The 72,089-nt window shown below is 39.0% G+C and overlaps 4 protein-coding genes across 6 annotated transcripts; all 4 read right to left on the reverse strand.

Annotated features, from left to right (window-relative positions):
• Positions 1–6,008: 6,008 nt before the first annotated feature.
• On the reverse strand, positions 6,009–8,884 carry LOC138893779 (uncharacterized). The gene is made up of 3 exons (XM_070178441.1): positions 8,554–8,884; positions 7,993–8,115; positions 6,009–6,397 (listed from the first exon to the last, which is right to left on the reverse strand). The coding sequence occupies exons 1-3, from the start codon at positions 8,882–8,884 to the stop codon at positions 6,009–6,011; spliced, it is 843 nt and encodes a 280-aa protein (XP_070034542.1).
• Positions 8,885–18,934: 10,050 nt separating this feature from the next.
• Positions 18,935–32,543, reverse strand: LOC104085846 (glycerophosphodiester phosphodiesterase GDPDL3-like). The gene is made up of 9 exons (XM_070177270.1): positions 32,256–32,543; positions 26,159–26,452; positions 24,990–25,105; positions 24,282–24,783; positions 23,525–23,563; positions 22,653–22,937; positions 21,367–21,509; positions 19,847–20,324; positions 18,935–19,455 (listed from the first exon to the last, which is right to left on the reverse strand). Exons 1-9 carry the CDS (start codon positions 32,401–32,403, stop codon positions 19,160–19,162), a joined length of 2,301 nt encoding a protein of 766 aa, XP_070033371.1. The 5' UTR covers positions 32,404–32,543; the 3' UTR covers positions 18,935–19,159.
• An 18,153-nt stretch (positions 32,544–50,696) lies between these two features.
• LOC104113506 (pirin-like protein At1g50590) lies at positions 50,697–53,404 on the reverse strand. Of its 3 annotated transcripts, XM_009623686.4 has the most exons (6): positions 53,253–53,404; positions 53,013–53,062; positions 52,906–52,944; positions 52,759–52,787; positions 51,806–51,972; positions 50,697–51,435 (listed from the first exon to the last, which is right to left on the reverse strand). In XM_009623686.4, the coding sequence occupies exons 1-6, from the start codon at positions 53,336–53,338 to the stop codon at positions 50,931–50,933; spliced, it is 876 nt and encodes a 291-aa protein (XP_009621981.1). In that variant the 5' UTR covers positions 53,339–53,404; the 3' UTR covers positions 50,697–50,930. The 3 variants fall into 3 exon arrangements, with proteins under 3 accessions (XP_009621981.1, XP_070033372.1, XP_009621982.1); XM_070177271.1 differs by lacking the exon at positions 53,013–53,062; XM_009623687.4 differs by lacking the exon at positions 52,906–52,944.
• A 6,196-nt stretch (positions 53,405–59,600) lies between these two features.
• LOC138893780 (uncharacterized) lies at positions 59,601–60,236 on the reverse strand. Its single transcript, XM_070178442.1, has one exon. It carries the CDS (start codon positions 60,234–60,236, stop codon positions 59,601–59,603), a length of 636 nt encoding a protein of 211 aa, XP_070034543.1.
• Between the last annotated feature and the right edge of the window lie 11,853 nt (positions 60,237–72,089).

A 72,089-nucleotide genomic window follows, 5' to 3' on the forward strand; every position in this document is an offset into this window, starting at 1 on the left:
TGATAAGTGTTGTGAACATATGCAAGAATATGTTGAATGAATGATCCTACGAAGAATGTCTCTCGACTACTCCTCTAAATTGGGTCAATTGATAACTCTACAAGCTCTTTCGATTATCTATGAATCATGAAATTAACCCAAACAAGATAACACAATGATAATTGCAGCAACACTTCTCTTCCGATTAAAGTAAAACCATAAAAAACTTTGCAACTCAATTAGAAACTCGTTCAACAAATTCAAGCAACTAATAGAAATCAAACCCTCAAATAATAATCAAGTCACAACATCTATCAATTACCCTAAGAAAGACTACTCCATAGTGGAGAAAATTTTCATCACAAGAGTATTAAGAGGACAAGAAAACACTACAATCCACAAAATCAAACAAACTTTCGTATTAAATGATTCAGATGATGTATTCAAAGTATTAATTGATTCCTTGCCTTCTTCTCTCCAAAAGTTGCTCCAAAATCCAAGATACCTCCTTTAGGATGACCTTAGGTTTCATATAGGTCAAAGGGAATTTCCCAAGAAATTACAAAAATAGGCTTGACTAAAGTTTCTTGGAGGCGGACGTGCGCTGCCGCGCACCTGGGTACATGGGCGTGCATCTTGTCCAGACCGCCTGTGATCTGTGCACACTCAGGTGTGCGTTTGGGGTTTCAGTTCCACGTCTGCGCATCTCTTTTCTTCCTTACTCAACTCATTTTTTCCCACTACATGAATTGTCTGTCCATTGATCATCTCCACAACACCTGCGCTGAAAAGCAACATATTAAACCATAATTTAGGCAAAGTCCCTATCAAATCAACCCAATCAAGGACACAAAGAAGGTCTAAATGTCGAGTAACTTTAAGCTCATAAAACACTCCCACACTTAGCTTTTGCTCGTCCCGAGCAAATCTAAAAATAAATATCTCCTAACACACTTAGACAAGTGGCCAGCAACAATCAACTAGACACCATCCTATGGTCACATTCAACGTTAACCTTGTTATGACATCATACTAGTGTTGTGGTCAAATCGGCTCATACACCTCACAAGAAAGGAGCATGACCATTCACACACTAATTATGAGAAAATCATAGGGATATAAAGCAACAATCGCTCACCCTCAAGAAATAAGTGAATCATGTCCTTAAGAGTACCATAAGATTGGCCATCGTAAGACTCTTCACTAATATAGGAATAGTTTCGTCTAGATCATGTGGGTATTTGCATTTGGTTGTAACATAGGCTATGAGATGGATTGGATATAATCTGGATAAGAGTATCTACACTTACTTAAGCACTTTAATACCTACGACTTCAGACGTGACCTACACCTTTTACAGTGACAATTGCCCCCAAATCTCCAATTCAAAATAGCACCTGGTTCCCATTTCTTTAAGCACAACATAACAGGGATTTATTGTCAGTAGAGGAATGTTCACTTATGTTCACTCTGCACAACATGAGAGTATTACCTCTCTTTATTTTCGTCTTTTTTATCACAATCCCCTGCACATGTACCTCACATACATTCAAGATGGTGCACATTTTTTCACTTCTCTTTGGTTCCACTCAAAACCAAGCCCCACCCCCACACTTAGTTCTCTTCATCTCTTAGAATCACGCATGAGGCATTCAAGTGTTTAGTGTAGGTTAAGGGTCTAGGTTGTAATGTGGTTGCCAAGGAAAGATAGATTTAGGCTCAACTGAGCTAACTAGGGATAACTTTTCAATTCTTTGGAGGGGTCAAAATAGAAAAGAAGGACTAACAAAGAGAGCCAACGATCATCTCCAAACTAAACTATTAACTTTGATTTCACCTTGAGTCACAACCAAGCCAAGTTCTACACCTTTTCGGGCATGACTACCGAGCAAGCATTCATCTCACCACACACAATATTTTAGATAGACAATCAATTCCAACCGCAGTCACCAATGGTCTTTCTGACTCACAAGTATAGGATCATGCATCCCATAAGTCAGGCACAGTCAATTTTGCCAACCACAAAAAACTTTTCAAAAACTTTTCTAAAAAAGACAAAAATCTACTCTAGAAAGTGTTTGGTTAAAAATATTACGATAATGGTAAAGAACCCAACAAGAAACCCATGAAAGTACAAGTGATGAAGTTATCCTAGAAAGATAAGAAAACTATTTTTGGGGTTTTGTTGTTGTTTTTTTGTCAAAGTAGAAAGAAATTATACAGTAATTATTTACACTATTTACAATCTCCACCCCCATAATTAACTAGTGGCATGTCCCCAGCCACAAAATTAAAATGTAAAGATGAAGAAAACTGCCTTGGCTGGGTCAATATGTGTCAGAGATGGTGTTGGGGTCCATGTGACAAGCCTGATTGAGTGCACGCAACCATGCCATGATCTTTCGCTCTAACCTTGCATTTTGCCCAGCAAGAGACTCCACTCGAGTGCCCAAATCGTCAACAGAAGTGCTCATCCCAACCGTCTCCTATTCCAAAGCAACCATCCTTGTCTCCTACAAACTTCTCGAAGGTTCTCCGACAACTTGCTCACGCGGAGCACTAGCACCATCATCTTACTCGTGCACCTCCCTTTCCTCCACAGTTGCATCTGACTCCTCACTCTTACCTTCAACAGCAACAACAGGTTCCTTCCCACTGATAACCTTATCGACCCGAAATTTTATCTCTCTTTACCTTTTCATTTGTAGCCTTGTTTTCTAGTATCCTTGCCTCACGACACAATCAGATGACTAACAATGGGGAAAAAACCCCATACCTATGCACCGGACAGCGAATTGCCATCTCATCATTAATGACCTTAGGAACATCAAAAATGTGTTCATTGACCAAGCACCATATCAGATCTGCCCAGGGACCATTTACCTCAGTCTTGTTGCGGGATGGCATTAATCGATTATTAATGATATGTAACCAACACTTTCCCTCGGTGGTTAGTGGAGCAGAGTGAAATTTGTGGTCCTTGATTAACCACACCACCTCCTTCCCGGGCACACAAATAGTCTGAAAGAACATAGCCCATGGGTATGGTTCTTTGTGGTGCATCACAAAGTAATTGTGTTCAAAAATTTGTTCCACATACTCTGGTAAGTTGTAGGCTCTTTGGATAGCTTCCTTGGAGCAATAGACCTTTTTCTTTCTGACTGTACACACGTAATCCTCATATTTTGGGTAATTCGCATAGAACTTCCTAACAACAGCCAAATTGGCTACATCAGGTTCTTCGAAGAACACTCCTAATCCCCGCCTGACTAATTCATCATGAACCTTGGGACAATCATTGAGGAGAGCTCTGATGTCTATTTCCTTTTCAAGCACAGACTTTTTGTCCACCTTGTTATGAAACCGCTCTTGAGCATCTCAGGAGACAAACTTATTTTAATCATATTGGCGAGAGGATGCAGAAGCATGCGACCTAGAAGTGCCCACATCTTTAGATTTGGACGTGCCCCTTTGCCTACCAGTGGACGTGCTCGGGGTTTTTCTTTTCTTCGAAGTGTCCATTTGCACCTACAACAACCCAAACAAATATCATCTAATTTACAAACACTTCTTACTAATGGGTTACTCGCACTTCACCCATATAGTGTCAACAAATCCACACTACACCTTGCCATGTTAAGTATCCATCCCATTAACATTAGAATTCTCTCCTATTACCCATTCACCCAAGTAAATTGAAGTGGAATGTCATCGGGTGACCAACAATTTCTAAAACACACTTCAAGACCCTCCCAATCCCTATTGTGGCATTTAATCAAACACTTCACATGCATAGCTTCTCTTATTCCTCAAAAGCATAAATTTAGCCATAGGTTGAATACACAAAGAACAAATTCACATACATAGTAGCCTAATATTTCATCATCTTTAGTGATAACCATTCCTTAAACCCAAAAAATAAAAGATAATAATGAAAAAGAGAGAATAATGAACATACCTGAAAATTCAAGTGAGGAAAATATACCAGGTGGGCTAAGGTAGAGGAAAAGGGAGAGAGAGAGTGAATGAGGGGGATGGGGAGTGGGGTTTAGGTGAGGGAGAGAGAGGGGGGAAACAGGTTAGGGTTGTGTGTGGTAAGAGGAGAGAAAATGGGTAAAAAAAGAGAAAGGAATTAGAGGGTGGGTCCAAAATTCGTGTCAAACGAAAAAGAGTTAGAAAACTTACCTGGGTGCATGGTCGGGTGTGCGTCCGAGTCGAAGCATGGGTTGTCGTGCACATTTTCCAGTTATATGTGTGTGCCCATATGCGCGCTCCGGACTCCTCGTGTACGGTTGTGCATGTCCAGACACGTCGACGCCGATTTGTGCGTGTTCAAATGCATGGTGAACCCCTCTGGGTGCGCTGCAGCACACTTTTATGTGCACAAAGTGCCCGTTGAAAACCTAAACTCTACCATTCCACAACCTATATATCTCAGCAACCACCAAAATCATATTATACACTAAATTTACCTAGCCTAAACTAAAGAAAAAAAATCAAACTAGTAGAAAGGTTAGAGGTAGTTATGAGTTATAGTCATCAGCTTGACTCAGCCGTGCATAATCAACTGATTATGATGCTCGAGGATTGCTTAGAAAATCCTCCAACAAGATACGATTTTAACTTGTGCCCATTCACCTTGAAACTCCCAGTTCCTTCCATGCTTTGGATCTCAATTTTCCCATATGGTAATACATGTTTCACCATATACGGTCTCGTCCATCTTGACTTGAATTTTTCGGGGAACAATCTGAGTCTACTATTGTTTAACAAGACTTTTTCCCCTTTATCAAATTCTTTTGGTTTATTCAGATGGTCATGCTATTTCTTCGTCTTTTCCTTAAAAATTTGCACATTCTCATACGCGTCCAATATGAATTCCTCCAACTCATTCAACTATAACATTATGTGTTCATCTACAAGACTAAGATCAAGTTTAAAAACTTTAATTGCCCAATAAGCCTTATACTCTATGTCCAGAGGTAAGTGACATGACTTTCCATACACCAACTTGAAAGGTGAAGTCCTTGTGATTGTTTTGAATGCTATTCTATATGCCCATAGAGCTTCATCTAACTTTACTGACCAATCTTTTCTGAAAGCACTAACTATTTTTCTAGAATTCGTTTGAGTTCACGGTTAGTTACTTCCACTTGCCCACTAGTTTGAGCATGGTATGGAGTTCTTATTTTATGAGTCACCCCATATTTAGACAGTAGTGTTGCAAACTATTTATTGATAAAATGTGACCCATTGTCACTGATGATGACTCGGGGGTAACAAAACGGGTGAAGATGTTTTACCGCAGGAATTTTATATGTGGAGACGTAACCAACGCCCACTAGTATATACTCATAGGAAGGGGACGATGGGAAAGGACCCATAAAATTGATGCCCAAACATCAAAGACTTCACATACTAGAATGGAATTTAGGGGCATCTCGTCCCTCTTACTAATGTTACCTGTCCGTTGGCACTTGTCACATGTTGCGACGTAAGCTCTTGCGTCCTTGTACAAGGATGGTCGGTAGAACCCGGATTCCAAGACTTTTGTTGTTGTGCTATTTCCTCCGTAATGTCCTCCAACTACTTTGTCATGACAATGGGATAGTATGATTTCCATTTCCCATTTCGGTACGCATCTTCGAATTATGTTATTTGCACACAATTTAAACAAAAAGGGGTTATTCCAAAAGTAGATTTTTACCTTAGTTTGCAACTTCCTTTTCTGGTCAGAGGACAAGTAATGTGACAGCTACCCACTAGCCAAGAAGTTGGCTATATCAGCATACCATGGAAATTTTTCGGAGATTGCTGCGATGGAAAATATTTTCTTATCAGGGAACTCTTCCCTTATCTCTACAAATTCTACATGTGGTTTCTTTAATCGTGACAGGTGGTCAGCCTCTTGGTTTTCTATGCCCTTCATGTCCTTGATCTCAAGATCGAACTCTTGCAGCAATAATACCCACCACATCAAATGCGGTTTTGACTCTTTCTTGCTCAGTTGATACTTCAATGCTGAGTGGTTAATATGCACTATCACTTTTCTCCCCCACTAGGTAAGATCTGAGCTTGTCAAAAGCTAAGACCACTACAAAGAACTCCTTCTCTGTGGTAGCAAAGTTTACCTGGGCATCATTCAAAGTATGACTTGCATAGTAGATGGGTCTAAATATTTTATCTCTTCTTTGCCCCAATACTACCCCCACTGCCACATCACTAACATCGCACATGATTTCAAAGGGTTCGCTCCAATCAGGATTCACCATTATGGGGATGCTCACTAGCTTTTCCTTGATCAACTCGAATGCTCGGAGGCACTCTACATCAAACACAAAATTCATATCCTTGGCAAGTAATCCCATTAAGGGCTTGGTGATGCTGGAGAAATTCTTGATGAACTTTTTATAAAATCCTATATGCCCCATAAAACGTTTAATGCTCTTCATCGAAGTTGGTGACGGAAGCTTAGCAATCACATCAACTTTAGCCTTGTCGACTTCGATGCCTCCAGTTGTGATTTTGTACCCCTAAACCTATTGATGGTAGGCCATAATCTCATATTTTAGTCGCTTATTGCACTCTAATTTACTATATTTTTATTGTGTTTGAGCTTTAATCGCTAGTGTTTTGCACTTATTGTGTGGTTTATGCCTTGTATGAGTGATTCCGAGCTATGTAGATGTATGGAATAAATTCGAGCTATTTGCAGCTTTGAAGTCTGAGTAAAAGCCTAAGGGATTAAGTCGGGATTGCGTTCGGGGGTCGAGAACCACGTCTGGATATCAAAAAGCAAGGAAAATTTCGTACTCTGAGAAAGCCCCACTGCAGTGGCGCATGTATTTTTCTGTTGCCTGACAGATTTCAACTCTCTAGATTTCCCTACTAATTCCCCGCATGGCACGTCACCCTACTTGGTATAAATGCATGTAAAAATATTATGTCCTAGACTTTTGACACATATTAGACCTAAGGAGGATAAGTAGGAGTTGGAGAAGAAAAATCACAAGGAGTTCATCATTCAATCCTTACTCAAGACCCGAGTTTGGTTCTTTTTATGTTTTCCTTTACTTTAATTTTATTTGTGATGAATTGCTCCATATCTGTGGAGTAGTTCCCTTTAGGATTTGATGGATTTGGTGTATTGATATTTGTTTGTGGATTATAACTCTAGTTTTATGTATTGAAGCATTTTGCATGAGTTAACTGTTGCATCTATATTCACTTGTTTATATAATCGATAGAGGCATAACTTGTGATATCTTTTCATTATAGTGTTGGTTGAGTTCATTAATTCTTCTTAGTAATCAAAAGTGGCTAGTTGACTTGTTGATTAATCCTAGTTAGGAGGATAATCGAGAGAGGTTCTCCTAAAGACCAATCCACTATGCATTCTTGCATATCTTCACATGCTTAAATTGGTTCATCTTGTGAGGTTGAGACTTAATCGAGAGAGGAGTTTTTACTAAACGTTTGAACTAATAATTGAGTGAATTCGAGGGACTCACTTAACATTAGAAGTAAATTATCTAGAGTTAGATCCCAAATAATTATCTTGCACCTATCTAATCAAACCTCTATTCTCTCCCACTGATAACTTTCGTGCTTACCTTTGTTGTGATTGTTATTAGTCAATTGCTTTAGATTCTTAGTTAATTATAGTTTTAATCACATAAACCTTAATTGTTGATTCTCTTGGATAGCAATCAAGCTAAAAACTACGAAAATACTGTTTAACTCCAATCCCTGTGAATACGATATTATACTATACTATCTTTAACTAGAGAGCATAATTTAAGTATGTGTTTCGAGCTCGCCAATTTTTTTCCCTCCTTGACCATGAAGTGACATTTTTTCCAATTGAGTACTAGGTGAGTGTCTTCACACCATTTCATCACAAGCTCTAGATTTCTGAAACAATCCTTGAAGTTGTCCCCAAAAAGAGTGAAGTCGTCCATGAACACCTCCAGACATTTCCCATTCAAATTTGAAAATATTGATATCATGCACCTTTGAAATGTAACTGGCGCATTGCAAAGTCAAAAATCATTCTCCGGTATTCAAATATTCTTGAAGGGCAAGTAAACGTGGTTTTCTCAACGTCTTCAGGAGCAATGGGTATATGATTGTACCCTGAATATACATCTAAGAAAAACAGTAGCATCCACACCCTGCTACCTTCTCCGGCATCTAATCAATGAAGGGCAGAGGAAAGTGATCCTTCCTCGTTGTATCATTCAACCTTCTATAATCTATGCACATCCCATTTTTTGACACATCCTCATTCTTTACCACTGTCATGCCCCTTCGTTTTGATATAACCTGTATCAGGCTGAACCATGGACTGTCGGAGATGGGAAAATTTATACCAGCATTCACTAATTTGAGTATCTCTTTCTTCCAAGTTTTTATTCAGTCTACATTGGGGCTACACTACAGGTTTGCTACTTTCTTCCAACAAGATCTTGTGCATGCAGATTGCGGGGCTAATTCCCTGAATATCGGCTATGCTCCAGCCGATTGCTTTGTAATACTTTCGCAATAATTCCACTAGCATGTGTTCTTGCTCACCTGTCAAATCAGCAGAGACAATCACAAGAAAATTATTAGTCACCAAAAAAGCATATTTTAAATGTGTTGGGAGTACTTTCAACTCCAGCTTTGGCTTAGTCATTTCCATTTCGAATTCCTCTTTATCTACCACTTGGTTATCATCCTCCAAGGCCTCAGACTCTTTCTTGATCTCTGGGTTTTCATCCTCTGTTGTACTCGATTGAGTAATGCATCTTTCCAATGAATCACCTACCATCTTTTCCAGCTTGTATTTTTCAGCTAACTCCCTTACAACTTCTAATTTGAAACATGCATAAGCAGACACCTCATCATATGGGTATTTTATCATTCTCTTCATTTGAAAATCACCTTTTCATTTCCACTATTAGCATGAGTTGACCCTCATAAATGTCAAGCACAGCCCTGCCAGTGCAAAGGAATGGTCTCCCCAAAATTAGGGGCACCTCCTTTGGTTTTGCAATAGGATCCGTTAACATCTTTCCACTCTTGAGAGACACAACTTTGATTGTCTATTTTGGGTTCTTATCAGTATCTGAATGAAGAGTCCAGGTGCCTTTTCTGATAACATATTTGCTATTTGCCCCATTTGTCTTTCTAAATTTCGGATGGCAGTACCTTGAGTTTCAAATTTCTCATATGAGTTGTTTATGAACACCTTCATTAGATCCTCTGGACTTGAGTTGTTGGGCTGTTGAGGCTGGTACTGTTGCCTTTGTTGATTTTGGAAGCTAGAAGGTCCCTGCACAGGTGCTCTAGGATTTTGCTGATGCCATGAGTTTAAGTTACAACTTGAAGAACTCCATGAAAAACTCGGATGCCTCTATCCCATAGGGTTAAAATTATTGCCTCCTTGGTAGTTGCCTCTGCTGAAATTCCCCACTGCCTTCACCTTTTCCTTTGTAGTAGAGGTTTGACACTCATAAGTTTGGTGTCCCATTCCATAAATTTCACATCCCAAATTTGGTTGATTTTTCACCTAGGCCAGTGTCAATTGCTTGATGTCCTTAGCCATAGCTGCAATCTGGGCCTGCATTACTACAAACGATTCTACTTGGTGCACCCCTACTAACTTTCTTCGATCACCTTGGTCAGTAGACCATTGTTCTGCATCTTCAGATAGTTTATTTAGAAGAGTGACAATCTCTTCCGGAGTTCTCTTCATTAGAGGGCCTGCCACTACACTATTCAGTAACCTCCTTGATGAAGGAGTTAACCCATCCCAGAATTCTTGGAGTTTCATCCATTGCTCCATTCCATTATGAGGGCATCTCTATAATAGCTCCTTAAACCGTTCCCGCGCCTCGAACACTGTCTCCCCTTTTCTCTAGCTAAAATTGTGAATCTCCTTCCTCATCCTTCCAGTCTTAGCAGCAGAGAAGTACTTTTCTAGGAACATGGTAGTCATCTCCCCCACGTACGGATAGACCCTATAGGTAGACTCATTAGCCACTTCTTGGCATCATCCTTTAGTGAGAAAGGGAATGTTCTGAGGCAGATAGCATCATGTGATTCACCATTATAGAGGAATGTGTTCATGATTGCATCTAAGTCCATCAGATGATTGTTAGGATCTTCATTGGGTTTGCCTCTGAAGATGCAGTTGTTCCGAATGGTCTGGATGGCTCCCTGCTTGAGTTTAAAATTATAGCATCAATGGGTGGGGACCTCATACTGGATTGTCACTGGTTGTAGACCGGTCTAGCATAATCTCCTATATACCTCCCAAGCATGGGTGTCGCATTTTCCAACTCGTCTTCAACCAAGGGTCGATTGAGATTAAATCTTTGACACCCTTCCTCTTCAACAGGTTCCTCAGCAGCTCTAAGGGATGCTTCAGCTGCTGTGCAGCTTGTTCTCTCTGTTGTGTTGCCTCTCTTGCAGCTAAGTCTACATCATTTTCATTGCTTACCATTGTATTTTGAGTTGAAGTCTGATCCAAGAAGGATCCACTTGATTCTTTCTCCCTTCTCAACTGCCGAAAGTGTTTGTCTAATTCCGGATTGTATGGCACCAATTCCTTGGAAGAGGATCGAGTCATACACCATCGAACTTAACCTGTTGCCTACACACAGATAAGATAAACGTAATAAGTAAAATAAAATTTGTTCCTAGATTAGCACTGAAAACTATTTTAAACACTATTAATTACCAATCCCCCGCAACGGCACCAAAATTTGACGAGCGTAAAACTTTGTATAAAACTTAGGCTCGCTATTCAAAGATAGTATAGTATTAAATCGTCTCCACGAGGATTGAGTTAACTAATGTTCAAATAAATCTTCAACTTAACACTATTCAGAAAAATAAACCTTTGATTTTGAGTTATCAACGAATTAAGAGTAAAAATTAAGATTATCAATTATGAACGAATAATGGAAATAGGTAGCTAAGTAGCAACGATTGAATATCAATAAGATAAATAAGGGCTTTGACAAGATATGCGATCAATTATTATTCAGTATATAACTCTGTGCTAAGTTCACTCTTAAGTACTATTGACTCTTTCGATTTCAACAAATGATTTGGCTATCTTAAGGATTCAAATTCTTCTTCCGAGTGAATGAAAATTCCGTTAAACAACCTAATGATAAGTGTTCTGAATATATGCAAGAATACGTTGAATGAATGATCATACAAAGAATGTCTCTCGACTATTCCTCTAAATTGGGTCAATTGATAACTCTACAAACTCTTTCAATTACCTATGAGAGTCATGAAATTAACCCAAACAAGATATAACAATTATAATTGCAGCAACACTTCTCTTCCGATTAAATTAAAACCACAAATAACCTTGCAATTCAATTATAAACTCGTTCAACAAATTCAAGCAACTAACAGAAATCAAACCCACGAATAATAATCAAGTCACAACATCTGTCAATAACCCTAAGAAAGACTACTCCATAATAGAGAAATTATTCATCAGAGGAGTATTAAGAGGACAAGAAAACATTACAACCCACGAATTCAAACAAACTTTCGTATTGAATGATTCGGATGAAGTATTCAAAGTCTCAATTTTTTCTTTGCCTTATTCTCTCCAAAAGTTGCTCCAAAACCCAAGATAACTCCTTTGGGACGAGCTTAGGCTTCATTTTTCTCCCAATTCGTGCATTATCTGTCCATTGATCATCTCCACAACACCTGCACCGAAAAGCAACATATTAGACCATAATACATGCAAAGTCTCTATCAAATCAACTCAATCAAGGACACAAAGAAGGTCTAAATGTCGAGTAATTTTAAGTTCATAAAATCATTCTTCCAAATCAACTCCAAACTTCTCAAAAATCAAAACCGACTACACGTACAGGTAATAATATATATAGTGAAGCTAACTAAGGCCTCAAACCGTTGATCGAAATACTAGAGATCAAGATCTCATGTCGGGTCGTTACATTCTCTGCCACTTAAACATATGTTTATCCTTGAACGTGCCAAGAATCGTTCCTAAGTTTCCAAAATCTCTGTATAACACCTCGTGCACATACATGTGGCACCTAAATCCATAAGAATGTATTATCTCATCCTCGACTGATGATCCTTCCTGTGACCTTATCTCACAAGCCTTAGAACAAATTTCCAACATCTGAAACTTCCTGTAAGGTCCGATTTTTCATACATACATTGTATCAATCTCCACAAGATGTACTAAAGCATACATATACACCCAAGTCGTAACCACATGATGTACCATATCGCTCAAATGCCCATAGTAGTATCATCCAACCACATTAGTTGCAAGTTTTCTGAATCTGATACCGATAATAGACCTCCTAACATATGAAGGCCATGTTCCAACCCTTACAACACTGCAACAAAGAAAGAGACATAAGGAACCTCATAATCACCCATCAAATCAATAAATCATGTATTTATTCCGTTCGACAAGAATCATTGCCGCATTTTGAACTGATTAATGATATTTCCCTCCAAACATACACTATACAAATCCGTTTGCACTGATTCCAAGTCCAACAACATCGTCTTACCTAGTACAAAATGCTTGGAAAATAAGCCACATCAAACACCGTCTAAAATCTCACACAACGCAATTTGTGCGCCCAACAAAAAATATGGCCAATAAGGAAAGGAAGCTCAGGTGCAGAACTACCCAACATGCATAACAGATATTACAACAAAACAAAACGATGTGAACATATCCCTCAGAGGAGAAGTAAAACACACAAAATGGTACAATGAATCGTACACAATATCTCACCATTGCGGCATGTAACCTGATCCAAACATCTTAACCATGGCGGCATGCTACCCGATCCCACACAAAATCATCAGTATGGGAACACCCATCGAGCCAACATGTTCATACTAATAAAATGCATATGTATTAACCACAAGCACACCAAATACGTAAACATAACCATGGGGAGATGGACATCATGCACCACAAAGGCCCAAATATGACTAAGGTGCAATAAACAAATTAGCATCTCGGTAGCCATCTCGCTCATCTAACACCACAGCCTTCACCGGAACAGGTACATAGGATGTTCGAATGGTTTCCAATAAAGAGTTCATAACCCGATACAAGAAGCCTACTCATCTGGTGTTGATAGGATTGTGAGGTACTTACCCTTATAATCTAATAAGAGTAATGAGGCAGGCTGGAAGAAAGTAGGTTATATCACAAATAGCCAACATGGCATAATATAAGGCATATTTTAAACGGGATGTTATACCTTTCAAGTTCAAAGCCTAGCATATGTGGAATCAGAAAATCATGGTAAAGGAGACCATAGAGCCCAATAGGTATCATGTTGGACATATGTACTATTACCTTTCGTGGCTGGAAGATGATATAACCGGGGATGTCAAACCTGGTATCAAGCTAAAGGGATGGATTATAGATGAAGAGGCTGAAGCTCAGGTGAAATACAAAAGGCTGCACAAGAGGGTTTTCAAATCCAAAGCCAAGCACATAGAGCAACAAAAGACAGACACGGAAGCTATAAGAGAATGGAGAGAAATAACAAACAAAGCGACAGAAAGGTTTGAGTATTTGGAGCAGGGATTGATGGAGTTAAAGGGGTAAATGAGGAAGAGACTTTGTGACTGCCAGGGTATGGAATATGATGAAGGTGCAAAACTAGAAATGGACTACCTGTTACTTGACATGTGCGACCTCGGGAACATGATCGAAGGAAAAAAGAAAGCAAGACATGGAGAATGGCCATCTGAGACCAAGAAGAATAGGAAATTTCCTTTAATATTTTATAGTTAGATTTTATTTTTAATTGATGTAATAAGGCTTTGTGCAACTAGTGACTCTATTTAATTATTTTATTTTAGTAATAAAATGGTTTGATTTATTTCACGTTAATGGAATGAAACAATATTGGCACAAATTTTTCCTTTACTTATCGTTTAGGCCTCCTCGGGCACAACGAGGTCCCCAAATTAGGACATGAACTATTAATTACTTATGTGCTATCTTTTAAATACTGCAGTGCTCTTTTATTTTACCCTAATGACTTTTACTTGCTCTAGTTCCTCTGTCGTGGACTTTGTTGCGTCCGTCTCTTCCGGAACTTGGAAATATCTCGGCACCTGATACTGTTTTGACGACACTGCCCCTGGAATAACCTCTTCTAACTCGGGAGTAGGCATTAGTTCCTGTAATTGCTATGTCGTGAGCTCCTTCCCTTTGCTACTGGAAATTGAGATTGCATTCATCTCTCTCGCTGTCGGTTGGCTACCTCTTATCTGCTTGATTCCTTCGAGCGCTGGAAACTTCAGCAATTGGTGATACGTCGAAGGTACAACTTTCATCTCGTGTAGACATAACCTTTCCAAGTTGATGTTGTATCCCATACCACCATCCACAACTTCGAAGAGAGTTGTTTTCATTACTCCTTCAGCGTTCATGAGCAGCAGGATCTCTCCCCGGGTCGTCACGCTCGCAAGGTTGAATCTAGTGAGGAGTTTTGTTGCCGGAATAATGCTTCCGGTGAGTTTATCTTGTTCCAATACTCTCCATTGTATGATATTAGCCGAACTTCCTGGATCCACTAGAATACGCTTAATTTTAAAATCCAACACATTTAAAGATATTACCATTGCATCATTGTGTGGTAACAGCAATCCGTCTGTGCCTTCCTCCGTGAAAGTGATATCTCTTCCCCAAGTCTTTTGTTATGATTTATCGATACTTTAGTCTTTTTTTCTGCCGAAAAGGTGACCCCGTTAATCTCGTTCCCCCCAAAGATCATGTTGACCGTCTGGTGTGGGGTTTCTTCTCCTGCTTTCGAAGATTTTACGTTGTTGCGACCGTAATTGTTCTTAGATCGATCACTCAAGAATTCTCGGAGATAACCATTCTTCAATAGCGTTTGCACCTCCTCCCGAAGATGTCGGTAGTCCCCTGTCCGATGATCGTTCGTCCCGTGGTATTCGCACCATAAATTGGGATCCCTCTGGCTGGAATCGGACCTCAAAGGTCTTGAAAATCGTTCTTCTTTATGTTCCTCATGGCTGACACCAGTTCCACTACACTAACATTGAAGTTATATTCTGACAACCTGGGTAAAAAAGGTCTCGAAGCCCCGACGTTTGTTTATCTTGAAGTGATTTATTGTTTCGACCACGATCAGTCTCTCTGTCAGCGGTGAACTTGTTTGCTGCTCAAAAATTTCTGCCAGGGCCTTCAGTACGCTCGTAGGGCAAAACTCGACCCCTCGAAGTCCGCCTATCCGCGTCGTAGACATCCTTTGATTTTTCTCTATTCTTCTCCCGTCCTTTGGCTGATGATGTAGAACTGACCTGGTCATCTTCGATCCCTATCTTTGACTCGTACCGGTTGTGAACATCTGCCCAGGTTGTTTCTTGAAACTCAAGCAGGTTTTCTTTCAGCTTCCGAGAAGCGTCTGAACTCATTGGATTCAATCCTTTGGTGAATGTTTCATGTGCCCATTTATCCGGGACGGCCGGGAGAAACATTCTTTCTTTCTGAAATCGGGTAACAAACTCTCATAACAATTCCGATTCTCCTTATGTGATTCTGAATATATCGACCTTCCGGGCTTGTACCTTTCTGGCCCCGGCGTGAGCTTTAATGAAAGAATCTGCGAGCATCTCAAAGGAATCTATGGAATGCTAGGGCAGTAATGAATACCACGTTAGGGCTCCCCTAATAAGAATTTCGCCGAATTTCTTTAGCAATACAGATTCAATTTCGTGAAGATCTAGATCATTTCCTTTCACCGTCGTTGTGTAGGTGGTAATATATTCTTCTGGGTCTGAAGTTCCATCATACTTTGGAACTTCAGACATTTTGAAATGCTTCGGGATTAGTTCTGGCATCGCACTTGGCTTGTACGGTAATTGAACATACTCCTTCGAGTTCGGGCCTTTCAATACTGGTGGCGCGCCTGGGATTTGATCCATGTGGGTGTTTACTTCCCTCATGAACCGTAAAAGCTCATCTTTGAATGAATCGTTCTCGTTATTAAGACCTAATCTGCTCCCCCCAGCCCCATCAGAGCCAACTTTACCCCTGGGAGTGTTGTTATCGATTCTCTGTGTTGTTTGGTCTGCGGGAGCAACGGGAGGAGTCGGATCGCGCCTGTTTGCGTTATTCGAAGCACCTGATAGCGTATGCTTTAGTTCCGTCATAACCTGATCCTGCCGTGTGAGATGGCCTAGAATGATTGCATGTTGCTCTTGCAAGATCCTCACAGCATCCGCTACTTGATCCTCGTCACTCGTCAGCATCATCGGGAGTTCTCTCCCGAACCTGTCAAGGGTATCGTCTGTCATGCACCGGCGTGGCGTCATTCTCCTCATTGCGGGTGTCACTGATTGAGTCCTCGAAATGAGGTTGATCCCCTTGAATTTTAGGGTTGTGCACATCGTTAACAGTGTTATCTGCCATTTTTTTGCGATTTTTTCTAAGACAAAATAGTCAAAACACGTTAGTAAAAAAGGCAAGGATCAATTTAATTGCACGGCTGTCTAGGCCATACGGTGGGCGCCAAACTGTTTACCTGTAAAACGGTACAGTTGAATTTATACGTGATTTCTAGACAAGTGAACTAATTTGATCCCGAAATAATATAATAATCAAAGAAATACACAATACTTAGCCTTGGAATATAGATGAAATAGCAAAGATAGTGATTCCGTGAACACGGTTTCCGAACACAGCAGTGATGGGATCAAAAAGCAAGAGAGTAAAATTGTATAAACCTTTGTATAGAATATAATATATGTTCTTTCCATAAATTTCGTACCCTTTACAATGATAACTGAGTTCACTATTTATAGCTATGTCTAGGGAAGAAAGGTCCTAGGATCGTGCCTTCCTTTAATGTCAATTATGAGGGTCATTGATGAAAATATAACGTTGAGCGTAAATGCCAAATTCTTTGTAACGGATTGTCGCTCTTAATGCTGTAGAATATTCCTTAGTAAATGCTACTGGGCGCAGAGCATTTAATACACTTTTATGAATGTTATCCGTTCCGGTGACAAGCGCAGTGGCTGCGTTCGGTCCTCAATCATTTCATCTTGGATTCCACATGTCCTCCTTTTGGTCAGCCACGTGTCATATCGTATTTTACCCTATAACACTGATTGTCTATTTTAGGTTGCTGATTTATCTAGACGGGGAGGTTTTTTGAGAAATTACGTTTTCTATATGGTTGTCATATAAGGTCTCCAGCACAGTTGATAGAAACTTTATTTCAACTAATGAAAAAGTATTCAATCTGTTGTCATTTCCATATATCTTATTTCAGTTTCTCATTTTATTCTTATTCTCGATTGGTTTTTTAAAAAATTGAAGCAATATTTTGAATGAAAAAAAAAAAAGAAAAAAGGAAAAAGTTGCAGATTACATTATATTACGAAATGCAAGAATATAGGACGAAAGTGATGACTTTCCGGTTCTGGCATAGGTGCTGGCAACTCTAGGTGTCCAGCGAGGAACTGAACTTCCTAATCAAACAACGTAAAGGGACCTTAAGCCATAAGCTATGTCAAGAAATATGCAATGCACATGAAATGGAGTTGATTGCTCGGTCATGTTTGACTAAAAAATATGGACCTTGGTTCAAATAATTAAATTCGTGTAATTTAAGGTTAATCTTAGTTAACAATAATATCTCTAGATGAAGTCATTCAAAGATGCAATAAATATTAGATGGTTCCGGTCGGACAATAACAACAATATGAAGTAACTGTTTTAGAAAGCAAGAGCAATAACATAGCATTCAATAACAATAAATAGCAATAAATGACATTTAAGTAAATAGGAGTAATGATTCACCCAATAAAGGATGGAATATGTGGATGTTCCTCCTCATAATGATGAATGGCAAACAAATCCGTGAATATTTTGAATTATTCTCGGATCTGATGGAAAAGTATAGACAAGAATCTTAGTTAAAAGATGGTGTTTGTATCCTAGCAAGAGAGAGACGAATCTTTTTATCAACGTGTATTCTTTACAAATGAATATCACATGCCCCTATCATTGTCTCTTTTTCCTATTTGTACAAGTGCGGAGAATATTCAATAGAATATTATTCTCTTTTAACATACTATCTTGAAAACTAGTCGTTACAGCTCTGTCAACGATACTCGACCTCGACCCTTATTGACATCTCGACCACGGCTCTCGTCGACTCTTCGGCTATGGATTTTGCTGCTTCTTGGGCCATCTCAACTAACGACGACTTGAGAATTCTTTCCTTAGTATTATCTTGTGTTAAATATTCTAAGGGTAGATTTTGACCCATACAGGTCACTCAACTAATGAAATTGTGTAAAAAATCACTTTTCTTTATTTTATAACATTAAAGTCACTCAACTTTTGAGTATTTTAACATTTCACTCACAAAGTCGTTCACAACACTGGGGGTGATATTTCGGGCCAATTAACTGAGGTAGAAACTAATTTACAAGCTAAATGTTAAAAACATTAAAAACTACCCAATATAACCGACTGAAGCATATCAGATCCATTGCAGCTACTGTTTCAGAGATCAATTGGCTAACAAGTTTACCTCATGAGCTTCACTTTCATATTTCAACCACTCCTCGAATCTTTTGTGACAATGTCAGCACCATTTACATTTGTGCCAATCCCGTATTCCATAGTTAGATGAAGCATGTTGCTATTGATTTTCACTTTGTTCGTGAATAAGTTCAAAATAAGGCTATTGAAGTTCAACACCTTCACTCAGCTAATCAAGTAGCAGATATACTCACCAAACAACCTCCTTTGTCTAGCAACTTTCCAAGTTGGGTGCGTAATAACGAATGATTACCTTATTGCTCTAGATTTTTATTTTTTGTATTTCCTAATCTTTAAGATTTTGTTGTAACTTTTCCTCCTATTTGGGCTCTTTTCTGATAGTCCTTATCTTTTTCAACTTAAATCTTTGTTGATTTAATTGTTGTACAGACTCTCTCTCTACTTAGCGATACAACCAATATAACAATCATGTTATTTTCCCTCTTCTATTCTCTTTATATAGACTACTGTTGCGATCATGCATGGCTTCGGCAATAACATGAAGTTGATCAGCAAAATGGACATACAAAGTGCTCTCACTGAGGCACAAATGATCAGATTTGATCAATAGATCACAAGATTGGCAAGAAGAATGGCGACGCAACTTGTGAAAACGCCAGCCACAACCGAGGATTGACCACTTGGAGGGGTGGGAGCTGCAGCTATAGACTCATTGCCAGCAGTAGGAGTGATCTTTGCAACAGGAGGTAGAGGTGGCTCAACCACATCACTATCAGTAAGTATTGGATTGGGAGCTTCAGCTGCTGGCAACAACTGAGGAGCCATGAATTGTAGGAGACCTCCAGGTTCAACAGGGCTAAGATACAATGGTCGGTCTTTGTAACCCAAACAACGGTTCCCTATAACCCAGAAGTTCCACAAATCAGTACCATTGTCCAAAATAGAATCCATACTGCCCAAATCAGTGTTATTTCTAAATATAATTCCTACTTGTCCAAATCAGTAGTAATTTGACTTTGATAATTGATACATAAGCTTCTGGTGTCTACTAGTATAGCATTTCCTATTATAATTTAGATTAGAAAGACCAAGCAAAATCTCCAGAAAATACGAGTAGACATGGCAGATCGCAGTTGTACTTCAGCATGTAGATGGCAAAATTCCATACAAAAACTATGCATGTGCATGAAATACAAGATAATGTACAAAAAAGAGGAGGGAGGAAATAAAGGAAGAGAAGCTGGGGATGGAATGTGATGGGAGTAAAAACAAGCTATAGGAATTACTTACTTCTGTATCTAGCAGCTGTGCCGGGGAATTCTGTTATAATACCATCAATACCAGCTCCAGAGATATAGTTGTTTATCTCGACAGATGAATCTGAGAAAAAATCCCATGCTTGAGACACAAATTCATTATTAAAGAGTCGTGCGTACACTGGGAGATTCGATGACTGCAGCTTCTGCACCACATCTGTTTGCCCAATGAGAAATTCTTCCTCACTTGGAAAAACAGATTTTTTGGTTACAATTACAGAACTAGCAAAGCTCTTGATCTCGGATATAGTTGAGATCTTAATATCACTGATATCATCAGCAACCCTATAAACAAGTTCATACTGGCTTTTCTTAAATTCTTTCAGAACCGAACTGTCAGTTGATTGGATCATAACTTTCTTGGCTGACTGATTATTGTAAGCAGCGCTGCTCAAGGCTTTAAGAACAGCAGCAGTCACGCCAAATCCATGCTTTGCCAGGTAAGCTGCATTCTGCACAAGTGCCAGAAAATTGTTAAATAAAAAATGAATTGGTATGGATTTTGTTGCTTCCTACTGGCACTAAAGATTGCTTCTTTCTTAAAACAAAATGAAAACTGTCAGCTATATACACAACTTTTAAATTTTTTACAAGCATAACTCAGCAAACAGAGTTCATAATTTCCTTCTAAAGCACAAAACTAGTGAGAGAGCAGATACGTTTACTATTTAAGCAAGCAACAGGATTACTTTTTGTAATTTGTAATTGCCAAGAAAATGTGTATTTAAACAATATATTATAAAGAAAAGTTGAGGAAGACAAAAAGCTAGCAGATGGAATAATACATAAGGATCCTTCCTGCATTCAGCAAAGGAAAAATACTGATGCTAGTTAAAAACTGAGACCAACCTGCCATTGGAATGTGAATGTTGATATTTAGAGGAAAGAATTAACTTTTGAAGTAAACATAATATTAAGAGGGAAAAATAAAATCTTTGCTTTACATATTTACCAACACTAGGTCAAAAATGTCTCCCTTCCCTCCTCTTGCTTTGCTCTGAAAGTTGCATCCACGTTTACTCCCATACCCACAAGCCATCCCCCAACATAAAGAGTTATCATATGAAAATAAATAGTAATGAGTATTGGATCTTCAGAGGGAAGACTTTATTCTTAAATTATCAGAAACACTTTGTCGTTTGCATTTTGGAATATTCCATTTCAAAGCATTCTTTTTCCATCCCTCAGTGCCAATTGAGTGTGAAACACAAACCACAAGAGCAAAAAAGATTTCTTCTATTTAGGGAAAAACCCATCATGTCAACAAGTGAAGTTAAAAATTGTTACATCCATATTCCAAAAGTCTCTTGGTATTTTCTTTGCTTTCATGGAATAGTAAAGCCCTTTTTCGGACTCCCATAATTTATGTGACGTCGAATAAAACTACTGCAGAATGGATATACGCATTTAGGTGTAATATCAACTTTATGTTTGCTGATTCATAATGTAATTGGTAATAACAATGTCAACAGAACAGGCAGTAAATAAACTCACCTCTATGCCGATCATCACACCAGATACAGTTGTGGCATTTTTTGCATATGTCAAGAAATCCACTAACGACACGAAGTTTCCGTCATTTCTGGCTTTTGGATTTCGGTACAATCTAAACTCTGACCATGGGTTTGATATTGCCGCTACAAGAAAGTAAAGCATGTCAAGTACAGGATTGAAGCATAATCACAATTGTTATCCGAAACCTTTGCAGATAATGGGGAGGGGGAGATTCCGGTGATGTACTCTCCAAAATATCAAATGTCTTGGAGAAGAACAACATCAGAAAAGAATCATCATGATGAGATTAAAAAGTTATATGCTAAGCAGTTTGCAAAATATAGTATCACTAAAACAGGTACATATCTGTGCATAGAGGTTCTTAAAAGTTGTAATAGAGAATCCATCTTGTGTGACATCTTCTCTCATTCAAAAGAAGATGATAGTCGCGAAGATACATAGTAGCTGTAATGTTAATGGTAAAAACCAACTTAAAACATGAAAGCACAATTGCATTGTTCCCTGAGAGTTAGCCACATGCAATTTCAATTTAACAAGCCACAGACGAAAAAGATGAATGGTCCTCATACTTTGGTTGTCTTTTCTATATATCAAAAGACTGAAAGTCTTCTATAGGAAAAACAATTATAGTTAGGACTGACACCAGAAACTCACTCTTAGGCAAATCGATATACTTTAATACTTCAGTAGTACGGTACAGATGTATAATGTTAGCGTGAGATGGATTTAAATGGAGATACACGACCAGTGAGGATTCATATCGCCGACTCAACTTGTTTGGGACTGAGGATAGGTTAACATTCATGTTAGACTAGAAGTTAACCTTATAAGTATTAAGAGGGCACATATACACCTATATTATTCACATGCAAGCAAAGAAAATGACAATTCACAAGCCAATTTCTTGCGATAAGTTCCGAATTCAGCCCATTAACTTGCATATGCATCAACAATAATTATCTTCAAACATACTATCTTCAGCATCCAGAAAAACTTGAAGGCAGTAAATGTTTAGTTTAAAAAGCTGTAGCATCTAGTACTATAAAGGAAAGTTGGTTCAAATCCCCAGCAAACGCAAAAAACACTAGGTGATTTCCATTTCCTCCTAACTGTCCAAGACCTGTCGGACAAAATTACTCGGTATTTGAGCTGGTGGGAGGTAGCAGGTACCCCATGGAATTAGTCGAGGTGCACGCAAGTCGGCCCGGACACCACAGTTATCCAAAAAAATAATAATAACCAAAACGAAAGTTGGTCCAACTTACGTTTCAGGCTCTTAATCTCATCCCAAGTAAGGTTAAAGGTGAATATTCCATTTGTTATGTTAAGCTCTGGGACAGCACTACCAATATTGTCGAAGGGCGATTGAGCAACTGTAGTCTTATCTATCAAATTAATAGAACCCAGGCAAAAGGGTATTCCATCCTTTGCCATTTGGACAGGACAGCCAAGAACATCTGCACCATCCATAGCAGCTTTGGTATATGCCAAATCAGTACAACCCGGATAGTCTCCACTCGCTCCTTCAGATGTCATAATCAGAAGCTTTGCTGTAGGCCAACAGGAAATGAGGAAAGATTGAGATATATTTTCCTGTACAAACTGTAATGAAAACAATAAATACACAGTAGGAAAACTAAAGCAGCAGAGCCGCCTATTAATAAGAGAATCTTGGTGCAAGTCAAACTATGTCTGATCCATAGAAGAACAACTGAATCCGCCTCGAGATATGAGCATGGTTACATCGTTGCGCCAAGCTCTAAAAGTGCTAGCTTGGCCTCACATGACTCATCAAATGTTATAGTTATTTTCTCTTAAAAAGCTTAAGTATCTCCAAGACAATATAATCTTCAAAATCTTTGCTTATTCTTTCATAGAAGAGTCTCTATGCTGGGTTTGTAATTTGAAACCAAGCTCCACCTAGATAACCTCATTTAATTAGACAAGAGAGTCGGTCTACAATTTGAAATTTCAAGAATCAAATCTTTTCCACTCCGTTTCAACCTTGAGTACAGGACTAGCTCAAAAGTGTAGCAAGATACTGGTTTGCATTTTCACATTTTGGGTATAAAAGCCAACTACTGAGCAAAACAACATACTGGTCTCACAAAAATAAGAGCATACATTAGAAGCTTACCTTGAGGTTTATCATTCTTGCCCAAATGAGTGAAGCAATCTGCAAGGACAGAAAGAATGGGAATAATGATGAGTATCACGATAAAAAGCAAAAAGCATAAAGTTTCAAGACCAACTGAAAGTGTCCATGAATATAAAATGCAAAAGAGTTCCTCTGCGATCACCTTCACTTATCACAATTCACAACCTTTACAAATCAAGTGTGTCCAAGATCTCCTCGTTGATATCAATGATCAATTTATCTTAAAGAAAGCTACCTGTTTTTCTTTTCAGGTCTGTTTGTATATTCAAATCAAGGATAGCACAAAGCTTATCACTACAAAACAAGTTATTGTACTTTATATTATTGGTCAACCACTCTTATGAATTTGACTCCGCATATCTCACATATGTGTGGAAAACATATATTATTTCTGTTCCTCTATGATTAGCCTATGCATTTCCAAAGTCCAGAACACCAAAATTGCAGTTCCAATAACTATTCAGGCCTTGTAAACCAGCACAATTTCAGCCTCCAGAAAGTTTGGAGTTACCTAGATTTACTTTGCACCAAGGGCACAATAAGATATTCACAAACTGGAAATAATTGTTGAAAAATGCATGAAATTATGAGACTGCAGTAAATTGAAGATATCCCCAACAAGTCATCACTATTCACAATCAAGATAATTGACTAAAATGAGCAACTAAAATTATGAAAGCAACAATCCAAGCTTACATTAACAGATTTTGTTATTCATCAATTGTAGCATGGTTACCTATTGTTGCTGATGGAGTTATTGGGAAGTCGGACAGTACTCCGTCCACAGAGAAGTTTCCATTGTCAATAAAGGACAAATACTCAGTTGCAGGATCATAGCTGTAATTGTAAGCAAAAGGCACATCATTTACGAACTCCGCCGCAAAAATCTGAAGACCTTCTTCATGAGCATCTAAGACAAGTGATGTATGTGGCTGTAAGTAGAGTGAGTTGTCCACCGGCCAAATATAAGATTTGGGAACAAGAATTCCAGAGGCAAATGTATTGATAAATGTGAGATTCTTCAATAAAGAACCATATGTTTGATTTGTTGAAGGCTCAACATCATCCTGTCCGAGAAACCGGAAAACGAGTTTTGTAACTTGTGGATCGAATCGTGCCACAATACTTCTGAGGAAATTCACCTCAGGTGATGAAATATAGTTGATGATAACACTTCTGGACAGGGTTATAATAAAGCTTCTCATACTCAGATTGTGCTGGCTGAAGAAGGTGTCATGCTGCAAAAAGGATTTGCAAAACAAGGGATCAATAAAAGCAGTACTGACACAAGCTCAAGGCACCATTTTAACAAGATGCTGTGATATACAGCAATATGTTGTAACAACGCAAACTGATAATTGATTGGTTTAGATGGAAAGGAACTGAAATAATTAACACCAGACAACAATCACTATGTAGAAACGTTTCAGAATTGAATAAGTACCTGGATATTCAACCATAATCCTGGAGGTTTGACTTTGTTAATCACATCCAGGACAGTTAGAATTTTCTGCTGTGTGCCATCAAATTTAGGGGTCCGGGAAAGAACTCCTTGCCTCACTGTCCGAAAAGCAAAGTAATTAATATCTTGTGTAGAAACTTCAGTCACCAGAAGAAACTTGTATATGCACAAAGAAATAGGCTTTTGTTTTAATAGGCTTAACATCTCTAAGGTATGCAATTGGATTATTAGGCTTAACATCTCTAATTAGCTATGGTCTCTAGATTATATAACCAACATAAATTGCCATACCAATTTTAAAATTTTACGGCAGGTTTTGGTGTTGGGTTATCAGACACCATCACTGGTTTTCCTGTCTTTGATTTAAACATAAATATCATGTGAAGGGTAAAAGGTATGCAACTGGATTAATTACCAAATACTAGCATACTATGCTCTCTAGCAACTTACAATCATGACAATTCATATTTCACCGAGGAGTCCACTTTAGAAAGATGTGGCCACACTAAATCTTAATAAACCTAAAAAAAGTTATGTTTGATACAATCATCCACACCTTCTTTGTGTTGTAATTCATCAAAGAGTTCCTCTGTCAGTGGTGAGCAAAGAAATATACCATGTGGAGTCCAACATGCCATTTCGGGGAAGAAAAAAAAATCCAGGGCAGAACCCCAAATTATTATTATTTTTTGATTGGTAAAAGCAATTCATTGAAACACAGCAACAAGTAAGTGCTGTAAAATATTTACAGGAGATAGCTACATTACAGATTGCGTAATGAGCTCAAGAAGTCAACCATGGCATCTATGTCATTTGCAATAGTCCGGTTGCACCAAAAAATAGCAAAGCTATACATCTGTTTTGATGCTAACTACAGATTCCATTTCCCTCTCAAAAACCCAAATTATTTAGAGCAAAAAAGAAGGAAGAAATAAGAATCTGAGCAACCTTTTAAGACTCCAAATGAATCTGAAGCGCCTACAATTAATTTGTTTCATTATTTAAAACATAGGAGTGGATATTACAGCATAATTGCTATTCTTGGACATCAATTCCAGAATCTTGCACATAAAGCCATGCGGAGTTGCAGCCCATGATCTGTGGAACATACTGGTGAAGGACACAACCAAATCCCATAAGTTAAAACTTACAGGTGACAGGCGCCAAATCCTTGAAGTTGAAATCTATAGAAAACCATCCTTGCATTGGAACTCCATTCACTGAGTATTTACTCTTCTTGTTTTTGAAGTACACATCAATGTCAGATGCATTGTCAAGCTTGAGGTCAGGTAAGCAGATGCCGACCCCATCTTTGGTTAGTTGGACATCACACCAAGCAATCACATTGGCCAAGCTAGTTTCCATTGCCACCATATAGGCATCATAGCTTGAATCAGGAAATAATCCAGAAAATCCACCACGGGCTATTACTAATGGTGCGTCTCCTGCAAAGCAAAAACAAAAACACTATAATGATTATGAAACATTGTAAACAATATGTGGAAAGCTAACGGATTGATCTTTTCACTCTGTTTAGAGTCCTTCCTCATACTCAGGGGTCTCATTCTTTTAATTCTTCTTTGGGGGAGCCAAAAGGCTGTGTTCAGTTTCTAATGAAAGGAGAACTTCGCATTCCAGTTGTTTGAAGAAATGATATCATAGAAACAAACCCCAAAAGCTACAAATCTCAGGACAAAGCAACAGAAACAGAAGGTCAATTCGCAAAAATTGGTTTAGGTTTTGAGCTCTTGGTTATAGTGAAACCAATATTAGGCTTCTTTATCACCAATATTTAGTTATTAGCATCATATCAACAACCAGTAACGGCAAAACATTTATGACACAAGTGGCTCCTCTTGTACATTTACATTACAGCTATTCTCAAGGGTACAATTATACAGGTACTAATAATATGGTTGATCCAGCTTTTAGCTTCAGCTCAACTAAGTCGCTTATAAATTATTTAGTAAGAAGATTTAAGTTATATACATTATCAGTGCAATAGATTCTTTACATAATCAATGTTATAACCTGTTATAGTATGTTACTTACCATTTGTTCCATCTTATGAACCGATGGTATTAAAATAGAGTTATTTTCCTTTACCTTTTAGGTGACCTAACGGTATAAATATATTTTACACGTGTTAGTTTACAGATATGTATAGTGTAGTCTTGTCCCACATTGGAAGAGTAGTAATATCTCCTTGTAGTGTATAGCTATAAATAGGGACCTCTTGTATTGTATTTATTATTCAATATCAATAACATATTTTCTCTCGTACCTTCTCACATGGTATCACAGCATTGGTGAGAAAAAGATCGGTGTGCGTCATTCCAGCGTTAACCGGGAAGAAAGAACTTAGTCATCATGCAATTTTTCCGGTGACCTAAGGCTTGTCTAAGTGAAAGTCACTTTCTGTCGTTGTTGTGCTAAAACCAACACCACCACGAGGTAGATCACCCTCCGACGACCAACCCCTGAAATTTTATCCGGCAGAAAAGCCGCCACGCTCCTCCACGCGCCGGTGACAACAACTTTTCCGGCGAGAGTTCCGGTCACTTTCCGGCCATTTTTTGGCGAAGCTTCTTCAGGACAGTGTGCTCTCCTCAAAATTCCGAGCCTACCCATCTAATTCAAATCAAATTCTGACCACTTTTATATTTTCCGACGTGAACAGTGACCTTTCCGATCATTTTTTGAAAACATTTCTTCAGGACAGCTTGCTCGCAAGGGAATTCCGAGTCTATCCATCCTGGTTAAGACAAATTCCGACAACTTTGGAATTTTCCGGCGAGCTACAGTGTTTCCGGCACAGAACAGTGTTATTTTTCCTGCTGTAAACAGTGTTTTTCAAGCTATTTTTTCAGTTTTCTCGCAGAAGTTACTTATTTCCACTATTTCAAGTTAACCCTACTACTACAAATTGTAGCAACATGGGAACCGATGCTTTGAATAGTCGGATGGTTTCTTTAGCAGATTATATTGAGTTCCTTCAGTACAAAGCATGTAAGCAGACATCTTCTGAGATAGCTTCTGTTGTTCAAACAGGTAATAGCGTGACTTGTTTCTCTCAATCTTCATCCTCTGAGTCTTGGGTCATTGATTCAGGTGCATCAGATCATATTTCTAGTAACAAATCTCTTTTCACTACTATTTCGTATTCTCAATCTCTTCCAAAAGTCACAATGACCAATGGCTCTCAAACCATGGCAACTGCAATAGGTCAAGCAAGCCCACTTCCTTCCTTACCTTTAGATTTAGTACTTTATGTTCCCACTAGTCCTTTTAATCTCATAGATGTTAGTCGTTTAGCCAAATCACTTAAATGTGTTGTTTTATTTCTTGATGATCATGTTTTTATACAGGAACGCAGTACGGGGAAGATCATTAGTACCGGGCGTGAATCAAACGGACTTTATTACCTTATCCTTGCTAAATCACATGGACTCACATCTTGTCTTCCTTCTACAACTTGTCCTGTTACTGATTCACCAGATTTATTACATAAACGATTGGGACATCCCAGTTTGTCAAAACTTCAGAAAATGGTATCTGGTTTATCTCACTTGTCAGCTCTAGAGTGTGAGTCATGTCAGCTCGGTAAGCATACTCGCTCCCATTTCCCTCAGCATCTTGATAATCGAACAGAGTCACCTTTTACTTTAGTTCATTTAGATGTTTGGGGTCCTAGTCGGGTTAGTTCCACCTTGGGATTCCGCTACTTTGTTAGTTTCATTGATGATTATTCCAGGTGTACTTGGATATTTTTGATAAAAAAATCGATCTGAGTTGTTTTCTATTTTCCAGACCTTCCACGCTGAAATTCAAAATCAATTTGGGGTTTCTATTCGCACATTTCGTAGTGATAATGCCCGCGAGTATTTGTCTTCCCCATTTCAGCAGTTTATGAAATCTCATGGGATTATTCATCAAACATCTTGTCCGTACACATCTCAACAAAATGGGGTAGCTGAAAGAAAGAATAGACATCTAATTGAAACTGCTCGTACCCTACTCATACAATCCGATGCTCCGTTGCGTTTTTTGGGGGATGCAGTTCTTACATCTTGCTATCTTATTAATCGTATGTCATCTTCAGCTATCCAAAACCAATTTCCATTCTCTATCATGTTTCCTCACTTATCTTTGTTCTATCTTCCGCCCCGTATCTTTGGAAGCACTTGTTTTGTCCCTAACCTTATTCCGGGAACAGATAAGTTAGCTCCTCGTGCTCTTAAGTGCGTATTTCTGGGTTTCTCGAGAACACAAAAGGGTATCGATGCTACTCTCCTGACCTCCAGCGGTACCTTATGTCCGCTGATGTTACCTTCTTTGAAACCCAATCATACTTCACAGGTTCAGGTCATCACTTAGATATTTCTGAGGTACTACGAGTTTCATCTTTTGGAGATTCAGTCACTCCAGCTCCACCACCTACGGTTCCAGTTGTAGCTCCACCACCTACAGCTCCAGTTGTAGCTCCACCACCTATAGCTCCAGTTCCTCCACATAATCCAGTTCAACCTTCTGCAGCTCTACCACTCTTGACTTATCATCGTCGTCCACATCCAGCATCGAGCCCAGGGGATTCACGCCCCGCATCAGATTCTGCACCTACTGCGGACTTGCCTCCTCTCAGTCAACCAATTGCACTCTGCAAAGGTGTACGATCCACACTTAATCCTAATCCCCACTATGTCGGTTTAAGTTATCATCGTCTGTTGTCACATCATTATGCTTTTATATCTTCTTTGTCCACTGTTTCTATCCCTAAGTCTACAGATAAGGCACTATCTCATCCAGGATGGCGACATGCTATGATTGACGAGATGTCTGCTTTACATGCGAGTGACACTTGGGAGCTTGTTCCTCTTCCTGCAGGTAAGTCTACTGTTGGTTGTCGTTGGGTTTATGCAGTCAAAGTCGGCCCGGATGGCCAGATTGATCGGCTTAAGGCTCGTCTTGTTGCAAAAGGATATACTCAGATTTTTGGGCTTGATTATAGTGATACTTTCTCTCGCTATAGTAGCATATGTTCGTCTATTTTTGTCCATGGTTGTTGTACGTCATTGGCCTCTTTATCAGTTAGACATTAAGAATGTTTTTCTCCACGGTGATCTTGAGGAAGAAGTTTATATAGAGCAACCACCTGGTTTTGTTGCTCAGGGGGAGTTTAATAGTTGTGTGTGCAGATTACGCAGGTCACCATATGGTTTGAAACAGTCCCCTCGAGCTTGGTTTGGTAAGTTCAGCACAATTATTCAGAAGTTCGGCATGACTCGTAGTGAGGCTGATCACTCTGTGTTTTATCGGCATTCTGCTCCTAATCTGTGTATTTATCTAGTGGTTTATGTTGATGATATTGTTATTACTGGCAATGATCAGGATGGTATTACTAATCTGAAGCAACATCTTTTTCAGCACTTCCAGACTAAGGATCTGGGCAGATTGAAGTATTTTCTAGGTATTGAGGTCGCTCAGTCTAGCTCAGGTATTGTTATTTCACAGCGGAAGTATGCCTTAGACATTCTTGAGGAGACTGGAATGATGGGTTGCAGACCTATTGACTCTCTTATGGATCTGAATGCTAAGCTTTTGCCTGGACAGGGGGAGCCTCTTAGAGACTCTACGAGATATAAGAGGTTGGTTGGCAAATTGAATTACCTCACAGTGACTAGACCTGACATTTCTTTTCCGGTGAGTGTTGTAAGTCAGTTTATGGATTCTCCCTGTGATAGTCACTGGGATGCAGTTGTTCGCATTCTTCGGTATATAAAGTCCGCTCCAGGCAAAGGATTACTATTCGAGGATCAAGGCCACGAGAAGATTGTTGGGTACACAGATGCTGATTGGGCAGGATCACCTTTTGATAAACGTTCTACTTCTGGATATTGTGTTCTAGTAGGAGGTAACTTAGTCTCGTGGAAGAGCAAGAAACAGAATGTAGTTGCTCGATCTAGCGCCGAAGCCGAATATCGGGCCATGGCTATGGCGACGTGTGAGTTAGTTTGGGTCAAGCAGTTGCTCAAGGAGTTAAAGTTCGGAGAAATCAGTAAGATGGAACTAGTGTGTGATAACCAAGCTGCTCTTCATATTGCGTCAAATACGGTGTTCCATGAGAGGACTAAACACATTGAGATCGACTGTCACTTTGTCAGATTTTCAGGAGATATTGTTACCAAGTTTGTAAAGTCGAATGATCAACTAGCAGATATTTTCACCAAGTCTCTTACTGGTTCTCGTATTAGCTACATGTGTAACAAACTCGGTACATATGATGTGTATGCACCGGCTTGAGGGGGAGTGTTAGTTTACAGATATGTATAGTGTAGTCTTGTCCCACATTGGAAGAGGAGTAATATCTCCTTATAGTGTATAGCTATAAATAGGGACCTCTTGTATTATATTTATTATCCAAGATCAATAACATATTTTCTCTCGTGCCTTCTCACAACACTTTCCATAGAACTTAAACTCTAAGGGTGTGTTTGGTATGGAGGAAAAAATAATATTTTTAATTTTCTCATGTTTGACTGGTTAAAATATTTTGGAAAATATTTTCCTCGGCAAAACAAGTTGCATAAGTGTCATTCCACACTGATTGTCTACTCTTCACCCCCAAAGCCCCATCTCCACCCCACACCACACCACCCCCTCACCATCGTCCCAACCTACTCGACCCTCACCCCCTTGCACCTCCCACCCTGACCCACCTACTCCCCATGCAAACCCCCTCACCTCCCCCATAACCATGCCACCCCGACCCACCCACCCCTACCCCCATTGCCCCCGCCACCCCTCACCCTCACCCCTCCCCCCCCCCCCAATTTCGAACCCCCACAGCCACACCCATGCCCTCACTCCACCCGTAGTGTTTGCATAGATTATCAAAAGATATATAAATGCTCTTAAAACAATATTTTATGCTTACTTACTAAACACCAAAAAATAAATATTTTATGCTTATTTACTAAACATCACTTATTTTCCGGTATTTTACTTCGTACCAAACACATCTTAAGTGAAAAAACTCTAAAGCATCCTAAGATTTTTATCAGAATTTCTTTCGGTTGCACTAGCGCTAAAGCAATTTTTGTGGGATAATGTAGAAAATTTAAATTTCCCAAATATTGTAAATCTAGTAAAATATTCAGCTCATTGATCAACAGACTCAAAACTGAAGTGAAATCATTCCAATTGTGGAAAGTGAGCAACTAAGCAAAGTAGTCAAGTACAGAGGAGAACCGTTTAATGTTAGCCATTTAGTGGTTGCATTGTTAGTTCTTTGAGCAGCAACAGGCGTGACCGAAAAGCAGAGTAGCAATAAGCATGAGAGAGACCGGAGATTCCACATTGCCGCCGGCAACGGTAGCCGGAGGAAGTAGTGTCGCATATATTGTTGACACAATTTTAATTTTCTTGGAAAATGTGAACTGAATTTGGCTTCGACGGGACGAGGAAAGAGGAGAGAGATTTAACAATTTATTAAAAGAAGGTTTAAGCTGGCGTAGAGAGTTTGAGAAAGATTACGATAGCTGTTGGTTTTTTCAAGCTGGCGTTGTTTTTCAAAATTTAGTAAGTATATAGAATATAGATTATTGAAGCGATTATGCTTAGCTAATGAAGAAAAGTAGTTGTAATGTATGAAGCCGTTTGTTTAATTACGCGGCCCCAGCTTTAATTGTCTTTAGCGGCCTCACGTGAATTTGTCAATTGTTATGGTAAGTTGTGACTTGTGGCTAGAGCGGTGACTATACAAAAATGGATTATAATTTTGTCAAAATAGTACGGCTAGTCAGTTTTCGGATTGATAATTCAAAAATAGTCAACGTTTACGAAGTCATTGAAAAATAGTTACTATTTTACTGTAACATGGACCGGTCAAGCATAATATACTAGAGATTAGTGAACATGTGTATGAACTTCCAGCATATTATGCTGAAACTCCAACATGCGAAAAGTTCAGCATAATATACTGGAGATTGGAGTACTTGTGTATGAACTTCGAGCATATTATGCTGGACCGATATATTATACTGGAACTCCAGTATATTATGCTGGAATATTTTCCGAATTTTGAACAATGTTCGTTCAGATTTATCTTTATATAAAAAGTGGCTAAATTTCGATTACTTTTGAAACTGTGGCTATTTTTCAATTACCACTTGTAAATCTGGCTATTTTTGAATTTCTCCCTATAATTTTCCCATACTAATCTAAATCTTATTCTCTCCTGTCTTTTTATAATGGAGTTCTAACACACTTACTAAGAAATTTATAACATTAATTATAAGAGTCACTCGATTAAATTTGCCTCTCTCTCTTCAATATGAGTAGTAATCGTAAGATTGGTTTGAAAAAGAAAAAAGAAAAAAAGCGCAATTTATTCTGGATTTTCTAAAGAACACTTATTTTGGATTAAATTTGTTTGATTAAAATAATATTTAGGAGAGCTCATAGGAAGTGTGTCAATGGTTCGGTTCGGCCGGTTATTTTATAAAATTTGTACCATATCAATTTTTCGGTTATTCTATTATTTATAACCAAAATTAGACTTTTCGAAACCGTCCTAATCATGTTGGTTTCTCTTCGGTATCGGTACGGTTCGGTTAATTTTCGGTATTTTTTTAAATGTCATGTAAAAGACACCAGTAGAACTAGAATGCAATAACATATGTTCTTTTTTAAGACTTAGCAAAACTTTCTAGACATTTTTACTGTTTAAAGGGTGATAAATTAAAAAATAAAAAATAAAAGATGGCCAGAGTATAGATCCATCAACTATTCTACAGCAACGTAAAAGAAATTGAGCAAAGATAAAGAAAATATAAATCACACGAGTGAAAAGATATTAACCAAGCTGAGACTCAAGAATAAAGTCTGTAGAAGATTAAATATTCAAAAAAATAAATCTAGATTATATGAAAGGAAACATATTCAATACATTGTAGTTTGCTACCCATAATTATTAAAATACTTTGTGTCTTGCTAATGAAGATTGTGAAAATAACTTAGTTTAAGTAGGAGTAGCATAATAGGTTTAGGAATTAATATTTTGAGTTAATTTAGTCGTTGACTTATAACCGTTTTCATAATTCCAAGGTCCAAAGAAAAATTTAATGCTTTATTATTTTTAAACTTACTATATATATATATATATATATATCGGTTTGGTATTTTTCGATTTATTTTTGTAAAATAAAAAACTTATCCTAATTATCGATACTGTTATAGATTTATATAAAAACTTACGGGTTTTTTAAAAGAAACCTAAAAATTGGTTCAGTGCGGTACGGTTCGGTCGGTTTAGTCAATTTTTAAATATCCATTGACACCCCTAGGAAATGACGGACAATCAAGAATAAGATTTGTTTTAGTAAATAATGGCAATTATGGATGGGAGTCAAATTATGGATAGAATGTACGAGAATTACTATAATAAATAATGGCAAACTAGTGATAAATCGAAAAGATCTCAATCTTGAGCCTTCGAGGATTGATACAAACTAGTAGCATATACTTTGAACACGGAGCTTAATGAGAAAATAAGTAGAACAAAAATGTCATCAAGAATAAGATGGAGTTTAAATTGTATGTTGCAAAACAAAAACATATTGAAGAGTGAGAAGGAGTTGTGAAGGAACTGGATTCGGGTCATCCATGTGGGTCAATCCAGATCCATATTAAAAAAATAGGTAAATATATAATTTGATATATATATTTAATATTATATTTTCATAAGGAAAGTAGACACAATGGTTATGCTAGTAAAAGAAAGTCTGTGAATGAGACTCAGAATAACGTTCTTTCTTCTCGTTCTCCGTAATATTCATTGTTCTTCTCTCAAAAAGTTGGTGAAGTTCTATGGAGATTCTTGTAAAGATTTCTTCTCTAAAAGTTATTAAAATTGTATCTGTAACAAGGTACGACAATAGATTGTAAATTTTATAGTTTAATTCGTGTATTAACATGTGATTGAATTATTTGACTAGTGAATCAATACAATAATCTTGCAAATTATGTATTTGATTTAATTCTTCATTGGTATCAGAGTCAGATTTATTTATTTTCTAGTCACCTTTGCTACTTGTGTTCTGCGATTTTTTATAGTGCAACTAAGGCAATGACAATTGTTATCGTTTAATCTGTTTGACATTATTTTTTGGGACTCAATTTGTTCACTGTTGACCGACATAAATAAAAAAAAAAGGGAGTTGTTTTCTTAAAAGTGAGAAGATTGAATTGAGAAATTCTGTCTTATTTTATGGGTTCCTGAAAATTATAGTGGCAGTGTCTTTTTTTTTTTTTTGGGATAATACATAAAAACCTCCCTGAACTATACCTGAAGTTGCCACGACACACCTTACCTTTGTGGAGGTCCTATTAGCCTCCCTCCCCCACCCCCCAAACTTTTTTAAAGTGGAATAAATATCACCCTAAGTACTGACGTGGCATAGAGAACCAAATATTTGGCAAGCAGTGAAATACACGCACTCCCACATATAATTTAGTATTTTTATTTTATTTTTTGAAATGTATTTCATTTTCTTCCTTTTTCTTTTCTTTTTAATCCGAAATGTAATAGAAATATTATTTTGTATTTAGAAAAATGAAAAGGATAATTATTTTTGTATGAACTTGAAAAATTATTAGAGGTGTTGAGTATATTTGGACGTCATTGAAGTTTTAAAGTTGAGATTCAAGTACTGAATTTATTCTAAATTCATAGTTGTAGATGAGATTCTGTGATGACCCAAAATGTCATCTTTAAATTTAATAAGTAATTCTGTATTCTAAAACCTCGAAAAGTACCACTTATTATTTCTCGACTTGCGTGCGCAATCCGTAAAAAATATTTCGGAAAGTTTTCATGTGAAAAATGGATTAAAATGTGGAATATAGCTTTAAAACTCAACTGAGTTGACTTTGGTCAACAATTTTAGCAAACAGACTCTGATCAGTATTTTGACAGTTCCGATAGCTCCGTATCGTGATTTGGGACTTGGGCGTATGCCCGAAATTTAATTTGGAGGTTCCTAACTCAAGTTATGACCATTTAACGGAACTAGCAATTTAAAGGCTAAAGACTTCCAAGTTTGACCACGGGGTTGACTTTTTGATATCGGAGCCGGAATCCGATTCTAGAAATTTGAATAGTTCCGTTATGTCATTTAGGACTTGTGTGCCAAATTTGAAGTCATTCCGGATTCATTTAATATGTTTTGGCACGAGATTTGCAAATGAAAAAGTTTAAAACTCAAAGTTCGAATCGGGGTGTGAATTATAATTTCAGCGTTGTTTGACGTAATTTTTGACCCCGAGTAAGTCCGTATTATGTTACGGGACTTGTTGGTATATTCGGACGGGGTCCCAAGTACCCCGAGTGTGACTCGAATCGAAATCGGAACAAGAATTGAACCTAAGCAAAAATCTGAAATTTGGCCTTCTGGTGTAATCGCACATGCGGATTTTTGACTGCAGGTGCAAGCTCGCAGAAGTGAGCCTTCGATCGCAGATGCGCCCGGGCGTGGCTGGGCAAAAGTTCGCAAGTGCGAAAACCTGCACGCACCCGCGCGTCCGCAGAAGCGGAGGTCAGCGCAGGCGCACATTTTTCCTCCGCAGGTACGAGGCCTCGCCTGGCAGCCCCATTTTGCAAATGCGAGATTTTTCTCGCATGTGCGAGTCCAGGCACCGCAGGTGCGGAAATGCCTGGGCAATGTATATATTGAAGAGTCCGACATTTTTACTCATTTTGGTCATTTTGAGCTCGGTTAAAGCGAATTTTTGGGCGATTTTTACGGAAAATATTGGGGTAAGTGTTCCTTATCCTATATTGATTATATTTCATGATTCCATAATCGTTTATATCACGAATCCGTGAATTTATGGAAGAAAAATAAGATTTTTCAAAAATCTTCCAAAAGCGAAAAATTTAGATTTGAAGGTCCATTTGACATCGGAATTGGATAACTTTTGTATGGTTGAACTCGTAGCGGAACGGACGTTCGGATTTCGCGAGTTTTTCCGGGATTTGAGACGTGGGTCTCACAGTCGAATATTTTAATGAATTTCGAATTTTTATCCGGAAAATTTATAAATTCATATGGAATTAATTCTTATGATTAGTATTGAATATATCGAATTATTTGTGAATAGATTTGAAACTTTCAGAGACAAAATTAAAAGGAAAAGTTGTGGTTGAATAATTGATTGGAATTTGCAAAGCGAGGTAAGTGTCGTGGTTAACCTTGACTTGAGGGAATAAAACCCTTAATTTAATTGTTATGTGAATTGCATGTGAACGACGTATAGGCGAGGTGACGAGTGTCTATACATCGTCAAATTAATTGTTTGCCTGCTTACTTGAAAAATTATAAATTATTTTAAATCATGAATTAATTATTATAATAATTATTTCTTTCCTATTCTTTGCCAAATATTAATTCTTGAATTCCTGCATTAATTGTTACATGCTACTTGAATTATGTGTCTTAATTGTTATTTGACATTTAACATATTAAATATTAAACTACCTATTTTCTCCCTGATTTCTATAATAATTTGCTATTTGATCTTGTCTGTTTCATGATTAAATCATAATTATTGTATGCTTGTTGTCTTATAATTTCATATTAATTATTGCATTTATTGGAGAAATTCCTTCTAAAAGAATTGGTAAATGAAGATACTGGAGGAGCGGGCTGCACGCCGCAACAGAATTAATTATAATGAGTATATTGAAGGATCGGGTTGCACACCGCAATAGACTTATGAAAAGTTTATATTGGAGGATCGGGTTGCACGCCGCAACAGACTTATTTAAAATATTCGATATACATATATATATATATATATATATATATATATATATATATATATATATATATATATATATATATATATATATATATATATTGAGGGATCGGGTTACACGTCGCAACACACTTGATTAAAATGAATATATTGGAGGAGCGGGTTGCACACCGCAACATAACTAAATGTGAATATATTGTGAGAGCGGGTTGCACGCTGCAACAGAATTAATGGAAATGATAATTGGTTATGACTGCTGAATTGCCTTCAATTATTATAAACGAGTTACCTGATTTATTTCTATTATTGTTGTTGTTACTAATAATGCGTACAGGTTAATGTAAGTGAACCGCCTTAGCCTCGTCACTATTTCGTCGAGGTTAGGCTCAGCACCTACCAATACATGGGGTCGATTGTACTGATACTACACTCTGCACTTCTTGTGTAGATTTTGGAGTTGGTCCCAGCGGCGTACCATAGACTTGCTCGGATTTCAGCTACCAGAGGAGACTTGAGGTATAACTGTATGGCGTCCGCAGTTTTGAAGTCCCCGTCTATTTTACTTTAGCTGTGTATTTATTCCCAGACAACTTTATTTTATTCAGACTTTATTTGTATTTATTCTAGAAGCTCATACACTTGTGACACCAATTCTGGGATAGTATTAAGACACCGTTGTTTTTATGGATTATTCACTATATTTCAAACTTTGCTTTCGCTTTTGTTTCCTTGATTATTAATAATTTAAAAATTGGTTAATATTATTCTAACGTTGGCTTGCCTAGAAAGTGAAATGTTAGGCGCCATCACGGTCCGAAGGAGGGAATTTCGGGTCGTGACAGTTGGTATCAGAGCACTAGGTTACATAGGTCTCACGAGTCACGGGCAAGCATAGTAGAGTCTGAAGGATCGGTACGGAGACGTCTGTACTTATCTCTCAGAGGCTATGAAGTTTAGGAACAATATCACTTCTTTCTTATTCTGTCATGCAATTTTATTCTATCATCTATGATTGAACCATTCTACTCTTATTCTCTCGCAGATGGTGAGAATACGTAATACCTCTACTGATGGTCAGGGACCAGAACCCCCAGTGGCAACTTTGGCCAGGGGTAGAGGTCGAGGTCGAGGTTGTGCTAGAGGCCGAGGTAGAGCTCAGTCTAGAGCTCGAGCAGCTGCACCTGTTGAAGAAACTCCGGTGGACCTTCAGGAGGAGGTTCCAGTTCAGAATGTACAGTTGGACCAGTTCAGGTCCCAGAAGGATTCATAGCCACTCCAGTACTTTAGGACGCTCTAGTCCGTTTGGTAAGTCTTATGGAGGGCGTGGCCCAGAATGGTACATTTCCAGTGAGGCTGGGGGAGGAGCACAAACTCCCACTACTCCCGCTCCGGAGCAAATGGCTCCCCAGAATCAGGCTCCAGCAGCCCCGCCAGTTGGGGTAGTTCAGCCAGTTGTTGCGGCATAGATCGGTGATAGGCCCGCCATGTCTTTTAAGGCCTTATTGTGACTGGATAAGTTTACCAAGCTCTTTCCAGTTCACTTCAGTGGTACACCTTCTGAGGACCCACAAGATTATCTTAAACGCTGCCATGAGGTGCTGCGAAACATGGGTATAGTTTAGACCAATGGGGTTGATTTTGCTGTATTTCAGATGACGGGTTCCGCCAAGAGGTGGTGGAGAGATTATACATTGACCCGACCAGTCGGATCACCTGCACTTACATGTGAGCAGTTCTCTCAGCTATTTCTGGAAAAGTTCCTCCCTATCACACTGAGAGAGGAATTTTGCAAGCAATTTGAGCGTTTATAGCAGGGCAGTATGACTGTTACTCAGTATGAGTCCCGTTTTGTGTATTTGGCTCATCATGCTCTCCTTTTACTACCCACGGAGGGAGAGAGAGTGAGGAGGTTTATTGAGGGACTCACTCACCCTATCAGACTTCAGATGGCCAAGGAGACCGGAAGTGAGATTTCTTTTCAGGCGGCTGCTAATATCGCAAGGAGGATCGAGATGGTTCTTGCACAGGAGAGAAGGCAGAGGTCCGATAAGAGGCCTCGTCAGTTCGGTGGTTTCAGCGGTGCCTCGTCTGGAGGCAGAGGTAATTTTGGTAGGGGCCATCCTCCCAGGCCGTTTCATTCAGCACTTCATGTATCTCCCGGTGCATCAGGGAGTCACGATCCTATTATGACTTACTCTGGGCAGCCAGTATTTAGTGCACATTCAGCTCCTATCAGTGCATCACCACTCCAGAGTTACTACAGCAGTTATCCGGCCCATTTGGGTCAGCTTCAGCTTCAGCAGCCACAACATCAGGATGAGTGTTATGAGTGTGGAAACATTGGTCACATCAAGAGGTATTGCCCTAGATTGGCGAGTAACAGATCTCGGCAAGATTCTCGTGCCATCATACCGGCACCGGTTGCTTCACCGCCTGCTCAGCCAGCTAGAGGTAGGGGTCAGGCCATTAGAGGTGGAGGTCAGACCGTTAGAGGTGGAGGCCAGCCAGTTAGAGGCCGTCCCAGAGACGCAGTTCATAGTGGTGGGGCCCAGCCCGATTTTATGCTTTTCCAGCTAGGCCTGAGGCCGAGTCATCTGATGTTATGATCACAGGTATTATTCCAGTTTTCCATAGAGATGCTTCAGTTTTATTAGATCCAGGATCTACTTATTCTTATGTGTCCTCCTATTTTGCTTCATATTTGGTTGTGCCTTGTGATTCTCTGAGTGCTTCTGTGTGTGTATCTACACCGGTGGGAGACTCTGTTGTAGTAGATCATGTTTATCATTCGTGTGTAATTACTATTGGTAATCTTGAGACTAGTGTGGATCTTCTACTTCTTGATATGGTAGATTTTGATGTCATCTTGGGTATGGATTGGCTGTCGCCTTATCATGCTATATTGGATTGTCATGCCAAGACAGTGACTCTAGCCATGTCGGGGTTACCTCGGTTAGAGTGGAAAGGAACTCCTGGTCATTCTGCCAGCATGGTTATTTCTTATATGAAAGCTCGGCGTATGGTAGAGAAAGGGTGTCTAGCCTATTTGGCTTATATTCGCAATCCCAGTGCGGATGCTCCTTCTGTGGACTCAGTACCAGTTGTTCGTGAATTTCCAGAAGTATTTCCTGCAGATTTGTCGGGGATGCCACCCGACAGAGATATTGACATCTGTATTGATTTGGTTCCGGGCACTCAGCCCATTTCTATTCCACCATATCGTTTGGCCTCGCCGGAGTTTAAAGAATTGAAATAACAGTTACAAGACTTGCTTGATCATGGATTCATTAGACCCAGTGTCTCGCCCTGGGGTGCACCAGTATTATTTGTAAAGAAGAAAGATGGCTATATGCGGATGTGTATAGATTTCGGCAGTTGAACAAAGCCACTATCAAAAACAAATATCCGCTGCTAAGAATTGATGACTTATTTGATCAGCTTCAGGGTGCCAAGGTATTTTCGAAGATCAATTTGAGGTCTGGTTACCATCAGTTGAAGATTAGGGCATCTGATGTCCTTAAGATAGCTTTTCGGACTCGATATGGGTATTACGAGTTCCTCGTGATGTCATTTGGGTTGATAAATTCTCCAGCAGCATTTATGGATTTGATGAATCGGGTGTTCAAGCCTTATTTGGATTCATTTGTGATTGTATTCATTGATGATATCTTGATTTACTCCAGCAGTGGAGAGGAGCATGAGCATCATCTTCGAAGTGTGCTTCACACCTTGAAGAATAATCAGTTATATGCCAAATTTTCAAAATGTGAGTTTTGGTTAGACTTAGTTGCCTTTTTGGGACATGTTGTATCGGTAGAAGGCATAAAGGTGGATCCTAAGAAGATTGAGGTTGTTCAAAATTGGCCTAGACCTACTTCAGTTACAGAGATCCGGAGTTTCCTGGGTTTAACAGGTTATTATCGTCGGTTCGTGGAAGGGTTTTCATCTATAGCAAGCCCATTGACCCAGAAAGGTATCCCATTCAGATGGTCAGACGAGTGTGAGTTGAGCTTTCAGAGTCTCAAGACCGCTTTGACTACGACGCCAGTTGGTTGGTTTGAACCGGGAGAGGCTCGGTTGTTGGGTACCGATTTGGTACAGGACGCCTTGGATAAGGTCAAGATTATTTAGGATCGACTTCGCACAGCTCAGTCTAGACAAAAGAGTTATGCCGACCGAAAAGTTCGTGATATTATATTCATGGTTGGAGAAAGAATATTACTTCGGGTTTCACCTATGAAAGGTGTAATGAGGTTCGGAAAGAAGGGCAAGTTGAGTCCTAAGTATATCGAACCCTTTGAAATTCTTGAAAGAGTGGGTGAAGTAGCCTACAGGCTTACATTACCACCTAATTTATCAGCGGTTCATCCGGTGTTCCACGTGTCTATGCTCCGGAAATATCATGGTGATCCGTCCCATGTGTTAGATTTCAGCTCAGTCCAATTGGACAAAGATTTGACTTACGAGGAGGAGCCGATGGCTATTCTAGCCCGACAGGTCCGACAGTTGAGGTCTAAGAGTTATCCTTCAGTTCAGGTGCAATGGAGAGGTCAGCCGGTAGAGGCATCTACCTGGGAGTCCGAGTCGGACATGCGGAGTAAATATCCACATTTATTCACCAACTCAGGTACTTTTTTCTAACTCCGTTCGAGGACGAACGTTTGTTTTAGAGGTGTAGAATGTGATGATCCAAAATATCATCTTTAAATTTAATAAGTAATTCTGTGTTCTAAGACCTCGAAAAGCACCATTTATTATTTCTCGACTTGCGTGCACAGTCCGTAAAATTTTTCGGAAAATTTTCATGTGAAAAATGGATTAAAATGTGAAATATAGCTTTAAAACTCAACTGAGTTGACTTTGGTCAACATTTTTAGCAAACGGACCCGGATCAGTATTTTGACAATTCCGGTAGCTCCGTATCATAACTTAGGACTTGGGCATATGCCCAAAATTTAATTTGGAGGTTCCTAGCTCAAGTTATGACCATTTAACGGAACTAGCAATTTAAAGGCTAAAGACTTTCAAGTTTGACCACGGGGTTGACTTTTTGATATCGGAGCCGGAATCCGATTCTGAAAATTTGAATAGCTCCGTTATATCATTTAGGACTTGTGTGCCAAATCTGAAGTCATTCCGGATTCATTTAATATGTTTTGGCACGAAATTTGCAAATGGAAAAGTTTAAAACTCAAAGTTCGAATCGGGGTGTGAATTATAATTTCAGCGTTGTTTGACGTGATTTTTGACCCCGAGTAAGTCCGTATTATGTTAGAGACTTATTGGTATATTCGTACGGGGTCCCAAGTACCCCGAGTGTGACTCGAATCGAAATCGGAACAAGAATTAAACTTAAGCAAAAATCTGGAATTTGGCCTTCTGGTGTAATTGCACCTGCCGATTTTTGACCGCAGGTGCGAGCTCGCAGAAGCGAGCCTTCGATCGCAGATGCGCCCGGTTGTGGCTGGAAAAAAGTCCACAGGTATGGAAACCTGCACGCACAAGCGGAGGTCAGCGCAGGTGCGCATTTTTCCTCCGCAGGTGCGAGGCCTTGCCTGGCAGCCCCATTTCGCAGATGCGAGATTTTCTCGCATGTGCGAGTCCAGGCATCGCAGGTGCGGATATGCCTGGGCAGTGTATATATTGAAGAGTCCGACATTTTTACTCATTTTGGTCATTTTGAGCTCGGTTAAGGCGAAAGTTTGGGCGATTTTCACAGAAAATATTGGGGTAAGTGTTCATTATCCTAAATTGATTATATTTCATGATTCCATACTCGTTTATATCACGAATCCTTGAATTTATGGAAGAAAAATCAGATGTTTCAAAAAACTTCCAAAAGCGAAAAATTTAGATTTGAAGGTCCATTTTGACATCGGAATTGGATAATTTTTTTATGGTTGAACTCGTAGCGGAACGGGCGTTCGAATTTCGTGAGTTTTTTCGGGATTTGAGACGTGGGTCCTACTGTCGAATATTTTAATGAATTTCGGATTTTATCCGAAAAATTTGTAAATTCATATGGAATTAATTCTTATGATTAGTATTGAATATATTGAATTGTTTGTGAATAGATTTGAAACTTTCAGAGACAAAATTAATTTAAGTGTCGTGGTTAACCTTGACTTGAGGGAATAGAACCCTTAATTTAATTGTTATGTGAATTGCATGCGAACGACGTATAGGCGAGGTGACGAGTGTCTATACGTCGTCAAATTAATTATTTGCTTGCTTACTTGAAAAATTATAAATTATTTTAAATCATGAATTAATTATTATAATAATTATTTGTTTCCTATTCTTTGCCAAATATTAATTCTTGAATTCCTGCATTAATTGTTACATGCTACTTAAATTATGTGTCTTAATTGTTATTTGACATTTAGCATATTAAATATTAAAATACCTATTTTCTCCTTGATTTCTATAATAATTTGCTATTTGATCTTGTCTGTTTCATGATTAAATCATAATTATTGTATGCTTGTTGTCTTATAATTTCATATTAATTGTTGCATTTATTGAAAAAATTCCTTCTATAAGAATTGGTAAATGAATATACTGGAGGAGCGGGTTACATACTGCAACAAAATTAATTATAATGAGTATATTAGAGGATCGGATTGCACGCCGCAACAGACTTATGAAAAGTTCATATTGGAGGATCGGGTTGCACGCCGCAACAGACTTATGAAAAGTCCATATTGGAGGATCAGGTTGCACGCCGCAATAGACTTATTTAAATGTCGATATATATATATATATATATATATATATATATATATATATATATATATATATATATATATATATATATATATATATATATATGGGGAATCGGGTTGCACGCCGCAACAGACTTGATTAAAATTAATATATTGGAGGAGCGGGTTGCACGCCGCAACATAACTGAATGTGAACATATTGTGAGAGCGGGTTGCACGCTGCAACAGAATTAATGAAAATGATAATTGGTTATGACTGCTGAATTGCCTTCAATTATTATAAATGAATTACCTGATTTATTTCTATTATTGTTGTTGTTACTAATATTGCGTATAGGTTAATGTAAGTGAACCGCCTTAGCCTCGTCACTACTTCGTCGAGGTTAGGCTCAGCACTTACCAGTATATGGGGTCGGTTGTACTGATACTATACTCTACACTTCTTGTGCAGATTTTGGAGTTGGTCCCAACGGAGTACCATAGATTTGCTCGGATTTCAGCTGCCAGATGAGACTTGAGGTATAACTGCATGGCGTCCGCAGTTCTGAAGTCCCCGTCTATTTTACTTTAGTTGTGTGTTTATTTTCAGACAGCTTTATTTTATTCAGACCTTATTTGTATTTATTCTAGAAGCTCGTGCACTTGTGACACCAATTCTGGAATGGTATTTAGACACCGTTGTTTTTATGGATTATTCACTATATTTTAAACTTTGCTTCCGCTTTTGTTTCCTTGAGTATTAATAATTTAAAAATTGGTTAATATTATTCTAACGTTGGCTTGCCTAGCAAGTGAAATGTTAGGCGCCATCACGGTCCGAAGGAGGAAATTTCTGGTCGTGACAGATTCGAAAATGAAAAAAGAATTTCGAATCCACCATTGTTGAACCTTGAAAAGGCTTAAAGAACAAGAAAAAGGATTTGTCAAAATTCTTGGTTGTTGGCCAAATTGATCACTGGGGTGTGATGATGATGATGTTGTGAAGTTGTAGATGAAATTTGAGTTTGATTGGTGCGGATTTAGCCGAGTTTTTGTCGAATTTTGACACCAAATATTAGATTTGGAGCTCTTAAAAATGGGTGATAAGATGGGGATGAACAACTCTTGAAAATCAGCTTTGGAATTGACACATGGCCATTTCGTATAGGTTAGAACCCATTTTTTTAAGTTCTCACGCGCTTGAAGGAGTTGTTCTAACGCAGTGATCCACGTCAGCAATAAAGGTGTAATGATTAATGATAGTAGCAACTTCGGGTATAGTTCGGGGGATTTTATGCATTATCCTTTTTCTTTGGCCTTCAAAGACTTAATATTTTAATTCTTTTACTCTGTGGTAAAGTGTCTTTAATTGGACAATATTAAATAGCCATGTTTTATAATATTGCAATTCACTGCAAATACCAAAGTTTCTTTGAAAACTTGATTAAATACTATGGACAACAAAAAGGATAGGAAAATACTATAAACTTTAGTTTGTTCATGAAAGAATGATTAATGATCATAATTAATGATGTTAGACTACTTTAACCATTTGTTTCAAAGTGACGGGAACCAACATTGTTTTGGTAAAAGACATAAACCATCACTTGATGATATTACGTGAATGAGGCTATTTCATTAGTTAGAGTAACTATAATGTGAAAAGTTTATTTATGGAAATTGTACCTCATATATCAAAGGTATGCACCCTATTTATTATAAACCAAAATTATTTTAAAATATTATTTTCTATAGCTATCTTTTATATTTTATAGCAAAATAAGTATTTATGGTATATACTACCATTGAGCAGAGGCGGATCCAGGATTTGATGGTTACGGGTGCCACTCAGGGGCGAATGCACATTTATCGAAGCAATGTCAGGCGACACCGCTTCGTGAATTCTTTTGCTAAATATATGTATTAATACTGTGAGGAAGCGGATAAGTAGAAAAAAATGACATCACTTGACATAATTTGTCTCTTGGTATATTGGTTATGTGCTTGATTTTGCTCTAAGAGGTCAGAGGTTCAAACCTCAACTAGCACCTCTTTTTTTTTTTTTGTAAATATTTGAGAGAATCTATGCGGTTAAAAATTGTGATGAAGTAGAATTTAATTCAGGACTTTTCTGACTTAAGACTCAACAAAACCAATACACTAAAGTTATTTCTTGTGTAGAAGTATGATAATTAAAGTTATTATTCTCGTTCTTTTATAAATTTTGACACCGCTTATAAAAAATCGGTGAATGTCCCTGGTGCCACTATTTTTAATGCAAACCTACCATAGTGAAGAGATTGAACTTGGGTGTACATTTAGTCGGTTCGATCCATTTTTTATTAATTCGGTACGGTTCTGTCCATTTTGAATTAATTCAATTCAATTTAAAAGATTGTTTTATGCATAAATGAATATGTGATCACAAAATCGAATAAGTTATATCCAATTCGGTCTAATTCTCTAGGTTCAAATTCGATTAATATGATTAAAAAATATTTTTTTAAAAAAAATTTAAATTAAGAAATACATCACTTCAATCTACGTATAGCTCGATTAATATTACGTCTTTGATGCATCACTCTAGTTTCTAAAATTAATAAAATAACATTAGATAGATAAAAAAAGGAAATGATTAAAATCACATTCAAATAAAATGAAGATCTAGAAAAAGAAAAAGGAAGCAAATATACAATTTAAATAAATAATAAAAAGGAGATTGTACAAAATAGAGTAAATAACAGAGGTGTAAAGAAATTAAAAGAATTTAAAAGAAGGAGCATAAAGAAAGAAGATAACAACAAAACAACTAGGACTTCAACAGAGTCTCGATCCTGGGTATTTCATGTGGAATTTCAGTGCTTTAACCATAGCACCTACAGTTATTTTGTTACTTGGGGTACTACTCTTTATATATGTTCAATATTTAAGAAAAATACTAGTACATATATACGATTTTACTCGAGCAACCGGGTGGCGTACCACCCCCAAGCCCCTACATAGATCCGCCCCTGCCATTGAGGCATGAAATACACTATTTATGTTTTTCCTCTCTCTTAGACAGTTGGACATACCTATTTTTAGAGTGATTGTCGTTACTGAATTCATGAATACATAGCACGAATATATATGAATACATGCGCGTACAGTTGGACTGCCCTGATTTTATGCGCTTTATATTGTTGTATTCATGAATACAGCAGCGCGAATACATGTGAATACATACGCGTACAGCTGGACTGCCCATATTTTAGGTGCTTTTTACTGCTGTATTCATGAATACAGTAGCGCGAATACATATGAATACATGCACGTGCTGGACTGCCCTGATTTTAGGCACTTTTTGCTACTGTATTCATTTTACATGGCACGAATACATGCGCGTACAGCTGGACTACCATAGTTTTTATGCGCTTTTTGCTGCTGTATTCATGAATACATCAACGCGAATACACTACCGTAAGAATTGAATAATAGCTATAGGAAGTAATTATGTATATGGTAGCTACAGGAAGTTAATATACACTAAACAATAGTAATTTCTGAAAATTTCTCTTTATTTATTCTATAGTACTTTGGACCGGTCTAAAAGCGTGACGACTTGTATGCCACTTAAAGATATTTATGTCATAATTTTGTAATGTTTTAACTAAAATGGCAGCCCATATAAGATCAAAACTTTAAATAGCCATATTTTACTTTTACTACCCGGTTTAAACAATTAGCACCTTACTTTACTTTTTTTAACCCTACTCTCACTTTCCCTAGAAAACATAAGCGCTCCCCACATCTCTTCTCTCTCTCTCAGCATCGTCCCCCTCTTCTCTCTTCTTCACAATTTTGCTGGATTTTCTTCTTCGGTTTTAAAACCGTTCTTGATGGCTGCATAACATTTGAGAATAAATACTATGATTTTCTGTATCCTTTAATGCTGCATTTTTCAACCGGTACCTAACTTACAAATTTTCTTCCCCGATCTTGATGCCTTCAAATTTTATGCAATACGGAACACATGACTGTGCCCGGTATCAATCATATGTTGACTTGTCACCTATCTGTCTTCACTACCACGTGTCTACTCGAGAGGCGTACACCTGTAATCTATAAATTTTATTCAATACAAACCTATTAGCTAGTCTTCCTCCTAAAAGCCCTAGTACTACCCTATAAAAACACCATTATATGTGTTGAAAAGAACATGGTTTTCATCATAAAAGAACGTCTAAGGTTTTACATAATTAATATTCAATCTTTGCATCTAGAGAATTAGGAAGTTGTGAAAAAAAAGAGTTCATCCGCCTTTGTGAGAATTCCCAACGACTGTGACACAAGTCGTGGTTGCTGTGATTCCGCTTCCGCGAAGGAGAACAACAACAAAAACATACCCAGTATAATTTCACAAGTGGGATATGGGAAGGGTAGTCTGTACGTAGACCTTACTCATAACTTGTGCAGATATAAAGGTTATTTCCGATGATAGACCTTCGGCTTAGGCAAGCATAAACACGATAATTTAGAATAAGGAGAAACTCGTAAATTTCCTAAACTAGTATTTACGGGTTAAATACTTCATTAGTAATCCCCACAAGAGAGGATTTCATTCTCAAAACGGAAAAGGTCCTGATATATCCCTCTATTATTAAAAATTATTTAAAATTACCCCTTGTTATATTGGATCAAAAGAACCCCTACCGTCTTACTATTCAAACACATATACCCCTTCTTTGACGGATTGGATACGTGGCATGCGTCCAAAGCTGTTGGTCATTCTGATTTTAAATTAGACTCGACCCGCTCAATTACCCAAGACCCAGAACCCAGAACCAAGAAAACATAATCATTTGACCCATACACTAACCCTAACTCCAAACGCTGCCGCCACACTAGGAGCTCCTCCTTCACCACTCACCAATTCCTCCATCACCATTAGACCACCATGACCACCATAGAAAACATTCTTTCATCGTCTTTGTTTTTTTATTCATCCACCTCCATTTGACAATTACCTTGAACATTTTGGATTCTCCTAATTGCTTGAAATACTCTGTAGCCGAGAGACATGAATACTGTAAATTCAGATGAAGAATTTTCAAAATTTCAAAATTTGAACACCGGAATGATACTTATGACGACAATTATTTATTTACTTTAAAAATCTAAAAAATAACATAATGGTAGATTCCATCACAGTGGTTTCTCCAATTCAGTCGCTAGTTTATACTTCCCAATGCATTGTATAACGTGGACATATTATTATGCTCTTAAAATATTTGAAAGGTTAAGACCACAAATTTTATTCAATTTGACTGATAACTAAATTGCTTTGAAGCTATTTTGTAGTGCTTGGACTGATATATAAGTCTGCTTGTTGACCCGACAAAGAGTGAAAGTAGCAATGAACTTGTGAAATTCAGAAGGAAAGATCTCCAACCCCGGATTGAGGTTGCAACTGCAACTGATAGGAGCTGCTAGTGTGGAAGAAGAACGGAATGGAGGGGATAAGGTGGAAGAAGAAAAGAGTTAGGTTCTGGGTCTTGGGATAATGGGGCGGGTCGAGTCTAAGATGGACCAAGAGCCTTGGATGCGTGCCACGTGTCCAGTCCGTCAAAGAAGGGTATATATGTCTGAATAGTATAATGGTAGTTTTTTTATTATATTCAACGGTATAACGAGGGATAACTTTAAAGAATTTTTAATAGTGGAAGAATCTTTTTTTTAGGAACTTCTCCGTTCTCAAAACACAAATCCGAGACGTTTATTAAGGAAGGATCGTTGTTTGACAATCAATTGCTTAATGTTAGAGAGCACTAACATGGATAGGCAAATCATTGTGAACGCTCTTCTATATTGCAGCATAACAATAATGATATCACTTTTCTTAATTTTATTTTTGAGTAATAGAGTGACACGCTTGCAAAGTTTACATTTATCAAAACAAATAAAGAACAGAAAGAGCCATTTCTTTTTTCTTATTCATGACCCCAAAAATTCAGTTGAGTTCTTCAACATTTAAGAATAACTAATTAACTTAATGCTCCGTCATTTTTTTTAAAATAAAAAAGAGAACAACATGATGAATCCAGTGTACGGTGTGGGCGGGGGGGGGGGGGGGGGGAACATTCCAAAATGAGCCCTTATCATTTCCTATGAAAATGGGGTGCTTTGGATATGGACAACGGATGTTTCCCTATTATGTCAAATCAAAAGGACTACGAAAGCTACACAACAAAATAGGAAGAATAACAAAAGAATCAATAACGAGGGCGGAGCTAGACGAGCGGAAGGGATTCATTCAAACCTCCTTCGCTATATACAAGATTAAATTTTTTATGTTTATATAGTAAATGTCGAAGTCCTTTGGTGAAAATTCTGACTCCGCCGCTAAATGTAACTACTTGCAGCACTAATAGTCAAGTCCAATTCTGGCTTCAGATCTCCAGTGCTTGGCCTTTTCAAAACCATTGGCATAATTCTCAAAATCTTCAACAGTTTGGTCAATTTCTTGTTGAGTATTCATGACAAAAGGCCCCAATTGTGCTACTGGTTCACCTAATGGTTCACCACCCACTAATATAAACCTTAGTGGCTTTGTGGACTTGTTGCATGCCTCAAGTTCATCACCAGAGCCACTTAGAAGAAGTAAATGATGTGCTGATGTTGGTGATGTTCTTGAGTCAAAAATGCCCTCTCCTTCTAATACATATACAAATGAATTGTATGACTTTGGAATTGGTTGCTGCAAATGCGCTCCTGGCTTTAGAGTGAAATCCAAATACATTGTTGGAGTCCTTGTGTATATGGATGATTTTTTTCCTAGTGCCTCCCCTGCTATAATTCTCACCCTTATCCCATCTTTTGTTGCTTCTGCTATTTCCTCGCTTGATATCTCTTGGTACTTTGGCTGTATCCTGTCATACACAAGTATGGTTTATGACTGATTTCAGAATTTAAATTTTGATGAGTAATAAATTTCGTATTTAATTTTTGTTGAGATTTTAGTACCTTTCACATAAATAAATTTTATGTCCATAGTCAAAATATTGAAATTCTTTAAATCTGTCTCTACGTTATGATTAGCATTAAGTTCACTCTATCGTCCAATCTCGAGAGGAAAAACAAAACATGTTTCACTTGATGTAATCATATATTCATCCCACTTGCAACTCATAGCAAGGTGCCCTTGGACAATGGACATTAATATACAGATACTAATTCTTTAATATCATTAGTGTACAGAGGTTTAACTATTTTAATAATTAAATAGAAGGATTTGCTTACATTTTATTTGTGGAGGAGAGATTAATCCACAACTGTAAACCCTTTTGAGTTCCGTCAGCAGCAGGCATTTCAGAATGAACAATTCCTCTTCCAGCAGTCATCCACTGTAAATCACCAGCTTCAATGGTACCTTTATGTCCTTCAAAATCTTCATGCGTCACAGCACCCTGGTCTCAAAAAGAGAACATTAATTAATTGCTTTTCAACTAGTATTATGAACCTATTAAGAATCCTATTAAGAATTAACCAATTTTCTCTATTAATTATTAGCATAAAATCTTCTAGAAGAAGCATGAGTATCAGCCATCATCGTCTACTTATATTGCTCCACCACAAAAGTTGATACTGACCCCCATAGAATTTAAATGAATTTCAAGAAATATTTGCACTACTAAATGCATCACCTTTTTTATTTGTGCCATTTTCAAATATAGTATTGTAAACAAATACTCCTTGCATTTAATTCCTTCTATATTGCGTGGTGTTTGTCCGAAAACGGAGTTTAAAAACGGTAAAAAAAGATTCTGGCATGTCACTAAATATAAATTTTAAAGTTTAAAATTAAAGAGTTAGAAAACAGTCATTCCTTTTACAACATGTTAAAAAAAGCAACAGTGTCTTGTAAAATAAAACAAATTGAGTAATATGCACGGCATGAAACTTCCAGCTATTTAATCTTGATATTTACCTTCAATAAGAAATAATAGACTTATTTTATAGGATTAACATGCATTAGCAGCTAGAACTAAACCGGATATATATATCGTAAACAAGTAGCATGGGTTGCTTTCTTAGAAGTTAGACAATCACATCTGCTCAACTACTGCCTTCAAATTAATATACTAGTAATCATCATTAGTTTAGCCTTTGACAATCCACAACTACAAATGGAATATCTATGTATTGGGTTTTTGAATAAAGGGAGAAACGGAGTGAATGTTATATATATATACCTCCAACATGTAGGTGACCGTTTCAAAGCCTGTAAAATTCAGAAAAAGAGCGCATTAGTGAAGAAGAAATTGCTAAATTAGCATAAAACTGAAGAGAATGGATCGACTTTAATTTGACCGAAAATGAATCATTATATAGAATGTGACCTCTATGTGGATGATCAGGAAATCCAGCAGGAGCAGAAACTGCAATAATTTTCACATGAAAATGTCTTCAAATTTAATAAAAGTATCCGACCAAAGAAAAAACTTACCTGAGAATTCATCCAAAACAAGAAAAGGGTCGAAGTATCTCAACTCGAACCTGAGAAAGGATTTGTTGATAAGCTCATAAAAACTTTTAATCTACAGAAATGTGAATTTCACTGAGGGATCGGACTTCATCATCATCTATTATATAGGAGTATTTATTTTTGACGTTATATATATTCCAGCGTAACCCTCTTTAATTTCGAGCCTGATTGTTTGTAGAAGAGAAAAATAAATGTACGTACCTTCCAATGCTTCTTCTAACAACAGCACCAAGTCCTTCATGCTGAGGCCGTGCGAGAAATTTCCTGACAACAGAACGCGGCGCCATTTCTACTGATATTAATTATTATGTCTATTTTGTGCAAAGTTTCCAATACTTCGAAACTTGTCTGTTATTTGAGTTTAACTGAGGTTTCTGTACCAATTTATAGTACAAAGAATTTTGTTGGGCGGGGGGGGGGGGGGGCCGTTAGTTGAAATTGGCAAGTCAAAAGAAGAGAGGATGGGACCCACTGAGATATTTTATTCTCACGTCAGCCTAGCGTTTTCATGATGTACCTCTGCCAATCTACTTCCCAATCCCCATTCAATTCACACTGCCCCAGCGTTTACCTGTTCTCTCATTTATTTATTTCTCAGAACAAGGCTTTTGTTCTTAATTCAAGTATCGCGGCGTAAATTGTTTTAATACATTGTTTTGTAGCTTTTAATTTCTTAAAAATTATCCATAACAAAATCTTACACTATCCATGAATTATAACCTGTTATCAGAAATGGGTGCACCCTCTTTTTATAGGTTCAAGTATGTATATGTGTGTATTTATAAAAGAAAGAGTATGGGGAAATAATCTTGAATCATAGACATCTTTACCCGTAAAACGCTACAGTTAAATTTATACGTGACTTCTAGACAAGTGAATTAATTTGATCCTGAAATAATGAAACAATTAAAGAAATGCGCAATGCTTAGCCTTGAAATGAAGATGAAATCACGAAAAACAGTAATGCCGGGAGCAGAGCTTCCGGGCACAACAGTGATGAAACCAAGGAACAAGAAAGTAAAATTGTATAAAGCTTTTAATCAATTATAGCGTAAGTTTGCCAGAATAGTTGTGTCCTTTACAATGATAACATAACTCATTATTTATAGCTACGCAGGGAACACAGTTCTAGGATCGTACTCTTCTTTAATGTCAATTATGAGGGTCATTGATGAATGTGTAACGGTGAACATAAATGACAAATTCTCTGTAACGGGAAGCACACTAAATGCTGTGGAATATTCTCCATTAAATGCTACCGGATGGAGGGTATTTGTTGCATCTTTACGAGTGTCATTCTTTCCGGTGACAAACGGGATAATTGCCTTCGGTTCTAACTATCCCCTGCCTTAAGTTCCATGTGTTGTTATCTTAAGAGGCCACATATCATAACCTATTTTACCTTATACAAATACTCCCCATGCTTTCCGGTGACATAACTTTGTGTCACCGGAAAGTTGGTAGAAACACTCTTTTTGGCGGTACTACTATGATTCCTTCTGAAAAGCTTCTGACGGTTGATTAGACACACGTCTCTCTGCATTAAATGCCCCGAACACGCGCCATCTCACGATTCAACATAGATTTTGCCGGCTATCAAGGTAATCATGGCCATAAATTTAGCCGCCTAAACCTTTACTTATACGCATCAACCTTCTTCACTCATTCTCCATAACTCTTCAAACTCTACAAAACTCTCTTTATTGTTCTTCAACCTTTCTTTAACTTCCTTTAAACGAAAAAGCTTTTCCTCCATCCATAACATATAATGGCTTCTTCTTCAAAGAACACCAGCTCTTTAAAGGGCAAGAGCAAAGCCGAGGACGCTGCTCCTCCAATAGTGGGCACCATCATCCCTAGAAGTCTTGTTATAATAAAAGACTTCGAAGAGAAATTCCCTTCAGCCAACCCTCGCACGTGGGCCGTTGGCATATCCTTCTTTCATCCGTCCTTCCAGTATTTCTGTTGTGAAGGAAGATTGACACTCCCAAGATTTGGACATTGTTTCTCTTGATCTAACAGAGCGAGTAACCCTACCCAGGGAGGGTTTTACATACTTTTACATGTATCCCTTTACTTTGGGTGTGGTCTTTGAGTGGAGAGTTTGACTCCGTTATTGCGGAGTTCTGCCTTCGCTACCAGGTGTGTTTGGCATAATTAAGTCCTTTTGTGTGGAGGACGATTATTTTCCTTCAGCGTTTATGCCAAGAGACGGGAGAGGAGCTATCCTTATCTCATGTGATGAATCTTTATTCCCCATAAGTCTTCTGCAGGGGAATGATAAACTTCAGCAAACGCGGCCACCATGCTCTATTATCTAGCATGGATGATGACAATGACCGTGGGTAAATGAAACGGTTCGTTGCAGTTGCCACCAATGATATCATTCCGGCAACGGCTTCATCCTTTTCGAAATCATGGAACTGCACTCATAAGCTCCTTGTTTAATATCTCTTTTATTAGAAATTCTCCTTCATATCTGTATTGATCCTCCTCCTTTTTCCTGTTTCAGCAACTCGATGGGTTCTACCTAAGATTGAAGGCTTGATCCAGTGGGTCCAGAAATCTTGGACATTACTATGCCCCAAACCCGCACATGAAAAGAACTGGCCCTCAAATAGGGGTGGAATGCCAAAAATCATGATAACTTAAACTCGTTTCGTTTTTGATTTCCACACAAAGAAATTGATTGACCCTTTCTCCCTTTTTTTTTGAAATCAGATCTACCTGCGGGTCGGTTGTCATCCCCGAGGAGGACGTTTTGGCTGATCTTGCTGATGTGGCGAGACTGCTTTAGGAGGCGCTTACTCGAACATGTGTCTTCGGTCCTGCTTCGGGTACAAGTGTTTCTTCATGGAGTTCCTCACCAGAGGACAAGCAACCAAAAAGAAGACGCTCCTCCGCGGCCGGGGAAAATAATAAGAGGGCGAAGACTGTTACCCACGAGTCATCTTCGGAAGTTGTGGTGACTAGCCCTCCTCCCGGGCCGTGATGATCGACGATGATGGAGAAGCTAGTGATGGGGAAGCTTCTCTACATAGAAGATGACGATCATCATCAACTCAACATCATTCTCAACCTGTTGAGTTAGTTACACCAACCGAGGATGATGTCTTGGCACTTTGGGGGGAGTTTGAGATGGTAGAAAATGCCAACACCCGTTTTCGGGTTCCAGTCGCTGTGCCTGGTATTGTAAGGCTGAGTACCGGGTCCATGTCGTCTTCGGTTGGTGAGCAACCAACAAATAGCACTGCGTTTGTTGTGGATACTTCTCACCTTTCATCGCCATCAACTTCATCTCCTTTTTCACCAGCTCTTCCCCATTCCCCAGCTAGAAGAGGATGTTACTCTTTCCCATTCTCCAGTTCATGAGAATTTGGGGAAAAATTATGCTGTCCCCTCTAAAGATCTGCAAAGGAGGAGGAACATTACTCTCTCGGTCTCCACCGGATGCAACTTGCTATCTCGGCTGGTGGAACTTGCTAATTATCTGAAACCTTTGGCTTCAGAGAAAGATTGGGAAAAGATACATGCTCTCTCGGGAGAATTCTTGTTGAACAATGCCATGCACAATTCCGCAGCAGTACATTCTTTACTTCCTTTGTTATTTCTTCTATTTTTGCCTAAAAATATCCCGAGTTTGCCTTTCTTGCTTTGTAGGCCAACGTTTTTGCTTCCAAAGGCCTCCAAAGGTTGATTCGAGAAAAGGAAGAACTTAACTCTGCACAGGATCAACTTTAGGACGAGCGGAAGCAAACTGCCTTTCGCCTCTCAGAGTTGGAAACCAAAGCCATTGAGGCCGTTGTATTGGAGACTCATTTGCAACAAATCGAGCAAGAAGTAGTAACCCTTACCCAATATATTGGCCCGTTGGGGGTTAAATTTGACGAAGCCAGGGCCAAATGGGCTGAAGTACATAATGTTATTCTTGATGCAACTGACCGCGAGGCTGCCTCCGCTGAAAGATTGGCCAACTTGGAGGCAGCCTTGAACTCCACAATTGAAGAGCTTGCTACTGCGGGGGTGAAACATGCTCAACTGGAGGAGAAGTATAAGAAGACTATTGAGCATTATAGGCTCTTTAGTTCAACCGTCCGTGACCTTGATGTTAGCCTCAGATCTATTAGATCCGCCTGGAAAAACCTTTCTACCGAGGTAACCCAACTCAAAGAAGAACTTAAGCGCCGAGCGGCTTCCCTCGTTATTGAGAAAACTTACGTTATGTACAGCATGAGGAGAAAAACCTTGGAAGAGGACAAAACTGGTATCATTAACTTTGATGCTGAAATTGCTAAGGCCCATGAGCTTGAGTTAGCTGCTAAAAATGGTCTCCCGGCAGAGCCTGATACTTTCGATTCTTCTGGTTCTGGTTCTGAAACTTTGGGAACTGAAGAGGAAATGGAAGGAGAAGATGTTGAAGGCCAAACTTATGAAGGCCAAAATATTGAGCCATCAACGGATCTACCCATTTCCCCTGGGGGCGCGAACACTTGTCTTCCTCTGGGTTCCAGAGATGTAACAGTCTAGCTTTTCTTTTTCTCCTAATTTTGTATCCGTGCCACTTTGGCACATTATTGTAAATAAAGACATCTTTTTGCTCAAGTATTATTTGAGTCTTTCTTTCGTTTGAACGTTTGTGCAAGTTTTGCTCTTTTTTTTCTTTTGCCTAAGTGTTTTGCGCAATTTTTACTGTTTGCGTCTTATTACGTAAAACCTTGGGTGTATTTTTCCTCGAAAGCATTCTGATTCCGGGAATAAGTTCTTCCGAAATCAACCCTTTAATGTGAGGGTTTTCATAAAAGAGGGCCTTCTTATGTTTACGGTGCTCTTGAAGAGGACGTCTCCTGTTCATTATGGCACTAGCATTTGAAGTGATTGTTTAACTTTCAAATGATAAAATTAATTCATCGATCAGACAAGAAACAAGATAAAAAATAAAAGGACTTTATTTTATTCCTTCCGTTTTTAAAATGTACATAAGCATTCGTTATGTTAAAGAGAAATTGCCATTTCTTGTGGCTAATTCTTACAGCTTGTTTCTATGGGGATGCTCGCGCAGTCCCCAGTCCCGATGACACAATTATGTTCCTAGTTTTGCTACATTCTCATATCATTCCCCATCCCCCAGTGATCAAATGCGAAGAATGCGAATTGGAACACTAGGAATCTTGTACCTTCGAGGATCCCACTAGTGAATTGCTAGACAATCTTCTGCTCGGTAACAAACTTTGTTTCCCTTTAGGAATTTATGCTATCGAGCAAAAGACTATCTAACAATCCTCTAGTTGTGTTTGCACTTGTGAACGGTCAGGTAACCTTTGCTTGATAGCAAACTTATTTTCCCGGTGAGAATTTTGCTATCGAGCCAAAGATTATCTAACCGCCCGGGAGTGGTTCTTTGCTTGTATGCCTTGCTATTAAAGTTCTTATTATTGTCGTTGAAACTTTCTTCATAGTATGCTTTCCGTTGCTGCCTCGTTAAAAACCTTGCCAGAAAAACCCTATTGGGACAAGAACTGGATGAAGGAAAAAAGAGTGCAGCACATACTTTCAGTACAGACGATGTTTGTCAGCAATAATATCTCTTGAGGTGTGTCACGTTCCAATTGCTTGGCAACTTTTCTCCATTCTGATTCTCTAACTCGTACTAACCTTTTTCGGTGACAGCTGAAACCCGGTAGAGACCTTTCCATGTTGGGCCTAGCTTCCCTGCGATGAGTACCTGGGTGTTTTGAGTTACTTTCCTTAAAACCAAATCTCCCATTTTAAAATAACGAAGGTTGGCTATTCGATTGTAATATCTTTCCATTCTCTGCTTTTGTGACACCATCCTTATATGTGCGAAGTCCCTGCACTCATCGAGTAACTCCAAGTTGACTAACATTGCTTCGTTGTTCGTTTCTTCACTTGATTGGAAATACCTTAAGGTAGTCTCCCCTACTTCCATCGGAATTAAGTCTTTTGCTCCGTACATAAGGGAAAAAAGAGTTCCTCCGTGCTTGAGTTGGTCGTTGTTCGGTATGCTCATAAAACTCCGGGTAGTTCCTCAAGCTATTTACCTTTAGCTGCTTCCAACCTTTTCTTGAGGTTTTATATAATCACTTTATTCGTTGACTCCGCTTGACCATTTGCGCTCGGATGGTAGGGTGAAGAAGTGATCCTCTTTATTTTCAAATCTTCAAGGAACTTTATGATCTTTGTGCCGATGAATTGCGGCCCATTATTGCATGCTATCTCTTTTGGTATTTCGAACCTGCAGATTATGTTTTCCCACAAGAAATCTACCACTTCGCATTCGTCGATTTTCTAATAAGGACCTGCTTCCACCCACTTAGAAAAATAGTCAATTAAAATAAAAAGAAATCTTACTTTATCGGGAGCCGTCGATAGTGGCCCGATGATGTCCATCCCCCACTTCATGAAAGGCCATGGAGACATAACTGAATGTAGTGGTTCTGTCGGTTGATGTACCAGCGGTGTGTAGCGTTGGCACTTATCGCATTTTTGTATGAAAGCTTTGGTGTCTTATTCCATGCAGGGCCAATAATATCATGCCCTTAAAAGTTTTAGCACTAAAGAATCTGCGCCCGAATGGTTTTTGCATATCCCTTTGTGGACTTCTCGTATAACGTAATTAGCTTCGGATGCTCCCAAATATCGAGCCAGCGAGCCTTGGAAAGATTTTCTGTACAATTGGCTTCCTTTAAAGATATACCGTGCTGCTTTGACATGCAATGCACAGGATGCCTTGGAATCTTCGGGTCGTTTCCCATATTCGAGATAATCGATGATCTCATCCTTCCAGTCCCAGACCAAATTAGTCGTATTTACCTCGTAGTAGTTATCTACATCCAGGACCGAGTGCATCAGTTGTACTACCGTCCCGGACTCTGATCCCTTCATTTCTGTTGATGAACCGAGGCTAGCCAGTGCATCTACTTCTGCATTTTCTTCCCTCGGGATATGAGTAATCGACCACTCCAGAAATCGAGCCAGCAAAGCCTGGATCTTCACCAGGTATTGTTTCATGCACTCCTCTTTGGTTTCAAAGATCCCGTAGACCTGATTTACCACCAGTTGTGAGTCGCACTTGATTTCTATGACCTCGGAATCAAGTCCCCGAGCCAGTTCGAGTCCTGCAATCAAAGCATCGTGATCTGCTTCATTGTTAGTTAAAGGGACCATTCTAAAAGCTTGCCTTAAGGTTTCTCCCAAAGGCGTGGTTAATACTATACCAAGCCCAGACCCTTTTATGTTGGAGGCTCCATCCGTAAATAAGGTCCAAACTACCGATGTCGATTCTAATACCATTACTGCCTCTTTGGTTGCCAGAGGTAGCAATTCTAGACTGAAATCGACCACAACGTCAGCCAAGACTTGTGACTTAATCTCAGTCCTTGGTTTATATTCTATGTCGAATTCACTCATTTTGATGGCCCATTTGGCCAACTTACCTAAGAGTTCAGGTTTGTGAAGGATGTTCTGCAGGAGAAATATGGTCACCACAGCTATCGGTTGACATTGGAAATAGGGCCTCAGCTTCCGAGTGGCAACTACGAGAGCTAAGGCCAGCTTCTCCAAATACGGGTAGCGAGTTTCTGCTCCTGTTAAAATTTTACTAATGTAATAAATGAGAGATTGCGTACCTTCATCCTCACGGACTAAAACTGCACTTACCGCTACTTCTGATACTGCGAGGTAGACCAACAATATTTCACCTTCCTTTGGTTTCGAAAGTAACGGAGGGCTTCACAAGTAACTTTTCAAATCTCTCAAAGCCCGCTGGCAATTGGGGTCCATTCGAAGTTATTTTTCTTTTTGAGCAGTGCAAAGAAACGATGGCATTTCTCTGATGACCAGGAAATGAACCTGCACAAAGCAACCAATCTCCCCGTGAGCCTTTGGACTTCTTTCACGCTTGACAGCTGGTACCTTGATCTTAACGGGTGTTTACCTCAATCCCCCTTTGTGATACAAGAAATCCGAGGAACTTGCTGGAGCTGACCTCGAACGCACACTTCTCGGGGTAAAGCTTCATGTTATGCTTCCTTAGGATGTCAAAAGTTTCTTGCAGATGCTTAAGGTGGTCACCTGCATTTAAAGACTTAACAAGCATATCGTCTATATAAACTTTCATAGTTTTCCCTATTTATTTTTCAAACATCTTGTTTACGAGCCGCTGATAAGTGGCTCCGGCATTCTTCAACCTGAAGGGCACTACATTATAGCAATATGTGCCGAAATTCATTATGAACGAGGTCTTTTCCCGATCCTCCGAGTTCATCTTAATTTGGTTTTACCCGGAATAAGCATCAAAGAAACTCATTAACTCATGCCTGGCTATCGCATCAATCATTTGATCGATGTTTGGCAGTGGGAATGAGTCTTTCGGTCACGCCCTATTCAAGTCCTTATAATCTATACACATACAAAATTTATTGTTCTTCTTAGAAACTACTACTACATTAGCTAGCAGTCTGGATACTTTACCTCTTGAATCGAACCGATATAAAGTAGGCGAGTTACCTTTTCTTTGATGAATTTATTCCTGGCCTTCAAAATAGGGTGTTTCTTTTGTCTTACCGGAGAGATGTTGGGATCCAAACTTAGCTTGTGTACGTCCACCTCCGTTGGTATACCTGTCATGTCCGCATGCGGCAACACGAAACAATCGACATTAAATTTAAGAAATTCAATAAATCCAGACCTGAGCTCGGGGTGCAGTCCTGTCCCCAAGTGGAATTTCCTTCCTAAGAACTTTTCAAACAATTCAACTTGCTCGAGCTCTTCTGCCGTGGATTTTGTTGCATCCGACTCTTTTGGTACCTGAAAATACCTTGGCACCTGATAAGATTCCGATTCTTCTACCCCGGGGCTAACTTCATTCGATTTGGGAGAGGGCGCCGATTCCTGTAGTTTCTATGCCGCGTGCTCGTTCCCATTGCTACTGGAGACCGAAATCGCATACACCTCCCTTGCCGCCGATTGGTCTCCCCTTATATGTTTAATCCCTTCGAACGTTGGAAATTTCAGCAACTGATGATACGTTGATGGTACAGCTCTCATCTCGTGCAACCATGGTCTACCCAGAATAATATTATATCCCATATCACCATCCACCACTTCAAAAAGAGTCCTTTTCATCACTCCTTCAGCGTTTGTGGGCAACAAAATCTCCTATCGGGTTGTCACGCTCGTGAGGTTGAATCTGGTGAGGAGTTTTGAGGCCGGAATGATCCTGATGGTGAGTTTAGCTTGCTCCAATGCTCTCCGTTATATGATATTGGCCGAACTTCCTGGATCCACTAGAACACGTTTAAATTTTAAGTCTAGCACATTTAAAGAAATTATCAATGCGTTGTTGTGCGGTAGCAACAATCCGTCTACGGCCTCTTCTTGAAAGTGATGTCATCTTCAGCAACTTCCTGGAGTCTCTTTCTATGGGTAATTGATACTTTCATCTTTTTTGCTACCGAGAAGGTGACCTCGTTGATCTCATTCCTCCCGACGATCATGTTGATCATCTGGCGGGATCTTCCTATGCTTTTGAGGGTATCACGTTATTCTGGTTGCGACCGTAGCTGTTCTTGGCCTGATTACTTAAGAATTCTCTGAGATGCCCATTCTTCAATAGTGATGCCACTTCTTCTCGAAGATGTCGGCAGTCCCCAGTCCGGTGGTCATTCGTCCCCTGGTATTCACACCACAAGTTGGGATCCCTCTAGCTGGGATTGGATCTCATCGTCTTTGGGAACCGTGCTTCTTTGATGTTTCTCGTAGCTGATACTAACTCTACTACACTGACATTGAAATTCTATTCTGAAAGCCTGGTGTAGGAAGGATCCCGCGTACATGACACTTCTTTGTCCTGCAACGATCTATTGTTCCGACCACGATCAGTCCTTCTATTGGTAGCGAACCTATTTGCTGACCAGAAGCCTCTGCCGTGGCCTACGGTCCGTTCGTAGGGAAAAAGCTGGCCCCTCGAAGACCGTCTGTCCGTGTCGAAATCGTCATTTGATTTTTCTTTATTCTTCTCCCGTCCTTTTGCCGACAACGGGAAGCCAACCTGATCATCTTCTCCTTATCTTTGACTCGTACCGGTTGTGGACATCCACCCAAGTCATTGCTTGGAACTCAAGCAAGCTTTCCTTCAGCTTCCGGAAAGCGTCTGAACTTCTCGGATTCAGACCCTTGGTGAATGCTTCAGCTGCCCATTCATCCGCAACAGCCGGGAGCAACATCCTCTCCTTTTGGAACCGAGTAACGAACTCTCGCAAAAACTCGAATTCTCCTTGTGCAATTCTGAATATGTCGGTATTTCGGGCCTGCACCTTTATGGCCCCGGCATGAGCCTTAATAAAAGAATCCGCGAGCATCTTAAAGGAATGGAATTCTCCAGTGACAGTGAATACCACGTCAAGGTTCCCCTCGTGAGAGTCTCTCCAAATATTTTAAGCAAAACAGATTCAATCTCGTGAGGAACTAAATCTTTTGTAATGACCCGACTTGTCATTTTAAGAATTTACGCCCCGTTCAGTGACTTAAGGTCTTGAGCAGCCTCGCAATATGTATTATGACCCGCGTGTGTGGTCAAGTTTGATTTACGGATGATTCAGAGAGATTTGGGACACTTAGTCCCTGAGATGGAAGCTTAAGTCTTAGAATTTTTACCGTAGTTAGAACTGTGTGAAAACAACTCCGGAATGGAGTTCCGTCGGTTCCGTTGGCTGATTTAGGACTTAGGAGCGTATCCGGACTATAAATCTAAGGTCTGTTGCCAATTTAGGATTGAAATAACGAAAGTCGAATTTTTGGAGAATTGGACCGGAAGTGGACTTTTTGATATCGGGGTCAGAATGCGATCCCGAGAGTTGGAACAGCTCCAGTATATTATTTGGGACTTGCCTGCAAAATTTGACGTCATTCCGGGTTGGTTTGATAGGTTTCGGCACGAGTTTTAGAAGTTGAAAGTTTTGGAAGTTCATAAGTTCGATTCGTGGTGCGATTTGTATTTTCGGCATTATTTTGATGTGATTTGAGACCTCGAGTGAGTCCGTGTTAGGTCGTGGAACTTGTTGGTATGTTTAGACGGGGTCCCGGGGGCCTCGGGTATGTTTTGGATGGGCTACAGACCATTTCCTTCTATTTTTGAACTGTTGTTTCTGTTTTCTGGTGTTCTTCTTCGCGTTCGCGAAGATCACCTCACGTTCGTGAAGTGTTAGTGCTGACCACCTTATACTTCTTCTTCACGTTCGCGTTCAGCCCATCGCGTTCACGAAGGTTTGTCTTTTCCTTCACCGTGTTCGCTATTAGACACTCGCGTTCGCGAAGCTCTTCATGGGAGCATCATGTTTCTTCTTCACGTTCGCGAAGGTTTCCTGTTCTTATTCTTCGCGTTCGCGGCCCTCTGCTCGCGTTTGCGTAAGTCAGTCGTGGGCCATTAGATTTTTCCTCTCCGCGTTCGCGAACAACCCATCGCGTTCGCGAAGCACAACTGGACAGTTCAATTTTCTTCTTCGCGAACGCGATCCTTTCTCCGCGTTCGCGATGCACAATCACCTCGGCAGAATATAAGATTTCCAAATCGAGGGTTAGGCCATTTTTATCACATTTTGACTTGTAGAGCTCGGTTTTGAGCGATTCCTTGTGGATTTTTCAAGAAAATCGATTGGGTAAGTGTTCTTCACCTAGAATCTATTTATTTCCATGATTCTATCTTTATATTTATCATTTAAATTGTGTTTTGAGTTGAGAAAAATGGTGGTTTTTGAAGAAAATTTTTAAAATGAAAAATCACGATTTGAGGGACGAAATGGTATCGTAATTTGATAAAATTGATATGGTTGAACTCGTATCGGAATGAGTGTTCGGATTTTATGAAAATTTTGTCGGGTTCCGAGAGGCGGGGCTCCGCGTTGAGTTTTGTTGACTTTTTGGAATAAAATTTTAAGTCGACGTATTATTATCCGAAATTATTTTTGATGAATTTTAATGAAGTTATACAATTAATCTGGATAGATTTGAATGGCCCGAAGGTCAATTCAAGCAAGAAGGCGATTTTGGAATATCGGCATAACTTCAAAGAGGTAAGTGTCTTGCTTAACCTAGAGTGGGGGAGTTTCCCCTTTGGCATTGAGTCTTATGTGCAATTTGTGTAATTGACAACCATGTACACGAGGTGACGAGTACGTACTTGGTTTATATATGCAAATTTTATTGAGTTAAAGTCTTGAGCATATTGTGTAGTAAATTGGATAATTGTTGGCATATATTTAATCATCTACTTGTCGTGCCTAAATCCTTGTTGTTGACTCTGTTGTTATATGATAATTTGATGTGATTATTATTTGATTATTTATGAAATTTCGTGAATTTGCTGGTTTGATAATTATTAGAATTTAATTTTATTTTGGATTTTCCCCCCGTAAACAATTAATTAAATGAGCTTAAGAAGAGGTGTTTATATAATTATTGAAAATTTGATTTTTATGAAGACTTTGCTTTATGTTGAGTAATTTCTATCTCTATTGATTGTTTTTGGGTGTTGTTCGTATTGTTTGGAGCTTTTGACTATTTGTTGTGAAATTATTTGACGTGGTTGTAGCTTTGAAATTTGATTGTGGCCATTGGGCAAATTGTGATATGAATTGATTTTTGTTATATTGCTGTGATAATTTCCCGTGTAAATTTTTATGTTGTGTGAGTTATTATTTTGGGGAGATAAGGGTGGCATTTCACCGTTGATATTATATGGGTATAAGGGTGGCATTTCACTATTATTGTGTTTGTTGGAATATTGTCTGGGCGGAGCGATAAGGGTGGCTATAGGAGCGATAAGGGTGGCAATATGAGCGATAAGGGTGGCTATTGATATTGTGTGGACGGAGCGATAAAGGTGGCTACAGGAGTGATAAGGGTGGCAATAGGAGCGATAAGGATGGCTATTGTCAGGGATGGTATGTGATGATGTGGGGTTGTGGTGTTGATAATTTTTATGTGATATTGTAATTTTTTTGTATTTAGTTTTATACCTTGTGCAATTTGTCTTGTTATTGGTAAATTGATAATAATCTGATTTATGTTGAAATTGAGAGCCTATGGCTATGGCCAGGCGGATTATAAAATGAAATGTGAACACGAGGTGCCGTGAGTAAATAATGAGGATATATGGCACGTGAGTTGTCTGTGCAGTTGAGATATGAAATGTGGGCACGAGGTGCTGTGATGAAATGATAATGATATTTGGCATGTGAGTTGTTCGTGCAGTTGTAATATAAAATGAGGGCACGAGGTGCCGGAAAAATATGATGATTTATTTATGAGAACGAGATGCCGTGAAAACATAAAAAATGGGCTGAGACCCGTGTTTACGAAAAATATGAAAATGGGTTGAGACCCGTATTTTTATGATTTTGAAATAAGGTGTCACATGGTAACTTTTAATTGAAAGAATTATATTCAAAATATTTATTTGAAAGGATTTTTATTCAAAAAGAATTATACGAAAGAATTGTATTTGATAGATACATATTTAAGGAAATTATATTTGAAGATATTTATTGAACGAATTTTATATTCGAAAGATGTTTATTTGAGGAAATTATATTTGAAAAGGAGTTTTATTTGTAAGAATCATGTGTGAAAGATATGTAATTGAATAACTTGAATTAACTGGATATAAATGTATTTATCAATTGTTGAGCAATATTAATGGTGATTTTATTGTCTTACTGTGCACATCAAATTACGACCGTGACGTACTCATACTACACTTCTGCATATTTTTGTGCAGAGCCAGGTATTGAAGATAACGGACTTGAGCAGAGCTAAAGCAGGATCGTAAGGATTCTAGGTAGAGCTGCTTGGTCGTCGCAGTCCCTTGGAGACTAAAACTGCACTTACCGCTACTTCTGATTCTGCGAGGTAGACCAACAATATTTCACCTTCCTTTGGTTTCGAAAGTAACGGAGGCCTTGACAAGTACCTTTTCAAATCTCTCAAAGCCCGCTGGCACTTGGGGTCCATTCGAAGTTGTTTTTCTTCTTGAGCAGTGCGAAGAAACGATGGCATTTCTCTGATGACCAGGCAATGAACCTGCACAAAGCAACCAATTTCCCCGTGAGCCTTTGGACTTCTTTCACGCTTGACAGCTGGTACCTTGATCTTATCGGGTGTTTACCTTAATCCCCCTTTGTGATACTAGAAATCCTAGGAACTTGCCGGAGCTGACCTCGAACGCACACTTCTCGGGGTAAAGCTTCATGTTATGCTTCCTTAGGATGTCAAAAGTTTCTTGCAGATGCTTAAGGTGGTCACTTGCATTTAAAGACTTAACAAGCATATCGTCTATATAAACTTTCATAGTTTTTCCTATTTATTTTTCAAACATCTTGTTTACGAGCCGCTGATAAGTGGCTCCGGCATTCTTCAACCTGAAGGGAACTACATTATAGCAATATGTGCCGAAATTCATTATGAACGAGGTCTTTTCCCGATCCTCCGAGTTCATTTTAATTTGGTTGTACCCGGAATAAGCATAAAAGAAACTCATTAACTCGTGCCCGGCCGTCGCATCAATCATTTGATCGATGTTTGGCAGTGGGAATGAGTCTTTCGGGCACACCCTATTCAAGTCCTTATAATCTATACACATACGAAATTTATTGTTCTTCTTAGAAACTACTACTACATTAGCTAGCCAGTCTGGATATTTACCTCTCGAATCGAACCGATATAAAGTAGGCGAGTTACCTCTTCTTTGATGAATTTATTCCTGGACTCCGCAATAGGGTGCTTCTTTTGTCTTACCAGAGAGATGTTGGGATCCAAACTTAGCTTGTGTACGTCCATCTCCGTTGGTATACCTGTCATGTCCGCATGCGGCCACGCAAAACAATCGGCATTAAATTTAAAAAATTCAATAAAGCCAAACCTGAGCTCAAGGTGCAGTCCTGTCCCCAAGTGGAATTTCCTTCCTAAGAACTTTTCAAACAATGCAACTTGCTCGAGCTCTTCTGCCGTGGATTTTGTTGCATCCGACTCTTTTGGTACCTAAAAATACCTTGGCACCTAATAAAATTCCGATTCTTCTATCCCGGGGCTAATTTCATTCGATTCGGGAGCGGGCGCCGGTTCCTGTAGTTACTATGCCGCATGCTCGTTCCCTTTGCTACTGGAGACCGAAATCGCATACACCTCCCTTGCCGCCGATTGGTCTCCCCTTATATGTTTAATCCCTTCGGACGTTGGAAATTTCAGCAGCTGATGATACGTTGATGGTACAGCTTTCATCTCGTGCAACCATGGTCTACCCAGAATAATATTATATCCCATATCACCATCCACCATTTCAAAAAGAGTCCTTTTCATCACTCCTTCAGCGTTTATGGGCAACAAAATCTCCTATCGGGTTGTCACGCTCGCGAGGTTGAATCCGATGAGGAGTTTTGAGGCCGGAATGATCCTCATGGTGAGTTTAGCTTGCTCCAATGCTCTCCGTTGTATGATATTGGCCGAACTTCCTGGATCCACTAGAACACGTTTAAATTTTAAGTCTAGCACATTTAAAGAAATTACCAATGCGTCGTTGTGCGGTAGCAACAATCCGTCTACGGCCTCTTCTTGAAAGTGATATCGTCTTCAGCAACTTCCTGGAGTCTCTTGCTATGGGTAATTGATACTTTCGTCTTTTTTGCTGCCGAGAAGGTGACCCCGTTGATCCCATTCCCCCCGACGATCATGTTGATCGTCTGGCAGGATCTTCCTGTACTTTTGAGGGTATCACATTATTCTGGTTGCGACCGTAGCTGTTCTTGGCCTGATTACTTAAGAATTCTCTGAGATGCCCATTCTTCAATAGTGTCGCCACTTCTTCTCGGAGATGTCGGCAGTCCCCAGTCCGGTGGTCATTCGTCCCCTGGTATTCACACCACAAGTTGGAATTCCTCTAGCTGGGATTAGATCTCATCGGCTTTGGGAACCGTGCTTCTTTGATGTTTCTCGTAGCTGATACCAACTCTACTACACTGACATTGAAATTCTATTCTGAAAGCCTGGTGTAGGAAGGATCCCGCGTACATGACGCTTCTTTGTCCTGCAACGATCTATTGTTCCGACCACGATCAGTCCTTCCATTGGTAGCAAACCTGTTTGCTGACCAGAAGCCTCTGTCGTGGCCTATGGTCCATTCGTAGGGAAAAAACTGGCTCCTCGAAGACTGTCTGTCCGTGTCAAAATCCTCATTTGATTTTTCTTTATTCTTCTCCCGTCCTTTTTCCGACAACGGGAAGCCAACCTGATCATCTTCTCCTTATCTTTGACTCGTACCGGTTGTGGACATTCGCCCAAGTCATTGCTTGGAACTCAAGCAAGCTTTCCTTCAGCTTCCGGAAAGCGTCTGAACTTCTCGGATTCAGACCCTTGGTGAATGCTTCAGCTGCCCATTCATCCACAACAGCCGGGAGCAACATCCTCTCCTTTTGGAATCGAGTAACGAACTCTCGCAGAAACTCGGATTCTCCTTCTCCAATTCTGAATATGTCGGTATTTCGGGCCTGCACCTTTATGGCCCTGATATGAGCCTTAATAAAAGAATCCGCGAGCATCTCAAAGGAATGGAATTCTCCAGTGACAGTGAATACCACGTCAAGGTTCCCCTCGTGAGAGTCTCTCCAAATATTTTCAGCAAAACAGATTCAATCTCGTGAGGAGCTAAATCTTTTGTAATGACCCGACTTGTCATTTTAAGAATTTACGCCCCGTTCAGTGACTTAAGGTCTTGAGCAGCCTCGCAATATGTATTATGACCCGCGTGTGTGGTCTAGTTTGATTTACGGATGATTCAGAGAGATTTGGGACACTTAGTCCCTGAGATGGAAGCTTAAGTCTTAGGATTTTTACCGTAGTTGGAACTGTGTGAAAATGACTCCGGAATGGAGTTCCGTCAGTTCCGTTGGGTGATTTAGGACTTAGGAGTGTGTTCGGACTATAAATCTGAGGTCTGTAGCCAATTTAGACTTGAAATGACGAAAGTCGAATTTTTGGAGAATTGGACCAGAAGTGGAATTTTTGATATCGGGGTCGGAATGTGATCCCGAGAGTTGGAACAGCTCCGGTATGTTATTTGGGACTTGCTGCAAAATTTGACGTCATTCCGGGTTGGTTTGATAGGTTTCGGCACGAGTTTTAGAAGTTGGAAGTTTTGAAAATTCATAAGTTCGATTCGTGGTGCGATTTGTATTTTCGGCTTTATTTTTAATATGATTTGAGATCTCGAGCGTGTCCGTGTTAGGTCGTGGAACTTGTTGGTATGTTTAGACGGGGTCCTGGGGGCCTCGGGTGTATTTTGGATGGGCTACATACCATTTCCTTCTATTTTTGAACTGCTGTTTCTATTTTCTGGTGTTCTTCTTCGCGTTCGCGAAGATCACCTCGCGTTCGTGAAGTGTTAGTGCTGACCACCTTATACTTCTTCTTCGCATTCGCATTCGCGTTCAGCCCATCGCGTTCACGAAGGTTTGTCTTTTCCTTCACCGTGTTCGCTATTAGACACTCGCATTCGCGAAGCTCTTCATGGCAGCATCATGTTTCTTCTTTGCGTTCGCGAAGAGCATTTCGCATTCGCGAAGGTTTCCTATTCTTATTCTTCGCGTTCGCGGCCCTCTGCTCGCGTTCGCGTAAGTCAGTCGTGGGCCATTAGATTTTTCCTCTCCGTGTTTGCGAACAACCCATCGCGTTCGCGAAGCACAACTGGACAGTTCAATTTTCTTCTTTGCGAACGCGATCGTTTCTCCGCGTTCGCGATGCACAATCACCTGGGCAGAATATAAGATTTACAAATCGAGGGTTAGGCCATTTTTATCATATTTTGACTTGTAGAGCTCGGTTTTGAGCGATTCCTTGTGGATTTTTCAAGCAAATCGATTGGGTAAGTATTCTTCACCTAGAATCTATTTATTTCCATGATTCTATCTTTATTGTTATCATTTAAATTGTGTTTTGAGTTGAGGAAAATGGTGGTTTTTGAAGAAAATTTTTAAAATGAAAAATCACGATTTGAGGGACGAAATGGCATCGTAATTTGATAAAATTGATATGGTTGAACTCGTATTGGAATGGGTGTTCGAATTTCATGAAAATTTTGTCGGGTTCCGAGAGGCGGGGCCCCGCGTTGACTTTTGTTGACTTTTTGGAATAAAATTTTAAGTCGACGTATTATTATCCGGAATTATTTTTGATGAATTTTAATGAAGTTATACAATTAATTTGGATAGATTTGAACAGCCCGAAGGTCAATTCAAGCAAGAAGGCAATTTTGGAATATCGACATAACTTCAAAGAGGTAAGTGTCTTGCTTAACCTAGAGTGGGGGAGTTTCACCTTAGGCATTGAGTCTTATATGCAATTTGTGTAATTGAAAACCATGTACACAAGGTGACGAGTACGTACTTGGTTTATATGTGCAAATTTTATTGAGTTAAAGTCTTGAGCATATTGTGTAGTAAATTGGATAATTATTGGCATATATTTAATCATCTACTTGTCGTGCCTAAATCCTTATTGTTGACTCTGTTGTTATATGATAATTTGATGTGATTATTATTTGATTATTTATGAAATTTCGTGAATTTGCTGGTTTGATAATTATTGGAATTTAATTTCATTTTGGATTTCCCCCCTGCAAACAATTAATTAAATGAGCTTAAGAAGAGGTGTTTATATAATTATTAAAAATTTGATTTTTATGAAGACTTTGCTTTATGTTGAGTAATTTCTATCTCTATTGATTATTTTTGGGTAGTGTACGCATTGTTTGGAGCTTTTGACTATTTGTTGTGAAATTAATTGACGTGGTTGTAGCTTTGAAATTTAGTTGTGGCCATTGGGCAAATTGTGATATGAATTGATTTTTGTTATATTGCTGTGATAATTTCCCGTGTAAATTTTTATGTTGTGTGAGTTGTTATTTTGGGGAGATAAGGGTGACATTTCACCGTTGATATTATGTGGGTATAAGGGTGGCATTTCACTGTTGTT

The sequence above is a fragment of the Nicotiana tomentosiformis genome, chromosome 6 (genome assembly GCF_000390325.3).
Source record: "Nicotiana tomentosiformis chromosome 6, ASM39032v3, whole genome shotgun sequence".
NCBI classification, from domain to species: Eukaryota; Viridiplantae; Streptophyta; class Magnoliopsida; order Solanales; family Solanaceae; genus Nicotiana; species Nicotiana tomentosiformis.

What these genes read in the sequence shown, in the direction of transcription:
- LOC138893780 (XM_070178442.1), bottom strand. Translation starts at nt 60,236, where the DNA reads ATGGTCCCTTTAACTAACAATGAAGCAGATCACGATGCTTTGATTGCA.
- LOC104085846 (XM_070177270.1), bottom strand. Translation starts at nt 32,403, where the DNA reads ATGCGACACTACTTCCTCCGGCTACCGTTGCCGGCGGCAATGTGGAAT. An exon ending in GGATTTGGCGCCTGTCACCT is followed by an intron (nt 25,106 to 26,158) that starts GTAAGTTTTAAC and finishes CTTTTCGGACAG; the next exon opens with TGAGGCAAGGAGTTCTTTCC. An exon ending in TGAGATTAAGAGCCTGAAAC is followed by an intron (nt 21,510 to 22,652) that starts GTAAGTTGGACC and finishes ACTTTCTTGTAG; the next exon opens with CGGCAATATCAAACCCATGG.
- LOC104113506 (XM_009623686.4), bottom strand. Translation starts at nt 53,338, where the DNA reads ATGGCGCCGCGTTCTGTTGTCAGGAAATTTCTCGCACGGCCTCAGCAT. An exon ending in TGTTTTGGATGAATTCTCAG is followed by an intron (nt 52,945 to 53,012) that starts GTAAGTTTTTTC and finishes AAATTATTGCAG; the next exon opens with TTTCTGCTCCTGCTGGATTT. An exon ending in CGGTCACCTACATGTTGGAG is followed by an intron (nt 51,973 to 52,758) that starts GTATATATATAT and finishes TTTTGAGACCAG; the next exon opens with GGTGCTGTGACGCATGAAGA.
- LOC138893779 (XM_070178441.1), bottom strand. Translation starts at nt 8,884, where the DNA reads ATGATAAAATACCCATATGATGAGGTGTCTGCTTATGCATGTTTCAAA. An exon ending in TGTCTCTGCTGATTTGACAG is followed by an intron (nt 8,116 to 8,553) that starts GTGAGCAAGAAC and finishes ATGTATATTCAG; the next exon opens with GGTACAATCATATACCCATT. An exon ending in GCGCCAGTTACATTTCAAAG is followed by an intron (nt 6,398 to 7,992) that starts GTGCATGATATC and finishes TGGGGCATATAG; the next exon opens with GATTTTATAAAAAGTTCATC.